Raw genomic sequence first — 72,089 nt, 5'->3', positions numbered from 1 at the left:
CCACCAGTCGCCTGGAGACTCAAAGAGGGGTTTCACGGTTCTCCAACTGGCGTACTCCCTCTTAAGCTCCTCGACGTTCTCTGGGGTCAACAGAGTCGTGTTGAGCTTCCACGTCCCCTTGCCGGCCGGCTGGTCGTCCTGTAAGTGACAGTCGGCCAGCAGGAGGCAGTGGTCAGAGAAGAACACCGGCTCGACGCCGGTGGACCTGACCGAGAACGTCCGTGACACAAACAGGAAGTCTATCCTTGAGCGGATAGACCCGTCTGGCCGCGACCAGGTGTACCTCTGCTGCGCTCCGTCTGCAGGGGGGCTGAAGAAGTCGAGCAGCTTGGCGTCCTTCACCGTGCCCATCAGGAATCTGGACGTGACGTCCAGTTGACTCCCCCCACCCGCTGTCCCCACACCGGATCTTCCATCTGCATCAACGATGCAGTTGAAGTCTCCGCCTAGGATGACGGGCCTGGACGTAGCTAGCAGGGGTGGAAGCCGCTGCAGGACGGCCAATCGCTCACTCCGTACCACTGGGGCGTACACGTTGATCAGCCTCAGGGAGCGTTCCTGTAGGTGATGTCAGCCACTCGGAGGCGCCCCCCCCCACCACCTCCTGAACTTGAGAGATGGTGAAGTCGTGCCCCCGCAGCAGAATAGCCAGGCCCGAGGAGCGACAGCCGTTACCCCCCGACCAGATCGAAGGCCCACAGGTCCAGGCGCCGGACCATTTCCCGTACCTGCCGAGGTGCAGTATCCCGCACTCCTGCAGAAACAGGAGGTCTGCCTTGATGGTGGTCAGGTAGGCCAACGTGGACATACATCTCGCAGCTGACTTGACGCTGCGCACATTAATGCTCGCAACTCGTACCCCCATTGTGGGCAGTGACCGCAGTACCCTCCCCAAGTCCAAGGTCCAGCCACTCCATCTGTCCCTTCATGCCCATTGCCCGGGCTAACTGCTGGACGCTCTCCGGGCTCAGGAAACCGTCCATGCTGCCTTCCGGGTGGCATCCCCCTGTCAGGGGTGCGGAGGCAGGAGGGTCCGGCTCCGGGTCAGGCTGGGGACGCGCTGTTTCCTCCTTCCCGCCTGGAAGTTCCGGGGGGCCCTCCGGTGCTCCAGCGGCACTTGACTGGGTGTCGGAGGGAGCCTCAGGACGCCTCCTGTCACCTGGAAGCGGGGTGCTGCTTTCCTTCCCCCTCGAAACCTTTAACTTCTGCTTCGGGTGGGCCCTGTCCGAATCCTCCTCGTCAGAGGAGCTCTTATAGCCCCCCTGTAGCTGCCTCTTCCCGCCTGATGGTTGCGGTTCCTGGGCCCATCGACGCACCTTCCTCCTCGCTTTCCGGACTGTTGTCCACTCCCCTGGGTCGCCTGTCGCCGCATCCATTGGCTCCGGGTTGTCGGGGGTTGTCGGACCCTGCAGGGGTGCTTTGCTGGCCTCGGGCCCATCCTGTGGGGCTGGGCCCTCCTGCACTGCCTGGCCCTCCTGCACATTAGTGGGGCCCTTGCTGGGCCCTGGTGCCTTCCTCTCCTCCGGGGGGGCTGGCCCCGCATTTCCCCTGCCGGCGACCTGGGCGTAGGTGGTACCCCGCCGCGGGCATGCCCTATAGAAATGGCCCGCTTCCCCACAAAGGTTGCAGCTTCTCTCTCGTGGGCAATCCTTTGCAAGGTGTCCCTCCTCCCTGCAGTTCCTGCAGATGGTGGCTTTGCAGTCGGCCGCCGTGTGACCTGACCTACCACAGGCATGGCAGACTTTAGGTTGCCCTGCATAGGTCAGGTAGCCCTTGCTCCCGCCGATCGCAAAGCTGGACGGTGGGTGTGCGACATCCCCGTCTGCGCCCATCCTCAGCGTCACCTTGACCTGCCACTTACTCGTCCAGATGCCAAAGGGGTCCACGATGTCAGTTAGGTCCCCTTCCACCTTCACATACCTTCCGAGGAAGGTCAGGACATCAACTGCTGGCACATGCGGGTTGTACATGTGTACAGTCACCGTACGGCTCCTGTGCGCTGGCATCACAAACAGTGGGACAGCGGTCAATACAGAGAGGGGGCCCTCACCTCCTTTCTCCTTGAAAACCTCCAGGAAGCGCTCGCAAAGCTTGGCACTCCTGAAGGTCACGTCGTAAAAACCTCCTCCGGGGAAATCCTGCAGGCAGTAAATGTCCGCAGCAGCGAACCCACAACAGTCCAACAGGACCCTCTTCACGAAGAAGGTGCGGTCCACAGGTGCACCTTCATCCACCTTCTTTACAGAAACACGGATGGTGTTCCGGACCCCCTGACCTGGGGCACGAGCACTTGCCGCAGCCATCGTTGCAGGTTGGCTGCTCCCCTGAACCAGCGTTAGGCCGAAGCCAGCATTAAGATCCACTGGTCGCAAGGGTGCACAGCCAACCCGACGTCCTCCTTTCACCTCCAAGATAGCACTCTCCTCCTCTCGGTCCACAAGAGAGTGGGTCTTTATTGTGTTCGAGATGTAAGCTAGTTCACTGAGCTTGCCGGTTTGTTCCCAGATGTTTCGTCACCATTCTAGGTAACATCATCAGTGAGCCTCCAGTGAAGAGCTGGTATTATGTCCCGCTTTCTATTTGTCTGTTTCGGTTTCCTTGGGTTAGTGATGTCATTTCCTGCATTGGTGATGTCATTTCCTGTTCTTTTTCTCAGAGGATGGTAGATTGGCTCGAAATCAATGTGTTTGTTGATGGAGTTCCGGTTGGAATGCCATGCTTCTCGGAATTCTCGTGCGTGTCTCTGTTTGGCTTGTCCTAGGATGGATGTGTTGTCCCAATCAAAGTGGTGCACTTCCTCATCTGTATGTAAGGATACGAGTGACAGTGGGTCATGTCGTTTTGTGGCTAGTTGATGTTCATGTATCCTGGTGGCTAGCTTTCTGCCAGTTTGTCCAATGTAGTGTTTGTCTCAGTTCTTGCAAGGTATTTTGTAGATGACGTTCATTTTATTTGTTGTCTGTATAGGGTCTTTTAAGTTCATTAGCTGCTGTTTTAGTGTGTTGGTGGGTTTGTGGGCTACCATGATGCCAATAGGTCCGAGTATTCTGGCAGTCATTTCCGAAATGTCTTTGATGTGGGGGAGAGTGGTTATGGTTTCTGAGCCCGTTTAGTCTGTTTGTTTGGGTTTATTGCTGAGGAATCGGCGGACTGTGTTCATTGGATAATAAAATGTGAGGCTGGATGAACACAGCAGGCCAAGCAACATCTCAGGAGCACAAAAGCTGACGTTTCGGGCCTAGCTTTTGTGCTCCTGAGATGCTGCTTGGCCTGCTGTGTTCATCCAGCCTCACATTTTATTATCTTGGAATCTCCAGCATCTGCAGTTCCCATTATCTCTGTGTTCATTGGATACCCGTTCTTTTTGAATACGCTGTATAGGTGATTTTCTTCTGCTCTTCTTAGTTCCCCTGTGCTGCAGTGTGTGGTGGCTCGTTGGAATAATGTTCTAATGCAGCTTCGTTTGTGGGTGTTGGGATGGTTGCTCCTGTAGTTCAGTATTTGCTCTGTATGTGTTGTTTCTGAAACTCCAATGTCACTTTGTCTTCACTCTTGTTCGCTTTCCACTTGTCTTAAAATGTCCCTGGATGAAAATAGCCAATATTTAGTGTGGAAAACATCCAAACAAATAGAATAAGAAGTAAAAGTGCTTCGCTAGCATTCCAATTTTTTTTTGCATGGATTAAACTGTTACCTCTTCAATCTGAATGTCTAAAATAGTATTTGCACCAGGGGATGGAATGTATGCTTGTATAAATTGTATTTGGATACTTCTTCTGTTTTCTTTTAAAATATGATTTGCGATTTGACATGGTTAAATATTTAGATGGTACTTAACATTGTAACCTTCTCTCCTTCCATTACACAGATTGAATCCTGATATGTTCATTACTACATAGCCAAAAAATGTTATGCTTGGATCCCAGTCATGCCTGGTTAAGGATATCCACACAATGAGATGGAGTAACAATAGCACATTGGAATCTCGGGCTTGTGTCCGAATAAAGGTTGAATTCTTTCTGCATTCATTGCAACCAGTTTAAGCAGGATTATTTTCTGTTTGGCTTCAAAGAACTGACACTTGGACATGTTTAGATGGAAGTGTTGGAGAATGACCATATTGTAAAGGCAGATTTACCTTTCAGATCAGGAAGAGGTTCAGCTGTTTAATAGTTCACATGATCCCACTGTCTGTTAAAGCTGCCAAATTATTTCCCAGCCTGTTCCAAGAAACGCCAACTCAAGAGGGAGCAGCAGGATGTGGGAAGATTAGAATTTAATGTAAATGCATGTATGTATAATACACAAAACTAAATATATATGCGCGTATATCTATACATATCTTCAGATTCCTTTGCTTTGCCCATTACGTGCTTGTCGTGATGAGAACTGTCAGTTCATGTTGGTGGTGTGCAGTCAGGCTGAAGATTTCCCACTGACTGTAAACAAGTCTTTCTCCAGCCATTGCTTGTCAGGAAGAGTCAAACCAGTCACTGATCCTAATTCTAACACTGTTGCTGCAGCATTCCGATTTTTAATCCCTGCATGACTTGTCAGATTTAATACGAGCTAAAAAGATAAAATTATAAGCATACTAATAATGAGGGTGTCACAGGCGGTCAGGCTACGGGTTTGCCAAGTGCTGCCTCAAATTGATTAATCTGATGCTTGAGTGACTAACACTGGCCTCTCAACTGCTGTCATGTAACCATCCAAATGTGATATTCGCCAAGGACATCCTTGGATTGTTTCTTCGCTTTGTTTTTTTTTTGCTTTTGTGTTTGCTGTACAATGCCTTGTGCCATCCTTGACACTGTCCCACAACACACGGACAGAGCTTATTCAAACTACAGCAATTTGCAAAGCACTTTTACGACTTCTCCGCCTAATTAAGCTGAAGAGATGTCCATGCTATGCAAAAAAAAATTAGTTTCCTGTCTCAGGAATCCTTAATCTTCTCAACAGATGATTGCTGATTTCCCTTTCTCAGCAGAAAAAAAGTATCGAACAAGAAATTAGTGTTGGTTTGGATTGAAATGAGTCGTAGATTTAAAGATCAAGTAAATGAAAACAATAAAGAACAACACCAATATCCTTTATTTTCCTCAATAATTTTAATTAGCTATAAGTGCTCAGAACATCGTCAGAGGCAATGGCAGGGATGAGTTAATGTGCCAGTGTGAATTAGAGTGCACGGTTGAAATGATAAGACTGTTGAAGCAGCTCAAGTTAATGACTGCATTTTTAGTGAGGTCAAGCTGGCTTCATTGCAACTTTGGGTTCAGTAATGCCTGAGCTGTTTTTTTCCAATGAGCATGCAACTTTACAATGAAAAGGGGAAAGAAATGAAACAAAAACCGGAAAATTAATTATAAATAATGAGATTCAAATGGTAACAGAGGCAAATATCCTTTTAAAGATTCGGATAGCTTGCTAAACTCATGTTTCTCCTCAGAGAGGTTTTGGTGGATAGCATGTGGAAGAACTTTTCTAAAATGCAGGCTAGCACATAGAGGGAAGCAGCCACAGGCTGTTGAGTTTGAATTTCCTACCTTTGTAATTTGCACACTCTTCCCTTCCCCCAGCTGGAAATTGAGAGTGGGCCTCCATATCCAAATTCCCCCAATAATTTTTAAGGGTCTCCTGCACTTCTTCCAACCTGGTGAGAATCCAGGCCTTGACAAGAACTCAATAACAACTGAAAGAACTGTGTATGCTGCAAATCAGAACTGCTGGAAAAGCCCAGATGGTATGGCAGCGTTGGCGGAGAGAAATCAGAGTTAACGTTTTCCTCGATTCTGAGGAAGGGTGACGTGACCTGAAACGTTAACTCCGATTTCCCTTCCTTGAAAATAACTCAACAAGTTATATACTCTTAAAAAAGACTGTAGCTACTATAAATCTGAACTCAGCACACAGCATAGCGGCTCTGTGGTTAGCACTGCTGTCTCACAACACTAGGGGCCTGGGTTTGATTCCACCCTCGGGCAACTGTCGGTGTGGAGTTTGCATATTCTCCCCACATCTGTGTGGGCTTTCTCTGGGTGCTCCAGTTTGGTCTCACAGACTAAAGATGTGCTGGCTAGGTGGATTGGCCATGCTAAATTGCCTGCAGTGCTCAGGGATGTGCAGATTATGTGGGTCATGGGGGATGGATCTGGGTGGGATGCTTTGAGGGTCAGTGTGGACTTGATGAGTCAAAGGGCCTGTTTCCACATGGTAGGGATTCTACTAAAATAAATTACTGGAGAAACTCAGTGGGCCTGGCACCACTTGTGGGGAGAGAGGCAGAGTTAATATTTCTAGTCTGGGCTAAATATTCTTCAATTCTGGACTTGAAACATTAACTCTGTTTTTCTCTGAACAGATACTGCCAGATCTGCTGAGCTTTTCCAGCATTCACTAGGTGTTACTCAGTCCTGGGCTCAGGTGGTGAAATAGGCAGACACCTATGACCATAATTCAGTGACCTTCTTCTCCGATTGTCACTAATCATGTCTTCACCTGTCTGGGCCCTAATTTCTGGAATTCACTTCCTTCTTTAAGGTGTTCTTTTACAGATCAGATCATAGAATCCGTACAGTGTGGAAACAGGCCCGTTGACCCAACAAATCAACACTGACCCTCGGAGATTCCCACGTAGACCCATCCCTCTATAATCCACCTAATCTACACATCCTTGAATACTATGGGCAGTTTACCATGGCCAATCCACCCAACCTCCGCATCTGTGGACTGTGGGAGGAAACCAGAGAACCAGAAACCCACGCAGACAGGGGGAGAATGTGAATCGCCACACAGACAGTCACCTGAGGATAGAATCTAAACTGGGCTCCTGGCGCTGTGAGGCAGCAGTGCTGACCACTGAGTCACCGTGCCCCCCCCCCATAAATATAGGCATGTGGTCATTCTAATTGTTTGAGACAGATAACTGAAGTTCTGTACCTGTCTGGTCTCAAACTATCAACCTTTTAGTTTACAGTCTGATCAGTTGAGCCACAGAAACAAGCAGTTTCAGCTGTTTTGCTCAAGCTCTTGGCCACCAGTCACTTCTTTCAATCTTTGTCAGCTTTTATTTCATCCAGCTTGACATGGGGATGTTGTAATACCAGAGAGATGGCAAATAAATGCAGCTTTATGTTGCTGGTCAATGTACAGGCCAATTGCAATTAGGAAGAGAATTGAAGGTAGCTGATTGACTCTGTCAGTTTTTTTGATCCCAGCAAAATTAAAGTTTTAACCAGTTTTATTTTATTCTTTATGTGGTTATCACTGGCAACGTCAGCATTTATTGCCTACTTCTAATTGCGCATGAGCTATTTGGCCATTTTAGAGGGCAGTTAACAGACAATCACAATGGGTCTGAGGTCTCATAGGCCAGGCCAAGAAAGGATGGCAATTTCTTTGAAACAGGAGTCAACGTAAATATAGGGAAAACCATTCTGTTGTCTGGAATCATCATTGAAATATAGGAAGATGGATATGGCTGTTGGAGGTCAGTCATCTCAGCTCCAGGACATCTCTGCAGGAGCCACTTATAGGCCCAACCAACTTTAATTGCTTTATCAATGACCTTCCCTCCATCATAAGGTCAGAAGTGGACACATTTGCTGATGATTGCATAATGTTCAGCACCATTCGTGACTCCTCAGATACTGAGCCAGCCCATGTTCAAATGCAGCAAGATCTGCCACACATATATGTTAGGCAAAGACCATTTCGATAAAAGACAATGTAACTATCCACCATTGACATTTGAAGCTGTTACCAATGCCAAATTTCCCACTATCAACGTTATGGGAGTTTCCATTGACCAGAATTAAAACTAGAGCAGCCATGCAATGACAGTGGTGACAACAGCAAGTCAGAGGCTGGAAATACTAGAAATACATGTAAATTACCGACTGACTCTTCAAAGTCCACCAAGTACAATGTACAAGTCAGGAATGTTGTGGAATACTCCCCTCTTGCCTGGACGAGTGCAACTCCAACAATGCTCAAGAAACCTGACACCATCCGGGATAAAGGAGCCTGCTTGATTGTCACCACATCCACAAGCATTCACTATCTCCACCACTGATTCTCAATATCAGTGCTATGTACTATCCACAAGATGCATTGCAAAAATTCACCAAAGATCTTTTGTCAGCACTGTTAAAATCGATGACAGCTTCCAAACAGCAGGACAAGGGCAGCAGATGCATACGAATGCCATAACTTGCAAGTTTCCCTCCAAGCCACCCACCACTTTGACTTGGAAATATATCACCATTCCTTCAGTATCACTGGGGTAAAATTCTGGAACTCTCTCGTTTACAACAATGTGGGTCCAACTATAGCACATGGACTGCAGCAGTTCAAGAAGGCAGATTACTACTACCTTCTCAAGGGCAACGAGAGACTGGCAATAAATTTGGGCCTCGCCAATGATGTCCATGTCAATGAGTGGAAAAAATGATTTTGACATATTATTGAACCAGGTGTGTTTTTAAATCAATAATAGTCATGGTCACCGTTTTGAAGCTTATATTGAGATCTATATTCCATTTTTATTAATTGAATTTAAATGCTATCACTTCTGGTGAAATTTTAGCTTACTAGCTCTGGATTTCCGAATGGTCAGCTCAGTGATGTTACTGATATGGAACCATTTGTACTTGTGTATTATCTGATCACATTTGTAAAACTAGTTATCTGTTACTCATTTGGACTGGCTCAGTATCTGAGGAGTCATGAATAGAGCTGAACATTATGCAATCATTGGCAAACGTCCCACTTCTGACCTTATGATGGAGGGAAGGTCATTGATAAAGCAATTAAAGTTGGTTGGGCCTATAAGGGGCTCCTGCAGAGATGTCCTGGAGCAGAGATGACTGACCTCCAACTGTCATATCTATCTTCCTATATTTCAATAATGATTCCAAACAACAGAATGGCTTTCCCTGACATCTGGGGGTCAATGGGGGCATCTATATGAGTTTGCCCGGTTTTTCAACTGTGTCAAATATAAAACCAAAGGAAACAGGAACAGGCGCAGACCATTCTGTCCCTGAATCCTGCTCAGTTATTCAATAGGATCATGGCTGATCAAATATTCCTTACATTCACTTTCCTGCCCTTTCATCAGATCCCTCGATTCCCCGACTGATCAAGAATCTCTCTATCTCAATCTTAAATACACTCGAGGATTCTGCTCCCACAGCTCTGCAGCAAGGAGTTCCAAAGATTTACAATGCTGAGAGAAAAAAAAGTCTTCCTCATCTCAGTCTTCAATTAACACCCTTTAATTCTGAGACTAACTGGTCCTACACGCTTGCATGAGGAGCAACATCTTCTCAGAATTTACCCTGTCAAGCCCCTTGAGAATCCTGCATGTTTCAATGAGATCACCTCTCATTCTTCAAAACTCCAGTGAAAACAGCCCCAGTGATAATGGGAACTGCAGATGCTGGAGAATCCAAGATAATAAAATGTGAGGCTGGATGAACACAGCAGGCCCAGCAGCATCTCAGGAGCACAAAAGCTGACGTTTCGGGCCTAGACCCTTCATCAGAGAGGGCGATGGGGTGAGGGTTCTGGAATAAATCGGGAGAGAGAGGGAGGTGGACCGAAGATGGAGAGAAAAGAACATAGGTGGAGAGGAGAGTATAGATGGGGAGGTAGGGACGGGATAGGTCAGTCCAGGGAAGGTGAACAGGTCAAGTAGATGGGATGAGGTTAGTAGGTAGGAGATGGAGGTGCGGCTTGGGGTGGGAGGAAGGGATGGGTGAGAGGAAGAACAGGTTAGGGAGGCAGAGAGCCCAGTTCGCCCCCTCCCCCCACTGCATCCCAAAACCAGTCCAACCTGTCTCTGCCTCCCTAACCTGTTCTTCCTCTCACCCATCCCTTCCTCCCACCCCAAGCCGCACCTCCATCTCCTACCTACTAATCTCATCCCACCTCCTTGACCTGTCCGTCTTCCCTGGACTGACCTATCCCCTCCCTACCTCCCCATCTATACTCTCCTCTCCACCTATCTTCTTTTCTCTCCATCTTCGGTCCGCCTCCCCCTCTCTCCCTATTTATTCCAGAACCCTCACCCCATCCCCCTCTCTGATGAAGGGTCTAGGACCGAAACGTCAGCTTTTGTGCTCCTAAGATGCTGCTGGGCCTGCTGTGTTCATCCAGCCTCACATTTTATTATCTTGAATACAGCCCCAGCCTGTTTAGTCTTTGCTCATGAGACAATCCCTCAACACCAGAAGCATCATGGTCAACATTCTCTGAACTTCCGCCAATGAAATGGTTTCTTTTCTTAAATTAATGGAACAAAACTGCTCACAGTACTCCAGATGTGGTCACACCAGTACCTTGTACAGTTACAGTAAGACTTCCCTACCTTTATACTCTAACCTCCTTGAAATAAGGACCAATCTTCAATTTGCTTTCTTATTATCTGCAGCACCAGCAGGTTTACCAGCTTTCTGTGTTTTGTATACAAGTCCCCCCTAGTCCCTTGGCGATTTCTGCATTTTTTTTTCTCCATTTAAATAATACTTTGTTCTTTTGTTCTCCTTTGCAAAATTAATAACTTCACAGTTTTCCACATTACAATCCATTTGCCAACTGCTTGTCCATTTATTGAAACTATCAATATCCCTCAGTAAAGTGTTTGCATCCCTCTCACAAGCTTCCTTTCCACCTATTTTATCTTGTCTGCAAATTTAGCTACAGTGCATTCACTTCCTTCCTCTAAATAATGAATATATATACACAGTTGTGGTCCCAGTGCTAATCCCTGTGGAACCCCACTGGTCACAGGGCACCAAACCAAAAAAAGAACCCCTTACACTAAAATGCTAGAAAATCTCAGCAGGCCTGGTATCATCAGTGGAGAATAATCAGAGTTAACACTTTGGGCACATTCCTTCAAGGGCCATTCGATAGCTAGTGAATCTGCAGCTGATTTGGTTATTAGGACTGTGGCTTTCTCCTGATAATTTGTGGACCCACAGCTTTTTTGGTTGTTAGGAGCCTGACTTTCTCTGAGGAACTGGTCACAAGTAATATCCTTTTTTGATTTTCTGAGGAAGGGTCTAGGCTCGAAACGTCAGCTTTTGCGCTCCTAAGATGCTGCTTGGCCTGCTGTGTTCATCCAACTCCACACTTTGTTATCTCGGATTCTCCAACATCTGCAGTTCCCATTGTCTCTGATCACGAGTAACATCCATGAGGGCTTGTACCAATATCGGAGACGACTGCCATTTAGGGTATCGTCAATGTGTGCAACGTTTCAGCAGAAGATGGTGGACATTTTACAAGGTCTAGCCCAGGTTGTCATATATGTAGACGATGTGCTAATAACAGTGAAGAATAATAAGGAACACTTAGAGAACTTAAACATAATCTTTAGACATTTCTCCCAGGTATGTGTACGCCTAAGAAAGGAAAAATGCGCATTCCGGGCACGCCAAGTGACCTACTTGGGCTACAGAGTCGACAAGACTGGGTTACACCTGTTGGAAGTTAAAGTAAGAGCAACCAAAGGTGCCCTGGTTTCTACATCTGTACCAGAGCTTAGTTTTTTTTGGGGCTGGTAAATTATTATGGAAAGATCATGCATACTCTTGCCTCCATCCTGACACCTTTTCTTCAGCTCTTAAAAAGTATCAGCCTTGGAAATTAAATGTGAAGCTGGATGAACACAGCAGGCCAAGCAACATCTCAGGAGCACAAAAGCTGATGTTTCGGGCCTAGACCCTTCATCAGAGAGGGGGATGGGGTGAGGGTTCTGGAATAAATAGGGAGAGAGGGGGACGCGGACCGAAGGTGGAGAGAAAAGAAGATAGGTGGAGAGGAGAGTATAGGTGGGGAGGTAGGGAGGGGATACGTCAGTCCAGGGAAGACGGACAGGTCAAGAAGGTGGGATGAGGTTAGTAGGTAGGAGATGGAGGTGCGGCTTGGGGTGGGAGGAAGGGATGGGTGAGAGGAAGAACCGGTTAGGGAGGCAGAGACAGGTTGGACTGGTTTTGGGATGCAGTGGGTGGAGGGGAAGAGCTGGGCTGGTTGTGTGGTGCAGTGGGGGGAGGGGACGAATTGGGCTGGTTTAGGGATGCAGTTGGGGAAGGGGAGATTTTGAAACTGGTGAAGTCCACATTGATACCATTAGGCTGCAGGGTTCCCAGGCAGAATATGAGTTGCTGTTCCTGCAACCTTCGGGTGGCATCATTGTGGCACTGCAGGAGGCCCATGATGGACATGTCATCTAAAGAATGGGAGGGGGAGTGGAAATGATTTGCGACTGGGAGGTGCAGTTGTTTGTTGCGAACTGAGCGGAGGTGTTCTGCAAAGCGGTCCCCAAGCCTCCGCTTGGTTTCCCCAATGTAGAGGAAGCCATACCGGGTACAGTGGATGCAGTATACCACATTGGCAGATGTGCAGGTGAACCTCTGCTTAATATGGAATGTCATCTTGTGGCTTGGGATAGGGGTGAGGGAGGAGGTGTGGGGGCAAGTGTAGCATTTCCTGCGGTTGCAGGGGAAGGTGCCGGGTGTGGTGGGGTTGGAGAGCAGTGTGGAGCGAACAAGGGATTCACGAAGAGAGTGGTCTCTCCGGAAAGCAGACAGGGGTGGGGATGGAAAAATGTCTTGGGTGGTGGGGTCGGATTGTAGATGGCGGAAGTGTCGGAGGATGATGCGTTGTATCCGGAGGTTGGTGGGGTGGTGTGTGCGAATGAGGGGGATCCTCTTTGGGCGGTTGTGGCAGGGGCGGGGTGTGAGGGATGTGTTGCGGGAAATACGGGAGACGCGGTCAAGGGCGTTCTCGATCACTGTGGGGGGAAAGTTGCGGTCCTTAAAGAACTTGGACATCTGGGATGTGCGGGAGTGGAATGTCTTATCGTGGGAGCAGATGCGGTGGAGGCGGAGGAATTGGGAATAGGGGATGGAATTTTTGCAGGAGGGTGGGTCGGAGGAGGTGTATTCTAGGTAGCTGTGGGAGTCGGTGGGCTTGAAATGGACATCAGTTACAAGCTGGTTGCCTGAGATGGAGACTGAGAGGTCCAGAAAGGTGAGGGATGTGCTGGAGATGGCCCAGGTGAACTGAAGGTTGGGGTGGAAGGTGTTGGTGAAGTGGATGAACTGTTCGAGCTCCTCTGGGGAGCAAGAGGTGGCGCCGATACAGTCATCAATGTACCGGAGGAAGAGGTGGGGTTTGGGGCCTGCGTAGGTGCGGAAGAGGGACTGTTCCACGTAACCTACAAAGAGGCAGGCACAGCTAGGGCCCATGCGGGTGCCCCTGGCCACCCCCTTAGTCTATAGGAAGTGGGAGCCTTGGAAATGGTTGTGTTGTTGAACTATAGTTTTCAGGGAAGTGAAGAAACAACTATCAAAGGTGTTGGCACACAATGATCCCAAGCATGATCTGGTATTGACATGTGATGCCTCTTCACACAGCATCAGGGTAGTATTAGTTCATAGATGGCCCAATGGAGGGGAATGCCCAATAATGCACGCATCCAAGACTTTGGCTAATCCAGAGCATAAATACGCCCAGATAGAGAAGGAAGGTTTGATGGTCATTTTTGGAGACAGGCAATTCTACCAATATCTTTACAAATGTAGTTTGTAATAATAATGGACCACAAACCCCTGCCAGGTCTACTCAAAGAGGCCAGTGCAGCCCTGCCCATAGCTCCAGGCTGAGTTCAGCAGTGGGCACTAATACTAAGTGGTACAATTACAAATGAGAACACCATCCAGGAGGCCAAGTAGCAAATGTGGATACATTGAGCCTCCTCCCACTGGCAGATACACCACCGGTGGTACAGACCGGGAAAGAGTCTGTACTGATTTTAAATTTTCTGTACACACTTTCAGTCACAGCTGCCAATATCAGGCGTTAGACACAGAAAGATCCAGTCCAGGTAAAGCTGAAACGGCTGTTGGTGAAGGGGGGGAAGACAAAGGGCCATCACAACCAGAACTGAACCCCTTTTGGACCCAAAGAGACCAGATCACAGTACAGGGTGGAATATTATTATGGGGAGTAAGAGTGATTGTCCTGAGCAAAGGTCATCACCAGATACTGGCTGAACTCCACCAGGGTCATCAAGGGGCCTCCAAAATGAAGACATTGGCAAGAAGTTATGTCCGGTGATCAGGACTGGATGCAGACATACTTGTGTTGGTGTGGCAGTATCCAGAGTGCTATTGAGAACAAAAATTATTGCCAGCAGATTCCTTACATTCATAGGAATTGCCTGGTAAACCCTGGACTCAGTTACATGTCAACTTTGCAGGTCCTTTCGTGGGATCAATGCTCTTAGTCATTATGGATGCCCAGTCAAGGTGGCTGGATAAGCTTAGCGCTCTTTAGTCAAACACAAGGCAATGATAGAAAAACTGCACGCATCTTTTGTGATACACAGATTTCTGGAAGCGCTGGTCACAGAAATTGGTCTATTGATTACAAGCAGGGAATATGAGTATTTCCTAATGTCAAATGGCATTCAAGGACCACTCCAAACCATCCATCATTCAATGGACTGGAAGAAACAGCAGCCCAAACTTTGGATGTAGGCATTAAGAAACAGCCTAGAGCTTCTCTAGATCGCAAACAATCCCCTCATGCAACTATGGGACGGCTTCAGCAGTGTTGTAAATGGCAAGAAGGCTCTGCACTAGATTAAATCTGATTTATCAGGACCTTTGTCGGGGGAGGGTCAAATGGCATCAAGAATGCCAATGCTAGACACATAACTCTGCTAAGTGAGAGAGACAGTTTACTTCAGGGGATGATGTAAAGTTTAGGACCTATAGGAATGACCCTGCATGGGTGAGAGGCTTGGTCAACATGAGGTCAGGACCAGTGACATATAAAGTTTGCATAGGTGTGACAGTCCTGAACAAGCACATGGACCATATGGAAGCTACAAACTCACAAATGGTGCAGGAGCAAAATGTGCTGGCTTCTCTACTGTCTTTCTGACTGTTGCGGAACCCGAGGGTTCTCCTTCTCCAACAAACATTGAAGACACATCAGAATCTGAGATGGAGTCAACAGATGTCACTACCTCAATGTCTTTGCCACCTAAAGAAGAGAATGATTTTCTCCCGAGATGCCGGCACAAAAGGTGAACTACTGTGCGTTACATGCCACCCATACTAGAGGCAGATTTGGAGGAACCTGATCCGGTGCTAAAATGCTCCATGAGAGCTACAAAAATAAAACAAGCCTATGTATTTGATTTAGGGAGGAAGGAAAGTAGTGACTGTGATGAGGTCAGCTAGGTGGAACTCATGGAATATGAAAGAGTTATCTAGACTCAAAATATCAGCCTTCCCTCTCTCCATGGATGCCATCTGACCTGCTGTGATCACCAGCACTTGTTGTTTTCAGTGAAGATTCCAGCATCTGCAGTAATTTGCTCCTTGCTCCCTCAGAATATGAGTTCCCTGATTAGTGCTGTTAACCTGGTCCAGTCAGGGAGCTCTGGCTGACAGATTAAAAACAGGAGTGTCAGAGGTTCTTTGTATCAGAGATAATGGGAACTGCAGATGCTGGAGAATCCAAGATAACAAAGTGTGGAGCTGGATGAACACAGCAGACCAAGCTGCATCTCAGGAGCAAATTTGTGCTCCTGAGATGCTGCTTGGCCTGCTGTGTTCATCCAGCCTCACATTTTATTATCCACACTTTATTATCTTGTGTCAGAGGTTCTGTTCTCTCTGAGAGCTGAGGGAGCTGGATCAGTGTCAAGGCCTCTCCATGTGTAAATAAAGGGTGACTGGGCAATGGAATACTGGCCTCTATCAATGGGGAAATGACAGAAAAGTAGAGTTGGGGATTATAAGATTAGCTATGATCTTATTGAACAGCAGAGAGGACCAGATGGGCTAGATGGCTACTTCTGCTTCATTGACTTACGATGTGGTCACATATCAGCATCAGGAGTTTGATTCATCTGTAATGTTTACCATGAAAGTCATTACTACAGTAGCCTTAGTCCTGTTGGGCGCTCTGTCCACTTTGAGCTGCAAGATTTTTGATTCCAACATTACTCCAAGATTTGAATACAAGCCTGACGCTCAACAACAGTAAGGAAGAAGCGTTATAATGCCGGAAGAGCTGATTTTTGTAAGCTCAGTCGCTTTCTACTTGCTTGGCTGGTTGTTACAGATTCCATGATGCTATTTTGTAGAGGAACAGAACAGTTATGACTGGTGTACATTTCAATTAACATCATTATGTGGGCATTATCAAATTGCTACTGTTTGACGGGAGTTTGCTGCATGCAAATTAGTTTGCGGCATTTCGTATATTACGACAAAATGTCCCAAAGAAGACGGTATGTCAAACTCCAAACGTTAACTCAATTTCTCTCTCCACAAATGCTTCCAGACCTGCTGAGTTTCTTCAGCCCACTCTGTGTTTGTAACAAGAAGTCCTTAATCGATAGTAAAGTGTTTGAAGATATCTGGAGGTTGTTTGAAGTGATAAGTAAATGCAATCCTTTCCTTATACTGGTTTGAATTACATCTGACATCAGGTAAATACATTCCAAGGAAGATGAACATGGAATGCAAATGGCAGGTGCTGGAGAAAGTCGGGAGTTCTGGTAGCATCTGTGGAGAGGGAAACAGAGTTAACATTTTGAATCCAATATGACTCTCCTTTGGAACAGATGAAAATGGAATATGTTCAACTTGATGTAAATCAAATGAAGCAAGCACTGGCACCTTTTTGTCCTATTCTATCTGTAACTGAACCAAATTTTTTGTCTGAGATAATGGGAACTGCAGATGCTGGAGATTCCAAGATAATAAAATGTGAGGCTGGATGAACACAGCAGGCCAAGCAGCATCTCAGGAGCACAAAAGCTGACGTTTCGGGCCTAGACCCTTCATCAGAGAGGGTCTAGGCCCGAAACGTCAGCTTTTGTGCTCCTGAGATGCTGCTTGGCCTGCTGTGTTCATCCAGCCTCACAAATTTTTTGTCTGTCCTCTTGTTGGGGAATGATATAATATGAGGACATCCAAAGCAGAGATGAAATAACTCAAGAGTTGAGGGCGTACAGGCAAAGAGATGGGCGGCCTCAAGTTAGCATGGTAGCAAAAATAGCAAAAATGGTTAAGGGGATACTTGTCTCAGTGGGTTAGTAAACAAACCTATCACAGATAGGAAATGAATCCAATTGTGGCCCAGACTATCAAGATAAATGTCTCTTGTCTCAGCTGGCTATGAGCGTCTGAGTTAAGAGATAATGGGAACTGCAGATGCTGGAGAATTCCAAGATAATAAAATGTGAGGCTGGATGAACACAGCAGGCCAAGCAGCATCTCAGGAGCACAAAAGCGTCTGAGTTAAATCTAGTTTGGGCACTCTCAATTGAGTTCTTAGTCCACAACACAGGACTGCACGTGATTTGATGCAAATTGGCATGGAATTAACTGTCTCACTGCAGAGAGGTCTCAGCAAAGCCCAGTATATCAAACGGGAATGGCACACTGATTCACTGGGAGGTGTTCCTCCAAGGCTCAAGTTGAAGCATACAGAACTGCTATCCAAAAGAATGGAAACGATTGCTAAATGCTTGTTTAAAACAAACTGAAAAAATAAATGTATCAGAGATAATGGGAACTGCAGATGCTGGGGAATCCGAGATAACAAAGTGTAGAGCTAGATGAACACAGCAGGCCAAACAGCATCTGATGAAGGGTCTAGGCCCGAAACGTTAGCTTTTGTGCTCCTAAGATGCTGCTTGGCCTGCTGTGTTCATCCAGCTCTACACCTTGTTATCTAGGAAAAATAAATGGCCTACTTTTAACATGAAGCAAACAGAACAAAAATATTAAATTGTATTCCTGAGGATTTGTAGTAATTAAGGACAGTCATGATCAATGAGCGGCTTTAAGTAAAACATTCGCTTCAGTTTAGATTTAGGAACATAATGGTGGGTTGTGTTGCCTGGTGCATTTTTGGCAAAGGTATGCTCCCAATGTAAAATCTTTGGTCTGAGCACTGCCCCTTGGAAATTCTTTGAAAAGCTCCTCGTTGAAAAATTCATTGCATACTCACTCAATAAGCTTCTTATTTTCAAAGTAAGTTCCTCTTCTAGACGCAAAATCTCCTCCTTATTAGCAGTTTTTTAAAAATTAGCAGTTAGGTTTAACTGTAACAAGGTTGTCTTTCTTGCTAGCAAGTCATCTTCTTATTAGCAGTTGCTTCCCTATAAGAAAAAGCTGATCTTTTTGACAATCGCAATGCCAAAGAAACACAATGTGCTCCCTGACATCCATTATAAATAGTCCCAGAGCTCCAAAGTAATTGTAAAAGTCGCTACCAGCCAGGTACTGAAATTTTAAATTGCTTTTGGAGCTTTGGGATTGGCATCCAGAGCCGGGAAGGAAGCCAACTCTTATCTCTACAGTGAGAGATGTTCACTGAAGAACAGGCCTCCTCCTGGCACCAACTCATAACACGGCAGGTCTCCAGTCAGCTACCAGAAATTGATGCAATGAGAGGTTTTTAAAAGGTGGGTGGGGGGTCAGTCCCAAAGTAGGCATCAGGAAATTCTGAAGAATGTGAGGCCTGACTGATTTTAATTTGCTTCAGTGTTTTAACTCAGTATCCCACCTGAAGTGAGCAGCAATGAATTTGTGGGGGCAGGGGCTTGTGCTTTGCTGAGGATTTGACAGAATAGCCCTAATATCAGAGGGTGAGGGAACGAGATAGCTCTCAAGTCGATGCTGGCAGGCTGGAGACTTCAGTTTTTTAACAGATGTGAGGGGAAAGAGATCTGAGTTAAGGGTATTGAAGAAGTCTTTTGGAAGAATAGAAAATATTACTGATGTTGACTGCTTCTGACCGTCCTAGCGGATCACACAGGCCTCTCTGGCAAGTTTGTATACGCAGAAAGTCTAACACAGGGCCAGTGACAGAAGCCACACATTACCAGATTATTGTCCAACAAGCTTATTTGAAATCGCAAGCTTTCTGAGTGCTGCTTCTTCATCAGGTGAAGGAACAGCACTCCAAAAGCTTGTGATTTGAAACAAACCTGTTGGACTGTAACCTGGTGTCCTGTGATTTCTGACCTTGTCCACCCCAGTCCAACACCGGCACCTCCACCTCAAAGTGCTAATGCTTATCACTGAGTTATTTCTGCGTGCGGAAATAAAAAATCTGCTGCAGATAATCGGAAAAAAAAGTCCACATTATTGGCCGAGAATGTTTCCGCCACAGGTATCACACTGCCACATATGCAAATTTCTTGTCACACCTTCATGCAAAGTTGTTTTAAAATCAGAATGGAAACAGGCTATTTCTTGTGCATTGGGGCACCCCTTATGAAATAAACTAATATTAAGTTGATCCAAGGAGACATATTAAAAGAAAACCAGTGTGACCTGAAATTCACCTGAGGTTGTATACTACAGGAGAGTACACTAAATACGCATTGTGGCCTCAAAAGGAAACAGTGGCTAAACACAGCTACACTTTAATCGCATTCAGTAATGGCACAGATTTTGTTGTCAGTGGTGAAGGAACTGTATTCGCTGTTCAACGCCATGGCAGCTACCTGCAGAGTTTTTGTGAGATTCTCAGGGTAGCTTCTAATCTGACGCACCCGGTGTGGTGCCCCCTACCAGGTATCGCTAGGCAGGTGAAGAAACAGCAAACAACCTGAGACATGGAAAGTACAGGCCAGGAATTAGACAGTAAGAAACATAAATTACATTTAAATGAAGTGCCGAAAGTGAAGTTTGGAAATTACAAATAAAATCACAGGTCAGACCTTGAAGGAACACGCAGGAAAAATGAACTGCTAAACTAGACTTTAACTTTTTAAATTAAAAAAAATCTCCAACACCAATTTTCTTCTGATGGAATGCAATTCAGCATTTGTAAAATAAATTTTTCAGGGCTGGAGATATTTTCCATCAGTAATTGTGGCACCATTAAATCAAAACCACTTTATATATATTCATATATATTAATGATTTGAATGAGGGAACAAAATGTAACAGCCCAAAGTTTGCAGAAGGTACCAAGGTGGGTGGGACGGTGAACTTTAACGAGGATGCAGATACTTCAGCATGATCTGGACAGGTTGGGTGAGTAGACAAATTAATGGCAGATGCAATATAATTTGGATAAATGTGAGGCTATTCACTTTGGAAGCAAAGACAAGAAGACAGATTACTACCTGAATGGCTGTAAATTGGAGAGGGGAGTGCACAGTGGGACCTGGGTGTCCTTGTGCACCAGTTGCTGAAGATAAGCGTGTATGTTGGCCTTCATTGCGAGACATTTCGAGTACTGGAGCAGAGATGTGTTGTTGCAGTTATACAGGGCCTTGGTGAGCTGATACCTCGAATATTGCGTGCAGTTTTGGTCTCGTTTTCTGAGGAAGGATGCTCTTGCTCTTGAGGGAGTGCAGCTCTACTATTTCTGATTCTGGGAATGGTGGGCCTGACGCATGAGGAAACATTGACTACATTAGGATTGTTTTCGCCGGAGTTCAGACGAATTGGGGGTGGGGGGAAGGGATCTCAAAGAGACAAAAAAGTCTAACAGAATGAGACATGATGTGGAGGTGCTGGTGTTGGACTGGGGTGGTCAAGATCAGAAATCACATGACACTAGGTTTTGGTCCAACAGGTTTATTTGAAAACATAAGCTTTCAAAGCCTTACTGCTTGTTCAGGTGTTAGTGAGGGAGGTTGTATCAGACACGGAATTTATGAGTAAAAGTTCAAAGGGTCACACCACTGATGAGGATGTATTAAACAAACCTAAGATGCTGTTGAATCTTTGATCAGTTGGAAGATTTTTATTGATTGATATGTATGTGTAAATCTCTAAATTCCTTTCATGTCACTGCCCTGAGACAACTAAAGGTTCTACCAGTGTAAAGAAGAGGTGACGTTTTAGGTAAGGCAATGAATATTAGGTGAGAGGCCTTGTTAAGAATCTGTTTGTGTTTTAGTTTGGAGTCAAACTGTTGTATTTCTCAAGTAGGAATTTATAAAATGCCACATTGACTGACTGTCTGTAGATTGTTGGCTTTTTGAACAAAATAGAATGATCTCCAACAACAAATTCACGTGTGTGTGTGTGTGTGTGTGTGTGTATGTGTGTGTGTGTGTTGGGGGTGTGGGTGGGGATGAGAAATAATGTGTGTGTGAGAGAGAGAGAGTGTGTGTGCGCATGTGTGTGTATGTGTTGGAGAGAGGATGTGTGTATGTGTGTGGGAAAGAGAATGTGTGCATGTATGTGGGAGAGAGAGTGTTTGTCTCGTGTGTGTGTGTGTGTGTGTGTGTGTGTGTGTGTGTGTGTGTGGGTGTGTGTGTGTGTGTATGTGCATGCATGTGTGTGTGTGGGAGACAAAGTGTTGGTGTGTGTGTGTGTGTGTGTGTGTGTGTGTGTGTGTGTGCACGTCTGCCCTTGAGAGACAGTGGGTATGAAAGAGGATCTGTGTGTGTGTGTGTATGTGTGAGTGTGTGTATGTATGTGTGTCAGAGTGTATAACGTGAGATCACGCGCAGAGTGAAATGAACCCAAGATCCTGGTTGACGCCATCCTCATGGGAACTGAACTTGCTATCAGCCTCAGGACTTGTCAGGGTAGATGCAGGGAAGGTGTTCCCAATGATGGATGTGTCTAGAACAATGGTGAGAGTCTGAGGAGTTGCAGTAGACCACTTACGTTGGAGATGAGGAGAAATTTCTTCACCCAAAGAGTGGTGAGCCTGTGGAATTCATTATCACAGGAAGTAGTTGATGCTGAAAGATTGAATATATTCAAGAGGTGGCTAGATACACTTGAAGTGAATGATATCAAAGGTTATGGTTGGAAGCAGGATTAGGTTATTGAGTTGGATGATCAACCATGGCCGTGATGAAGGTGCTGAATGGCCTCCTCTTCCTCCTATCTTCCATGTTTCTATGTTGTCATAGATTCACCAGCCCTAACCTTTTCAACAAACTTATGGAGAAACTAATGGGCAGCTCCTCCAATATCAGGACATTGCAATCATTTCAGTGCCAAATCTATTACCGAGGTTTGCCAATTATACATCCCATCAGTGAGTGCGTAATCTCTGATACCAGCTTCCAGGTTTCCAAATTATTTCTATGCATCTGTCAACATCAAGAGTTGCTATCTAAAAATAAGCACGGAGCTAAAGGTGAGCACTGATAGCTTCAATACTACTGCACACATAGTTGAGGCCATTGCAAACTGCAAACCATTATGCTCTGTCAAAATAGTTTAGCATATGTCTTCCCATTAACAACATTGTGGTGATAGTCCATATTCTTTTTCAATTGCTTGTGACTGTTTAGTACAGAATTCTTTCCAGGAGTGTGCAAGGCTGCATAGTTATTGGTTTATTTGTACTCAGGTTGGGTATGCCATTGACAAAGTTTATAAAATGCCACTTTGACTGACTGTCTATAGATTGTTGGTTTTTTTGAACAAAATAGAATGATCTCCAACAACAAATTCACCCCATAGATTCACGTGTGTGTGTGTGTGTGTGTGTGTGTGTGTGTGTGTGTGTGTGTGCGTGTGCGTGTGTGTGTGTTTGCCTAGCCTTAATTGCCCTTAAAGGTAAGGGTGAACCACTTCTTGAAATTCTGAAATTGATATTCTGTAAATGCATCTTAAGTTCTGATAGGGAGAGAACTCCAGGAGTTTGATCCAATGACAGTGAAATAACAACAGTACAGTTCCATGTTGGTTTGCCACACAGTTATTGCTTTTGTTCTAGGAGGTAGAGTTATCAGGAAGGTGTTGTTGAAGGACCCTTGACAATAATATATATTTGTAAATGGTGCACACTGCAGCTTTGGGGTTCGAATCAAGAGGGCTACTTTGCCATGGATTATGGTGAATTTCTCGTGTGATGCTGCAGCTGTTCTTCCGGTTAAGAGGAGACTATTCTGTCATATGTGGAGTGAAAGCAGAGTTAATGCTTTGAGTCCAGTGATCCTTCTTCAGAACTGGTCACTGGATCCTGAACATTAACCCTGCATTCACTCCACAGATGCTGGCAAACTCGTGAATTACTAGGGCAATTTCTGTTCATGTTTCATCCATAATTGTTTGGTTTATTCTATTCTAGCACAATTCTGGCTTGTGTGTTGAAAATTTTAGACAGGCTTTGGGGAGCCAGCAGGTGAATAGCAGCAGAATTTTCTGTCTCTCTCCTGCTCTTGTAGCCATAGTATTCATATGGTGCACTTCAGTTCCTGGTCAGTGATAGCTCCCAGGATTGATGGTGCATTCATTAATGGTATTTCTGTTGAATGTCAAAAATTGATTCTTTCTTCTTGGAGATGGTCATCATTTGATACTTGTGTGGTGCAAACATTTCTTGCCACCTAACAAGCTATGTTTGCATGTTGCCTTGGTGTTGATGTTAAGTGACACAACTGATAGTGATTATATTATTTACCAAGAAATGTCTGGTGATTACATTAAAAGGCCATTCGCCTTTCAGTCAGGATACCATTACGCTCCCTGTTGATGTCAGTCATGAGATCTGTTATGTTTCAAAATTGCAGTCAGTTTCTTCTAAATCCATTACTTTTGATCCTTCTTTTACATAAACATTATGCATTGAAGAAAAACATAGAGCAATGTGGGGCAAAATCAACAGGTCTTTTTGTGCACATTGTAAAACAAATAATGTCCGTCTCAACTTCTATCACTTGCTCTTTCGCCTTCTTTCCTTCTCCCCCCTGTCATCCTTCCTTGTTCCCCTCTGGACTCGGCTGAATTACCTCCTTTTGTTCTCATTCTGTGTTGGAAGGTCACGGTTATAACTGCTCACTTCGAAAGATGACATTAACAGTTAAAGGGACCATTGTCGCTTTAAAGAAGCAATTTAGAAGAATGGTTCCAGGAATGAGAAATGACAGTTCTGAAGACAGATTGAAGAAGTCAGGGCTGTTCTCGTTGGAGGGAATAAGGCTGAGAAAAGATTTCACACAGACTTTCAAAAGTCATGAGGAGCTGGATAGACTAAATAGGGGAAAGTTGATGCTGCTGATAAAAAAAGGATCAGAATGTCTAAGTTTAAAGTGATGTGCAAACAAAGCAAAAGTGATGTGGAACAAACTTTTCTTTCTTCTGGAAGTGAATAGTTAGGGTATAGAATACTGTGCCCAGAAATATATTGGAGGCAGGTTCAAGTGAGGCACTCAAGAGGCTATTGGACGACTATTGGATGGAAATAGTGCGCAAGGGTATGGGGAAAAGGCAAGGGATTGACATTTGAGAATGGCTCGCTGGCTCAGTGGATAGTACCTTACAGCGCCAGGGACCCAAGTTCAATTCCACCCGTGGGGGTCTGCCTATGTGGAATTTGCACGTTCTCACTGTATCTGCATGGGTTCCCTCAAGGTGCTCTGGTTTCCTCCCACAGGGGTGTGCAGGTTAGGTGTCGTGATCATGCTAAATTGCCCATTGTGTCCAAGGATGTGTATTTTAAGTGGATTAGCCATGGGAACTGCAGAGTCAGTCTCACAGGGATTGGGTGGGAGTGTGGGTCTGGGTGGGATGCTTTTCAGAGGGTCGGTGTAGGCCGGATGGGATCAATGGCCTGTTTCCAAGTTGGAGGGATTCTACGATTCTATAACTAGGCAACAATACTCGCTTAAGGAGCTGGTGCTAGCATGATGGGCTGAGTGACCTTGGTGTGTACTACAACAATTCTGTGCTTCAAAGGTGCTAGCTAATCCCATGATGGATTTATGCTGCTGTTTCTTTATCCTGACTGGGTAAAACCTTAGAACCATCAACAGCAATGTGAATGCACTTTCAACTGATGAGCTGCTGCAGTTGAAGAGTTTCTGGATATGAGATTGCTCGTTGAGCTGGAAGGTTCGTTTTCAGACGTTTCGTCACCTTTTTTTAATTTCAAAAAATATACTTTATTCATAGAATGTACAAAAATAAAGCATTTATACACCTACCCAGTCATGCAAGCTGCTCCGGGTTACACAGGGGGTACGTACACCAACTAAAAGAGAAAACAAAACAAAGAAAAAAAAACAAAGCAAAGAAAATACCCCGGCAGTCGTCTCCCCACACAGTCCCCGTTGGCTCCCTAACCAGTTGGGGAAGGCGCCAGCTGGGCCCAGTTACCAGATAGGGCCCTTGTTTCTATTCTGGATGAGGGGTTCCATACGGTGGTCTTTCCCCACCGCGCCTTGGCGGCGGCTGCCCCAAGCTTTAGTGCGTCCCTCAGCATGTAGCCCTGGACCTTTGAATGCGCCAGTCTGCAACACTCGGTCGGGGTCAGTTCTTTCAGCTGGCAGACCAACAAGTTGCGGGCAGACCAAAGAGCGTCTTTCACCGCATTGATGGTCCTCCAGGCGCAGTTGATGTTGGTCTCGGTGTGCGTCCCGGGAACCAGCCCGTAGAGCACAGAGTCCCACGTCACGGAGCTGCTCGGGACGAACCTTGACAAGTACCACTGCATTCCCCTCCAGACCTCTTGCGCATAGGCACACTCCAGAAGGAGGTGATCAACAGTGTCGTCCCACCCGCAGCCTCCTCGAGGGCAGCGTGTGGTGACGCAGAGATTCCGGGCATGCATAAAGGATCTCACTGGCAGAGCCCCTCTCACCGCCAGCCAAGCAATGTCCTTGTGCTTGTTTGAAAGTTCTGGCGATGAGGCATTCTGCCAAACGACTTTGGCAGTCTGCGTGGGGAACCACATGACGGGATCCACCCTCTCGTTTTCCCGAAGGGTCTCGAGGATACTACGTGCTGACCACTGCCTGACGGCCTTGAGGTCAAAGGTGGTTCCCTTCAAAAATTTCTCCACGAAGGACAGGTGGTACGGGACAGTCCAACTACTCGGAGTGTTCCGCGGCAACGAGGCCAGGCCCAACCTTCGCAACACCGGGGACAGGTAGAACCTCAGTAAGTAGTGACACTTGGTGTTTGCGTACTGAGGATCTACGCACAGCTTGATGCAGCCGCACACAAAGGTAGCCGTCAGGGCGAGGGTGGCGTTCGGTACGCCCTTTCCCCCATTTTCCAGGTCTTTGTACATGGTGTCCCTGCGGACCTGGTCCATCCTCGACCCCCAAATGAAGTGGAAGATGGCCCGGGGACCGCAGCGGCGCAGGTCCAGGGAATAGGCCAGGCCTGTGGCACATACAACAGGACCGAAAGCCCCTCGCACCAGACAACCAGGTTCTTACCCACGATGGAGAGGGACCAGAGCATCCACCTGCCCAGCTTCTACTTCAGTTCGGTGATACGCTCCTCCCAAGTCTTAGCGCACGCCCCAGCTCCACCGAACCAAACACCCAGTACCTTCAGGTAGTCTGTCCTGACGGTGAAGGGGATGCAGGAGCGGTCGTCCCAGTTCCTGAAGAACATGGCCTCGCTCTTACCCCTATTGACTTTGGCACCCGAGGCCAATTCAAACTGGCCGCAGATGTCCAAAAGCCTACTCACCGACCGACGATCGGTGCAGAAGACGGCGACATCGTCCATGTACAGGGAGGTCTTGACCTGAAGGCCTCCGCTGCCTGGGATAGTCACGCCCTTCAGGCTCACGTCCTTCCTGATGGATGCGGCGAAGGGCTCCATACAGCACACGAACAAGGCAGGAGGGAGCGGGCAGCCCTGCCTGACTCCAGATCTGACGGGAAAACTGTCTGATTCCCACCCGTTGATCGAGACTGCGCTAACGATGTTGGTGTAGAGCAGCTGGATCCAATTGCGGATGCCCTCCCCGAACCCCAATTGGAGGGGACATCCCTCTTGTAAGCGTGAGAGAACCTGTCGAAGGCCTTCTCCTGGTCCAGGCTCACGAGGCAGGTGTCCATCCTCCTGTCCTGTACGAAGGCGATTGTATCCCTGACAAGCGTGAGGCTCTCTGCAATCTTCCTGCCCGGCACAGCGCATGTTTGGTCAGGGTGAATCACCGACTCCAGGACAGGCCTGACCCGGTTGGCTATGACCTTGGCCAGGATTTTGTAGTCCACATTCAATAATGAAATGGGACGCCAATTCTTAATTTCTTCCCTCTCCCCCTTCCTGTTGTAAATGAGGGTGATGATGCCCTTCCTCATGGACTTGCACATTTCCCCTGCCCGAAGCGCACTATCGTACACCTCCAGCAGGTCCTGGCCGACCAGGTCCCACAGAACGGAATACAGCTCGGCCGGTAAGCTGTCGCTCCCGGGAGTCTTATTCCTCTCAAAGGACTGGAGGGCTCTGGTCAGCTCATCCAGGGATATCGGCCGGTCCAGCCATTCCTTCGTGCCGTCGTCTAAGACCTCCATGATAGACGACAGGAACAACTCAGAGGCTGTGCTGTCCGTGGGCTTCGCGTCGTGCAGTCCAGCATGGAAGGATCTGCTGATCCTCAAAATGTCGGGCCGAGACGACGTCACCGAGCCGCCTTCCTCCTTCAGCCGGCTAAGCACAGAGCTCTCTTTGTGCACCTTCTGAAAGAAGAAACGCGAGCACGTCTCGTCCTGCTCCATGGAGCAGATCCTGGACCGGAAGATTATCCTGGAGTCCTCCGTGGCGAAGAGCAAGGCTTGCTGGCCCCTCACCTCGCAGAGGTCCTTCGTGACATCAACCCCCATTGACTGCAGGTCCTGCATCCTTTTCTGGAGTCACGACAGCTTTTCCCGCCTCTCTCTCACTTCCAAACATCATTGAGGACAAAGAACCTCTTGATGTTCTCCTTCACCGTCTCCCACCAGTCGCCCGGAGACTCAAAGAGGGGTTTCACGGTGCTCCAACCGGTGTACTCCCTCTTCAGCTCCTCGACGTTCTCTGGGGTCAACATAGACATGTTGAGCTTCCACGTCCCCTTGCCGGCCTGCTGGTCGTCCTGTAAGTGACAGTCGGCCAGAAGGAGGCAGTGGTCAGAGAGGAACACCGGCGGACCTGACCGAGAACACTCGTGACACAAACAGGAAGTCTATCCTTGAGCGGATAGACCCATCTGGCCGCGACCAGGTATATCTCTGCTGCGCTCCGTCTGCAGGGGCGCTGAAGACGTCGAGCAGCTGTGCCCATCAGGAATCTGGACGTGATGTCCAGTTGACTCCCCCCACCCGCTGACCCCACACCAGATCTTCCATCTGCATCGATGATGCAGTTGACATCTCCGCCTAGGATGTCCGGCCTGGATGTAGCCAGCAGGGGTGGAAGCCGCTGCAGGACGGCCAACCGCTCACTCCGTACCGCTGGGGCGTACACGTTGATCAGCCTCAGGGGAGCGTTCCTATAGAAGACATCAGCCACGATGAGGCGCCCCTCCCCCCCACCACCTCCTGAACTTGAGAGATGGTGAAGTTGTGTCCCCACAGCAGAATAGCCAGGCCCGAGGAGCGACAGTCATTACCCACCGAAAAGATCGAAGGCCCACAGGTCCAGGCGAGGATGATTTCCCATACCTGCTGAGGTGCGGTATCTCGCACTCCTGCAGAAACAGGAGGTCCGCCTTGACGGTGATCAGGTAGGCCAACGTGGACACACATCTTGCAGTGGACTTGACGCTGCGCAAATTAATGCTCGCATTAATTACCCCCATTATGGGCAGTGACCGCAGTACCCTCCCCAAGTCCAAGGTCCAGCCCCTCCATCTGTCCCTTCATGCCCATTGCCCGGGCTAACTGCCGGACGCTCTCCTGGCTCAAAAAACCGTCCGTGCTGCCTTCCGGGTGGCATCCCCCCGTCGGGGGTATGCAGGCAGGAGAGTCCGGTTCTGGGTCAGGCTGGGGACATGCTGTTTCCTTCTTCCCGCCTGAAAGTTCCGGGGTGCTCTCCAGGGCCCCAGCGGCACGTGGCTGGGTGTCGGAGGTAGCTTCAGGATGCCTCCCGTCACCTGGAAGCAGGGTGCTGCTTTCCTTCTCCCTTGAGATCTTTAGCTTCTGCTTTGGGCGGGCCCTCTCCGAATTCCCCTCATCAGAGGAGCTCTTATAGCCTCCCTGTAGCTGCCTCTTCCCGCCTGATGGTTGTGGTTCCTGGGCCCGCCGGCGCGCCTTCCTCCTCGGTTTCCGGACCGTCGTCCACTCCCCTGCCTGTCGCCTCCTCCATCGACTCCGGGTTGTCAGTGGTGGAGGTGGGGGGGGGAGCCTGCAGGGGCGCTTTGCTGGCCTCAGGCCCATCCTGTGGGGCTGGGCCCTCCTGCACGACCTGGCTCTCCTGCACATTAGTGGGGTCCTTGCTGGGCCCTGGTGCCTTCCTCTCCTCCGGGGGGGCTGGCCCCGCATTGCCCCTGCCGGCGACCTGGGCGTAGGTGGTCCCCCGCCGCGTGCGTGCCCTATAGAGGTGGCCCGCTTCCCCGCAAAGGTTGCAGCTTTTCTCTTGTGGGCAATCCTTTGCAAGGTGTCCCTCCTCCCTGCAGTTCCTGCAGATGGTGGCTTTGCAGTCGGCCGCCACGTGACCTGACCTACCGCAGGCATGGCAGACTTTAGGTTGCCCTGCATAGGTCAGGTAGCCCTTGCTCCCGCCGATCGCAAAGCTGGACGGTGGGTGTACGATGTTCCCGTCTGCACCCGTCCTCAGCATCACCTTGATCTGCCTCTTACTGGTCCGGATCCTGAAGGCTAGTTGATGTTCATGTATCCTGGTGGCTAGCTTCCTGCCAGTTTGTCCAATGTAGTGTTTGTCACAGTTCTTGCAATGTATTTTGTAAATGACGTTTATTTTGCTTGTTGTCTGTAAAGGGTCTTTTAAGTTCATTAGCTGCTGTTTCAGTGTGTTGGTGAGTTTGTGGGCTACCGTGATGCCCGGTGGTCTGAGTAGTCTGGCAGTCATTTCGGAAATGTCTTTGATGTAGGGGAGAGTGGGTATGGTTTCTGGGCCCAGGTGGTGTTCTGCAAAGCGGTCTCCAAGCCTCCCAGTCGCAAGAACACCTCCGCTCAGTTCGCAACAAACAACTGCACCTCCCAGTCGCAAACCATTTCCACTCCCCCTCCCATTCTCTAGATGACATGTCCATCATGGGCCTCCTGCAGTGCCACAATGATGCCACCCGAAGGTTGCAGGAACAGCAACTCATATTCCGCCTGGGAACGCTGCAGCCTAATGGTATCAATGTGGACTTCACCAGTTTCAAAATCTCCCCTTCCCCCACTGCATCCCTAAACCAGCCCAGTTCGTCCCCTCCCCCCACTGCACCACACAACCAGCCCAGTTCTTGCCCTCCACCCACTGCATCCCAAAACCAGTCCAACTTGTCTCTGCCTCCCTAACCTGTTCTTCCTCTCACCCATCCCTTCCTCCCACCCCAAGCCGCACCCCCATCTACCTACTAACCTCATCCCACCTCCTTGACCTGTCCGTCTTCCCTGGACTGACCTATCCCCTCCCTACCTACCCACCTATACTCTCTCCACCTATCTTCTTTTCTCTCCATCTTCGGTCTGCCTCCCCCTCTCTCCCTGTTTATTCCAGAACCCTCACCCCATCCCCCTCTCTGATGAAGAGTCTAGGCCTGACACGTCAGCTTTTTTGCTTCTGAGATGCTGCTTGGCCTGCTGTGTTCATCCAGCCTCACATTTTATTATCTTGGATTCTCCAGCATCTGCAGTTCCCATTATCTCTGATACTATTTTAACCTTTGCGGGGAAGTGGGCCACCTCTATAGGCATGCCCGCGGCGGGGGACCACCTACGCCCAGGTCGCTGGCAGGGGCAATGCGGGGACAGCCCCCCTGGAGGAGAGGAAGGCAACAGGGCCCTGCAAGGACCCCACTAATTTTCAGGAGAGCCCAGCCCTGCAGGACGGACCCGAGGCCAGCAAAGCACCCCTGCAGGCTGCGCTCCCTGCCCCCGACAACCCAGAGTCGATGGAGGTGGCAACAGGCGACCCAGGGGAGTGGACGACAGTCCGGAAATCGAGGGGGAAGGTGCGTCGGCGGGCCCAGGAACCGCAACCATCAGGCTGGAAGAGGCAGCTACAGGGGCGCTATAAGAGCTCCTCTGACGAGGGGGATTCGGAGAGGGCCCGCCCAAAGCAGAAGCTAAAGATCTCAAGGGAGAAGGAAAGTAGAACCACGCTTCCAGGTGACGGGAGGTGTCCTGAGGCTCCCTCCGACACCCAGTCACGTGCTGCTGGGGCACTGGAGGGCGCCCGGAACTTCCAGGCAGGAAGGAGGAAACAATGCGTCCCCAGCCACTGCCCACTATGGGGGTACGAGTTGCAATCATTAATGTGCGCAGCGTCAAGTCCACCGCACGATGTGTGTCCACGTTGGCCTACCTGACCACCGTCAAGGCAGACCTCCTGTTCCCGCAGGAGTGCAGGATACCTCAAGGTTGTTCGGAAGGTGAGAGAGAGGCGGGGAAAGCGACTCCAGAAAAGGGCGCAGAACCTGCTCCTTCCGCAGTTGATGGGGATCGATGTCACGGAGGACCTCCGCGAGGTGAGGGGCCAGCAAGCCTTGCTCTTCGCCGCGGAGGCCTCCAGGATAATCTTCCGGTCCAGGGTCCGCTCTGTGGAGCAGGACGAGATGTGCTCGCGTTTCTTCTTTCAGAAGGTGCACGAAGAGATCTCTGTGCTTAGCCGGCTGAAGGAGGACGACGGCTCGGTGACGTCGTCTCGGCCCGACATTTTGAGGATCAGCAGATCCTTCCATGCTGGACTTTATGTCACGAAGCCCACGGACAGCACGGCCTCCGAGTTGTTTCTGTCGTCTATCACGGAGGTCTTAGACGACGGCACGAGGGAGTGGCTGGGCCGGTCGATATCCCTGGATGAGCTGACCAGAGCCCTCAAGTCCTTGGAGAGGAATAAGACTCCAGAGAGCGACGACTTACCAGTTGAGCTATATTCTGCTCTGTGGGACCTGGTCGGCCAGGACCTGCTGGAGGTGTACGATAGTGCGCTTCGGGCAGGGGAAATGTGCAAGTCCATGAGGAAGGGCATCATCACCCTCATTTACAAGAGGAAGTGGGAGAGGGAAGAAATTAAGAATTGGCATCCCATTTCACTATTGAACGTGGACTACAAAATCCTGGCCAAGGTCATAGCCAACGGGGTCAGGTCTGTCCTGGAGTCAGTGATTCACCCTGACCAAACCTGTGCTGTGCCGGGCAGGAAGATCGCTGAGAGCCTCGCGCTCATCAGGGATACGATCGCCTACGTACAGGACAGGCGGGTGGACATCTGCCTCGTGAGCCTGGACCAGGAGAAGGCCTTTGACAGGGTCTCTCATTCTTACATGAGGGACGTCCTCACCAAATTGGGGTTCGGGGAGGGCATCTGCAATTGTATCCGGCTGCTCTACACCAACATCGTTAGCGCAGTCTCGAAAAACAGGTGGGAATTGGACAGTTTTCCCGTCAGGTCTGGAGTCAGGCAGGGCTGCCCACTCTCTCCTGCCTTGTTTGTGTGCTGTGTGGAGCCCTTCGCCGCATCCATCAGGAAGGGCGTGAGCCTGAACGGCGTGACTCTCCCAGGCAGCGGAGGCCTTCAGGCCTAGTCCTCCCTGTACATGGACGATGTCGCCGTCTTCTGCACCAATCGTCAGTCGGTGAGTAGGCTGTTGGACATCTGCGGCCAGTTTGAGCTGGCCTCGGGTGCCAAAGTCAATAGGGGTAAGAGTGAAGCTACGTTGTTCGGGAACCGGGACGATCGCTCCTTCATTCCCTTCACCGTCAGGACTGACTACCTGAAGGTTCTGGGTATTTGGTTCGGTGGAGCTGGGGCGTGCACTAAGACTTGGGAGGAGCGCATCACCAAACTGAAGTAGAAGCTGGGCAGGTGGATGCTCCGGTGCCTCTCCATCGCGGGTAAGAACCTGGTTGTCAGGTGCGAGGGTTTTCGGTATTGTTGTATGTGGCGAGGCCTGGCCTATTCCCTGGATCTGCGCCGCTGCGGTCCCCGGGCCATCTTCCACTTCATTTGGGGGTCGAGGATGGACCGGGTCCGCAGGGACACCATGTACAAAGACCTGGAAAATGGGGGAAAGGGCGTACCGAACGCCACCCTCGCCCTGACGGCTACCTTTGTGTGCGGCTGCATCAAGCTGTCCAGTCCTGGGCACCTCATTACAGGAGAGATGTGGAAGTGTTGGAAAAGGTGCAGAAGAGATTTACCAGGATGTTGCCTGGTATGGATGGAAGGTCTTATGAGGAAAGGTTGAGACAGCCAGGGCTTTTCTCTTTGGAACGATGAAGGATGAAAGGTGACTTGGTAGAGGAGTACAAAATGATCAGAGGTCTAGATAAAGTGGACAGCCAGAGACTTTTTCCTCAGGTGGCGGTAGCTGTTACGAGGGTGCATAATTTCAAAGTGAGTGGAGGTAGATATAGAGGAGATGTCAGAGGTAGCCTCTTTACACAGAGAGTGGTCGGGGCGTGGAATGCATTACCGGAGAGGCTAGTGGTGTCGGCCTCATTAGGGGCATTTAAGCGGCTGTTAGATAGGTATAAGGATGATAGTATAAGGTAGGGGTGCAGGTTAGATAGACCTTAGGATTAGAGTACAACATCGTGGGTCGAAGGGCCTATATGTTCTATGTTCTATGCTTTATGTTCTAAACTACACCTTTTGAAATAGCAGATCTGTGTGTCAGCTCATTTTAATATATTTCACTTGGGTCAGACTTGCTCTAGAAAGTAAAAACGTCACTTGTGAGGAAGATTATGGAGGTATACAGCACAGAAAATGACCCTCCAGCCCATCAAGTATGCCCTGGTCAGAAGCAACCACCTAACTAATTGAACTGTAGTCACATGATTTCTTTCAGATACAAAATTTTGGCTCTATTTCTCTCTCCACAGCTGCTGCCAGACCTGCTGAGTTTCACCGGTGCTTTCTGTTTTTGGAACAGTTGCCTGCTTGCCTTGATTCTTCTCTTTGACTTTGTACTTTACTGAGTAATCACACACATTACTGTGGACTTGCATGAACTGATTCTGACAAATTTTTTTTGCAGCCGTTCTCTCATGTTTCTGACCAGTGTACCCAAATTCCTGCCTCAGCGTTCCCTCTAATACATACCTGCCACTCAGGGAATGTCTTTTCGATGACTATGTCCTCAGTGCACCCTCTGTGAGGTAGTCTAACATTGCTACTCAATGTGCCATACAGGCCAAGACGGGAGGAGAAATATGACACATTTTACTCCTGTCACTGCTGTGATCAATTTTTTGCTAAGTGCATCTGGTGAGGGCAAGCTAGCCTGGCAAATTAACGTGGCGACAGTTTAATAGGAGGACGTGGTAAAATGAAACTGTTTTTTTTTCGAAATGAGCCTCTGACAGTGTTTTAATTTACGAAGCAATCCACTGTCGTTAATTTCACCAGAGATACAGCATTCCATTAGTGTGAGACATTAACAGTTGAATAAGTCGTGCCAGGGGACACATCAACCTCGCAACAGCTCTGCTGAAGTTTACACAGTTGGCTTCCCTGAGATAGTGGTTTTTTTTATCCCCTCCCCTCAGAATACTTTTCATGATTTTCTTTCAATTTATGCTGCGGGGATTTTCTTAGCAGGTTCATATTTTCACGGCCCTGAATATGCAACAGTGACGTAACTATTTCCAACCTTTGCTCCAGTCTGCTCATGAACAGCATTTACACAGCACTTTTAGCGGATTAAAATATCCCAAATTGCTGCTTCTGAAGACAGGTCACTTGACTTGCAACGCTAACCCTGCTTTCTCTCCATAGATGCTGCCAGACTCGCAGAGTTTCTCCAGCTTTTTCTGGTTTTGTTTCAGATCTTTAGCATCGGCAGTTCTTTATTTCATATCCGGAGAGAAACCTGTTTTTCTTTCCCATGTGTATGTTGGGGATATTTTGAGTGATAAGCATCTGTACTCTTGTATGACTAACTGTGTATGTTAACCAATTATTACAATTTTATGAATTTTGTATTATTTCAATAATAAATTGACAACTAAGTTTATTAAGAAAACTGGTTGATAGATTTTGCTATTTAACACATGATATAGTTCAAGTACTCAATTGATCATCACGGTAACTGGAAATAGTAATTTAGTTTTATGCTGTAACTATGGAAAAATGGGATTAATGTGACAGGGCACTCCTCCAGCCTGGGCTGTAACAAGCTGCTCCCAGCCATTAAGATTAATACTGCTGTGCTTCACTTTCGGCATGCCTTTAAAACATTTTCTGTGTCCTCCCAAGGAACATTGGCAATTTGAGAGCTGAGAGAACAATCCCTGGTGGGGGTCATTTTGAGCCAAGTGGACCAGTGGCCAGCCCATCAGTAGTGATTTTGCAGAACATTTTCCTGAAAGTCTGCAGGCCTTCAAGAAGGTCATTGATGTTCATTAGGACAGATTTTTAATTAAATCCTAAAGATGAAGTAGAGTTATTTTGATGCAATTCTCTTGTGCTATTACATGACACCGATGCATGGTCCAGATATGAAATACAAAAGTGTTGTGAGGACCCCTAATCTGTACAAGGTCTTCATTAAGGTCTTTCTTATCAAGCAGTTACTACTACCGTTTGGACAAAGCTGAATGGGCGCAGCTGATCTGGTGTTGGATCTCCTGGTCAATGCTGAAGTTTGATAGAGGTGACTACTGAGGTATGGAAATTATTTCATGTATTCTAGAACCTGTCCTTCAAGATATTTGGGATGTGGACTATATGGGTGAGCAGGTGTGAGTTTTTGTATGAATTTTGCTTTGAGGACATTCGTTAGGCTTTTTTTTCTTATAAACAGTAGGCAATATATCATTTAATACATCTGCCTTAATAAAACACTGCATAACCTTAGTTAATATGTACAATGCCAAAGATGATCTTCCAAACTCTGTAAATTTCATAAAATGCTACTTACAAATGAATTTCTTATCCTTATACTTCTTGCATTCATTTTCCTGATGTTGTTAAGGACTGACTTCACTTTATGGTCCAATAACTCTTCTTTATAGTTTGGAAGTAAAATCATTTAAAATATGTCAGACATGTCTGAGGTAAATTCCATTTTCCACCTAAAGCTGGTTTTATTTCCCTTTAAAAATAATTCTTTAAAATGATTATTACCACAGAGAGTGGCGGATGCTGACACATTGAGTAAATTTACGGACGAAAGAAAAAGATTTTTAATTAGTAAGATGTTGGTGGGTTATAGAGAGTGGGCAAGAAAATGGAGTTGAGGTTGAGATAAGATCAGCCAGAGTCACATCAAATTGCAGAGCAAGCTGGAGGGCCTGAATTGCCAATTCTTCTTCTTAGTTCTTACGTTCTTAATTAGCAACCTGCACACCTCTAAAATATATCATCTATGGCTGAAACTTCATTTCTAAAATGTATGAACATTATCTGCACATAAATGAATCAGGGATAGAAATTTGAGGTAAAGATTCATAGAGATAGGCCTATACCCATGGCTTAGTGGTTAGCACAGCTGCCTCACAGTGCCAGGGATTTAGGTTTGATTCCACCCTCAGGCTGCCTGCGTGGAGTTTGTACATTGTCTCTGTATCTGCGTGGGTTTCTTCCCACAGTCCAAAGATGTGCATATCAGTTGGATTGGCCATGCTAAATTGCCTATAGCGTCCAGGAACATGCAGGCTAGGTGGATTAGCCAAGGGTAATGCAAGGTTACAGGGAAAGAGTAGTGGCATGGGTCTGGATTGGATACTCTTCAGAGGGTCAGTGTAGAATCTGGAGCAAATGCACTGTTTCCACACTGTAGGGATTCCATGACGCATGCTATCTTTATTAGCATGGTGTTCTAATGCAGAGTGCCACAATTTCACTGCAATTTAGGATGTTTTCCTTTCTCTTTTAATACTCAGAAAGCGTTGATTGAAATTCGGGTAATGATCAAAAATTTAAACAAAGTCAGGCAGTTAACTGTCAATTAATGTTAATAAGTGCAGTTCCCAAAGCACCACCTCTAACAATCAGAGTCCACTTGCCAACTAATCAGTACTTTCCTCTCAAGGGGAGGCAATTGCCAACTGGTGGTATCGTTATGTAATTACTGGAGCATGCTCAGGAGGTGGTTGGCTGAAACTCCAGGTCAGGGCTAGGGGCTGAGATAAGACTTTCGAATCTGGACATTTTCCTTTTCTTTTGGATAAGAACTTTAAGATCTAGAATTTTTTTTTTCCTTTTGGCCCTCCATCTTTTATTTTTCTTTTCTAAAATATTTTGGTTTTGTATTTTGTATTTTAAGATGGTGCTGTAGAATGGTGACTTTGTACACCTTCCACTGTATCCTATATTCTTGTAATTGAGTACCCATGACAATAAAATCTAAATCAAATGCTGATTCTAATTCTAATTCTGATTCTAATGCTAATTCTAATTCTAAACTGTTAACCCAGATGTTCAGGGGAAGTTCTGAAGATCTAGATTTGAATCCTGCCAATGACAGATAGCGGAATTTGAATTCAATAAAAATCTGGAATTAAGAGTCTAATGATGAAAATGAAACCTTTGTTGACTGACAGGAAATACCTATCTAATTCACTAATATCCTTAGTTTAAGGAAGGACATTACCATTATTACATAGAACATAGAACATAGATAGAACATAGAACAGTACAGCACAGAACAGGCTCTTCAGCCCACAATGTTGTGCCGACCATTGATCCTCATGTATGCACCCTCAAATTTCTGTGACCATATACATGTCCAGCAGTCTCTTAAATGACCCCAATGACCTTGCTTCCACAACTGCTGCTGGCAACGCATTCCATGCTCTCACAACTCTCTGCGTAAAGAACCTGCCTCTGACATCCCCTCTATACTTTCCACCAACCAGCTTAAAACTATGACCCCTCGTGCTAGCCATTTCCGCCCTGGGAAATAGTCTCTGGCTATCAACTCTATCTACGCCTCTCATTATCTTGTATACCTCAATTAGGTCCCCTCTCCTCCTCCTTTTCTCCAATGAAAAGAGACCGAGCTCAGTCAACCTCTCTTCATAAGATAAGCCCTCCAGTCCAGGCAGCATCCTGGTAAACCTCCTCTGAACCCTCTCCAAAGCATCCACATCTTTCCTATAATAGGGCACCCAGAACTGGCCTCCATGTAACTGCACACCCGCAGCAATATAGTAGAGCCTTAGTTGCCCTCCATCCAATACTGTAGACATACAGATCAAAGAGTAAGGACAGTAAAATGAATTAAAGTTGAAGTCCAATCAATGTTCTGTAGACAAATTCGACAGTCATTGTTCACCAGAAATGCTCCATGATAATCCATGAGGTGATTAATCAATTACTCTAAAAGGTTTTGTCTGAGGGAGGAACATCGGCACAGATTCTCTTCCTTGGCTTCAAATCCTTACCTTGCAAATTGCCACAACAGGCAGACAGGGTCCTGATGTGCTTTCCCATCTAGCAACTGGTTATTGTGCCTGTCAAAGTATGGGCAAATATGGAAAGTCTTCTGAAGAAGTGGCATACCTAACTCAAAACATTAACTTAGTTAGTCTCTCCACAGATGCTGCCAGACCTGCTGAGTTTTTCCAGCATTCTCTATGCTTGTTTCAGATTTACAGCGTCCGTGGTAATTTGCTTTGCTGATGGAAAGTGAATTGTTCGTCAAACAGGAAATTTTTTTCGAAACCCTGAATTCCTAAAACAGCAATTTCTGTTTGTTTTTCTGATTTCCAGTATCTGCAGTTCTTTCTGATTTTTATTTTCCTTGTAACAGATGTTCCTTGGTAGGCATTCTGTTTCGAGATGGAGGCAAATGGTGGGGAATTTTCAGTCCCGACCATTGTTCTTTCAACTTCTGCTGGTGGATCAAAATCCCACTGGCCGGTCAAAGCTTAAAGAGATGTTGGCATGAGAAAACTGACAAGAGAGTAAAATGTATAAATTACTAAACCAAATGTTATTTGAAGCTGTGTGTCCCTACAGTGTAAGTAAAATTTTATTACAAACTCTCATCACCATTTATAATTTATATCTGCGGTAGATGAGGTTTCATCATTTCCCACTCAACAGATTGTAGGTAAAAACAATAGTGCCCCAGTCAATGGCTACTGACTAATCTAGCAGCCAGCTTCTTGAAAAGGATCTAATGATAATTCTTTTTCCGAATCAGGCAATGAAGTATTTGAAGTGTAATATAAATAGCAATGAACTAATTGCCCTTCTGCATGTACTTTTGTTCCTGCTCGCTCAAAAAAAATTCAAATTACCGAATCGCCCGTATTCAACATTTGTAATAAGATGTCACAGAAACATTTTTTGCGCAATTTCAGTTTAAACAAACAGATAATTTGGAGTAAGTAACTTTTAGTTAATTCTCAGAACAGCATGTGCAAAGGGGAACTTAAAAAGGAAATTCCGAGAGCAGAAAGGGGGCATGAAAGGAAAATGACAGGTAAAGAAGGCAAAATCCTAAATTATTTCACGACTTTTACGAGTTTCTGACACTGTTATTTTAAGGGATGGTGGATAACTAGGGAAAGAGTCAGTCCCATTATGGGCCTCTGTGGCAATTGTGCATGAATCTGGAGGATATAGAGAGGGTTTTAAATAAATAGTGAAATGTGAGGCTGGATGAACACAGCAGGCCCAGCAGCATCTCAGGAGCACAAAAGCTGACGTTTTGGGCCTAGACCCTTCATCAGAGAGGGGGATGGGGTGACCTGAAACGTCAGCTTTTGTGCTCCTGAGATGCTGCTGGGCCTGCTGTGTTCATCCAGCCTCACATTTCATTGTCTTGGATTCTCCAGCATCTGCAGTTCACATTATCACTGTTTTAAATAAATACTTTGTTTTGTAACATTGCAATTGTGGGCACCTTACCGTTGGACATAGTCCTGGGTCCTGCATATTTTCCCAACATTGGGTTTTTGATGCCCTTGTGAAAATTCAGCCCAGTGTGCTGATCCTGTTGCCCCAAAATCAATCCAGCCATTTATGGGCTCTACAGCCTCCACATTTACTGTACTGGATTAGCATACCACACATTCAAGTGCATGTCAAGCTATCTGATTTCTATCATGATTGGGTAGATTCACAGCAATGTGGAAAAATGGGAAATTCTCCCATTCCTGATCTTTATTCTGCACCCCTGACCACAGCATCCTCCCCCAAAACCCTGTGTATGTGTAAATGAGAGTATGTACATATCTATGTGCGCATGTCAAAATGTGTGTTCTTGTATGTGTGCATGTGTGTGATAGATAGCACGATATCAGGCTTAGTTTGCTACTCCACCTCATATCAAATAACCTACCGATAGACACAGAAGTGGGCCATTTAGCCTCTCAAGTCGATCACATTTAGCTAATTTCAAAATTATTTTGACATCATTTTTCCACACTATATTACAATTGAAAGGATTAAAGGGCAGTCGAGAGAAATCCTACCATGATGGTACGGTGTGGGGTTCTCAATCTTAGAGATTGAAGGAGTGATAAATGCGTCATATTTGTAACATACTCAAAAATGTGCGCCAACGTTTTACTCCACAGGACCATGAACCCGGAACTGGAAAGTGGAATTATTCCCAGTGTTTCGCTTTGCTTCTTATTGACACGGATCACAGAAAATCTGTGATTTCAGATAATTATCATGGAGTGGCCCAAACACATTCAACAGGTCTCTGAGCAAACATGTTCTCTCTGGTTATTCAGAGATGAACCAGTCCCCTCAAGGATGTAATTGTCAAAGTTAATAGGTTTCCACAAGCTCTATGGCAAATCATGTTTCACCATATGTACGTAGGCCACATGGGTGTGGAAAAAAAAATTGGTGCACAAATCCATTTACTGGCCTGGCATCAAGGAGAACATTAAGCAACTGATCAAGTTGCGTGAAACATGCCAACTTCATCAATTTTAAATAATCGAGGGAAATTCTCATTGTTCACAAAATTCTTTCTGAGGCATGATAGGTTGCAATTGATATTTTCCATGCCCAGGGACACAATTACATTCTGAAGAGTGCCTATTTCACCAACACAGAGAATGCCAGAGAAACTCAGCAGGTCTGGCAGCACCTGTGGACAGAAAAGCACAGTTAATGTTTTAAGTCTGGCTCACCTTTCTTCAGAACTGAAAATTATTGGTGTGCTGATTGGAACCAGGTGGATATTGTACACTATGAGATCCTTGATTAGGGTTGTTCACCTGGACCAATCAGGGATCCCTCGCTGAAAGATATAAGCAAGAGTTTCAGAACCTTCTCCCTTCAGGACTGATTCTGAGCTGACTGTATTGTGCACATATAAATAAAAGGTAACTTGGTGATGTGATACCAGCCTTTGTGCAGTTATTTCAGTTGGAAATTTCTTTCTTATATATCTTTGACAGACAGAGGTTTAGTGCAAAAGTTGAAGAGGTTGTCACAGTTAGAAAAGTAGAAAGGGATATAAGATGGGTCACAGTTTAAAGATACAGGGTTAGCCATTTTGGACTGAGGTCAGGAGCAATTACTTCACACAGAGTGGTGAATCTGTTGAATTCTCTGCAACAGAAAGCCATTGAGGACAAAATGTTGAATGTTCTCAAGAATAAGTTTGATATAGATCTTAGGTTAAAGGGATCAAGGGATGTGGGGAGAAAATGGGAATGTGAAGGGGCATTGGACTTGAAATATTAGTTCTACTTTCTCCTCACACAGGCTGCCAGACCTGCTGAGTTTCTCTAGCAATTTCTGTTTTTTGTTTCAGATCTCTGCCTGCAGTTCTTTGCTTTATTACTGAGATGGCTGATCAGCCATAATGAATGATAGAGCAGCCTCAAAGGCCTGAATGGCCCACTCCTGCTTCTATGTTTCCATGTAAGTGAAGGTGTGAAAAAGAGAGTAGTTCCTCTTTATTAAAAGCAAAGTAATAAGACACAAACAGATAAGGCTGAAGGGATGGAGGTAGGGGATGGGTGTACTGATGGTGAGAGGATGCAAGTAAAATGGAGATCAGAAGCAATGTGGTCAGCTTCTGAAATTGTTGAATTCAATATTGACATCTCAAGGCACTAAAGTGCCTAAGGGGAAAATGGGGTGATGTTCTGTAAGCTTGCATCATGCTTCCTTAGAAAATTGCGGTAGACCTAGGACAGAAATGATAGAATGAGAGCAAGGTGGTTGAATGAAATGACAAGCAACTGGGAAATTAGGGACATTTCTCAGGATCCCCTGTATGTTCTTGAGTTTAGTAGACTCAGGATGTATTAATTGAAACATAAGATTCTGACAGGACCAGGTCAATACTGAAAGCATGTTTCCTCTTGCGGTAGAATCTACAACTTGGAGTCATTGCTTTAAAATAATGGGACACCCATTTAAGGCACTTTTTTCTCAGGGTTGAAAGTCTTTCAAATTCCCCTCCTCCAAAGGCAGTGGAAACAGAATCTTTAAATGTTTTAAGACAGAGGTAGGTAGATTCTTCTTTACCAACAGAAGAAAGATCATCAGAAATATGCAGGAATACCAAGTTGAGGTTAAAATCAGTTAGCCATGACCATATTGAATGGGAGAGCAGCTTGAAGGACTGAGAGGCTGACTTTGTTCCTTGTTTGTATGTACAGTTTTGATCTGTTTATTTGAAAAAGGATGGAATGGCCCTGGAGGAAGTTCACTAATTGATTATGGAATTAGGAGGGTTAGTTTATGAGCAGAGATTGGATAGACCAAGACTATACACACTGGAATTTCAAAGAATGAGGGGGGATTTGATAGAAACATATAAATGTTTGAAGGGAATAGACAAAGAAGCAAGAAGATTGTTTCCACTGGCATATGGAACTAGAACTAGGGGTCATAGCCTCAAAATAAGGGTACCAGTTTTCGGACTGGGGTGATGGTATGTCCAGCCTAGATCTGCCCATGCTGTTGTCACAATTAATGGTAAAACCTTGTGGTGAAACATAGGCAGCATCTGAGTTATATATGGTCAACTATCCAATGCAAGGTAATGGCTTGGATGCTGAAGGTATCATACTAGACAATACCCTACATCTCTGAGACAGTATATATCCATCCACTATAATAATCGGAACACTGCAGGATGAAGCTACAATCAAGTGAGCGAACAAAGTGTGGAGCTGGATGAACACAGCAGGCCAAGCAGCATCTTAGGAGCACAAAAGCTGATGTTTCGGGCCTAGACCCTTCATACAATCAAGTTGTGCTAATTATGCCAAGACTAGATATGGTTGTGTTGTCCATCTGACAAAGCATTATCTAATGTATACAGCTAATATATTAATGTGTATCTTTGCATATAGTTATCAGGACACATTTTCTATTCTTTGAAGGGAACCATGGGGATGTTGTTTTAGGAGACAAACCTCTACGACTTCAGGATATGGGGTGCCCTATAAGGAGACTTCATCTTACACTCTGTTCTGTAGTCTATTAGCTAGTCAGATTCATCGCCAGTTGTTCAGTGAATTGATCTTTCCTAGTTAATCATTGAGTAAATTATTTATATCATATGACAGTAAAATAAGTATATAGAGACTCTATCCAATGTGTAACTTGAAATGTTGTATCAGTGTATACAAGTTTGTTGTAACTAAAAGTCCAGACATCAGTCTTAAGAGTCTCTATGGTATCGTGTATGGGCTAATGTAGAGAAAAAACATATCACAGAAAGGATGTGCTGAATTATTCCCTTCTATGAATTTTTAAAATTTCTATTTTTCCTTCTTAAACGTTATAACTTTGGTAGTGAATACCTCTAACTGTGGAATTTAACAAAGTCACCACATTTAAGAGAGGAAGAAATAAGATAAAAAGGATAAAGTTGGTTGAACGTGAGTCATTACTGCCATTTGAAGACCCGCAAAAAGGAGATCACAAATGTTCCTACCTGTTTACATTACCATAATGTAGAAATCTTTTTCTGCCAATGATGAGAAAGACTAAGCTTGTCTTCTACCTTGGCTGTAAAATGTTAATACTTCATGTCTGAGCAGTTAAATAAGCCAGCCTTACAAGCACTTGCTCGTGCTGTCACTTTGTGCATTGTGGATTCAAGTCTTACCCCAAGGAATTGAGCACATAATCTTGGCTGAAACTTCAGAAAACTATCATGCTGTCTTTTAAAATGAGGCCCTCATCTGCATGCTCTGGTGAAAATAAGACATTCTTTGGCACGAATCACAACATTGGGAAGTTCTCCGTGTCCTAGTTGATATTTTTCCTTGAACACATGTTACTTTTAAAAACCACATTATCTGTTCTTTATTTTAAGGCAATTTATGGAGTCTTTGAAGAGGCTTTGGGGTGACATGGTGGCTCAGTGGTTAGCACAGCTGCCTCACAGCACCAGGAACCCATGTTTGATTCCAGCCTTGGGTGACTTTCTGTGTGGAGTTTGCACATTCTCCCCATGTCTGTGTGGGTTTCCTCTGGGGGCTCCAGTTTCCTCCCATGGTCCAAAGATGTGCAGGTTAGGTGAATTGGCCATACTAAATTGCCTGTAGTGTTCAGGGAGGTGTAGATTAGGTGGGTTATAGATGGATGGGTCTGGGTGCGATGCTCTGAGGTTTGGTATGGACTTGTTGGGCCGAAGGGACTGTTTCCACACTGTAGGGATACTATGATTTGCTTTACATTGCTACAGTGATGAATATACAACATTAATGTGCTAAAAATAACTGACATGTCCTGAGATCAATTGAAGTGTTGTAACTTAAAGTTGTTTTTGATAACACTGAAACAGGGAGGTGATGGCCCAGTGTTATTATCACTGAACTGTTAATCCAGAGACCCAGGTAATGTTCTGGGCACCTGGGTTTGAATCCCACCACTGCAGATGGTGGAATTTGAATTCAATTTTTAAAATATCTGGAATTAAGAGTCTGATGGTAACCATGAACCCATTGCTAGTTGTTGTTAAAACGCATTTTGTCCACTAAATCCTTCAGGGAGGAGTAATAACTATCCTGATTTGGTCTGCCCTACATGTGACTCCAGGCTTACAGCAATGTAGTTGACTCTTAACTGCCCTCTGGGCAGTTAGGAACAGGCAATAAATGCTGCCTAGCCAGCGATGCCCACATACGATGAATGCATTCTTTGAAAAAAACTGTATTCTCAGATGCAGAACTTGCAGATGTAAATGAGAAGACAATGAATCTCATTAGCTCTAAACTAAACAGTAGTGGTGATTTTAAAGTAGCAGAGTTAATACTGTGGAGATATTAGGAACTACCAATGCTGGAGAATCTGAGATAACACAGTGTAGAGCTGGATGATCACAACAGGCCAAGCAGCATCAGAGGAGCAGGAAGGCTGACATTTCAGACCTAGACCCTTCTTCAGAAAAGCGGGAGGGGAAGGGGATCCTGAAATAAATAGGGAGAGAGGAGGAGGTGGGCAGAAGGTGGATAAAGGAGAAGATAGGTGGAGAGGAGACAGATAGGTCAAAGAGGCAGGGATGGAGCCGGTAACGGTGTGTAGGTGGAAGGTTAGGGAGGGGATAGGTCAGTCCAGGTAGGACGGACAGGTAAAGGAGGCAGGATGAGGCTGGTAGGTAGGAGATGGGGGTGGGACTTGAGGTGGGAGAAGTGGATAGATGAGAGGAAGGACTGGGTAGGGAGGCAGGCATGAGCTGGGCTGGGCGGTCGGGGGAGGGGAGATTTTGAAGCTTGTGAAGTCCACATTGATACCATTGGGCTGTAGGGTTCCCAAGTGAAATATGAATTGCTGTTCCTGCAGCTTTTGGGTGGCATCGTTGTGGCATTGCAGGAGGCCCAGGATGAACATGTTGTCCAAGGTGTGAGAGGGGAAGTTGAAATGGTTCACAACTGGGAGGTGTAGTCATTTGCCATGAACTGAGCATGGGTATTCCACAAAGCTGTCCCCAAGCCTCTGCTTGGTTTCCCCGGTGTCAAGGAGGCCACATTGGGAACTGCAGATACAGTATACCACATTAGTAGATGTTGAGGTAAACATCTGTTTGATGTGGAAGGTCTTCTTGGGGCTTAGGATGGCCTACGCCTGCCCCTACACCTCACCCCTCACCCCCATCCCAGGCCACAAGGAGGCCTTCCACATCAAAAAAGATGTTCACCTGCACACCTGCTAATAGTATACTGTATCTGCTGTTCCCAATGTCGCCTCCACTACATCAGGGGCATCAAGCGGAGGCTTGCAGACCGCTTTGTGAAACACCTACGGTCAGTTCACGCCAAATTATTCCAACTCCCAGTCATGAACCACTTCAATTCCCCTTCCACTCCTTGGATGACATGTCCACCCTGGGCCTCCTGCTGTGCCATGACAATGTTCTCTGAAGGTTACAGGAACAGCATCTCATATTTTGCTTGGGAACCCTGCAGCTCAATGGTATCAATGTGGACTTCACAAGCTTCAAAATCTCCCCTCCCCCTAGCACATCCCAAAACCAGCCCAGCTTGTCTCCACCTCCCTAACCTGCCCTTCCTCTCACCTATCTCCTCCTCCCATCTCAAGCCCCACCCCCATCTCCCACCTACTAGTCTCATCCTGCCTCCTTGACCTGTTGTCCTCCCTGGATTGACCTATCCCCTCCCTAATTCCCGCCTACACTCACCTTTACTGGCTGTAACCCCACCTCTTTCACCTGTCCATCTCCTCCCCACCTATCTTCTCCTTTACCCATCTTCTATCTGCCTCTCCTTATTTATTTCAGAATCCCAATCCCCTTCTCCTCCCCCATTTCTGAAGAAGGGTCTCGACCCAAAATGCCAGCTTTTCTGCTCCTCTGATGCTGCTTGGCCTGCAGTTTTCATCCAGCTCTACTCCTTGCTATCTCAGAGTTAACACTGCTCCTGGGTTTAAAAAAAATTCAGCTTATACAAAGAGTTTTCTGTTTAAGAGTATAGTTATGAAGACATGATATATCTTGTGGCAAAAGACAACTGCACCATACGAAGCAACAGATTCTATTTTAGCTCTGTTCATACTTGTAGCTCCTCTCATGACAAAAGCTGAGTAAAGTTAGCATCAATTTCTGGAAGTACATTATGTCAATGCTTTTAATTTAGTAGGAATGGCATTTAAAACTCCTGTTGAAATAAAAGTGCAAAGCATGGAGGTTATTTATCTCAATTGCACAGCTGTATCTGTTGTTTTTAATTCAATTAAACATGTAACATGTAAAAAAATAAAATAGCTAAAAGTATCTTAAAATATTTGATTTCCAAAGAGAGAGAAAAAAACATATTGTCTTTTGTGTAAACTTCAGCCATAATGACTGTGCTGGTGTTGATTAGCAATGCAGTAATTACCATGCACAGTGAGAGCCCACTCTCTACTGTGTTAGCAATAGGAGAATGCAAAGTCATTTCTCTTGAACAATGTTTACCCATATCACCTCTTGCAACAATCTTTCATAGCTATAACAAGGGAAGACAAAGTGAAGGCCAGAGGACCATGCAGGTGTTAGAAAGACAGTATTTCCAATTATCAAAGATTCCAACTAACTAGGAAAGGAGAACAGTCTCCACATAACCCATTCCTCCTCATGCTTTTGTTTGTTGTGTTGTCAGAATCCTGGAGGCCTTTTTTTAATCTCCTGAGCCCTATAGCTACAGGAAATTTCTGCAAGAATCCTTTTCTTCAGCTGAATTCCTTCTCACATTTTGTCAAGAAATTCTTTCTTGGCTCCCCTGGTAACTGTCTCCTTTGAAAAGCCTAGTCAACTCCGATAACCATGTTTAGCCGAAGCTTTCAGAATGCAAACTCAGCCTCTCAGTGTGTTAAATGACCGTAGTACTAAACAGCAATAATCATAGCCAAGATGTCAGTCAGTTGTAGGCACTTTATATACTTAATCTTCAGATTGATTTTAGTAAGCATGAACCCTCCTTATCAATAATGATCAGTACAGTACTTTGTAAACGCAATGTTCAACAAAATTTGTGTCCTAAATGCTGCTGATGTGTAAGCTAAAGCTCCCAGTTTCCATCGAGGATGACGCCAACAGTGACTTGACCCCACCATCTTGCTGTATAAAATGGGCAGGCAGTGTGTGTATGGCATGCTCTTCAACCTGTCCGAGACCCAGATTAGGGCTGAATGTCTGACCATGAGGATTCACACAAATGACACTGCTAATTTGAGTGATTAATGGGAACTGCAGATGCTGGAGAATCCAAGATACTAAAATGTGAGGCTGGATGAACACAGCAGGCCAAGCAGCATCTCAGCAGCACAAAAGCTGATGTTTCAGGCCTAGACCCTTCATCAGAGAGGAGGATGGGGTGAGGGTTCTGGAATAAATAGGGGGAGAGGGGGACGCGGACCGAAGATGGAGAGAAAAGAAGATAGGTGGAGAGGAGAGTATAGGTGGGGAGGTAGGGAGGGGATAGGTCAGTCAGGGGAGATGGACAGGTCAAGGAGATGGGATGAGATTAGTAGGTAGGAGATAGAGGTGCGGCTTGGGGTGGGAGGAAGGGATGGGTGAGAGGAAGAACAGGTTAGGGAGGCAGAGACAGTTTGGACTGGTTTTGGGATGCAGTGGGTGGAGGGGATGAGCTGGGATGGTTGTGTGGTGCAGTGGGGGGAGGGGACGAACTGGGCTGGTTTTGGGATGCGGTGCGGGATGGGGAGATTTGGAAGCTGGTGAAGTCCACATTGATACCATTGGGCTGCAGGGTTCCCAAGCGGAATATGAGTTGCTGTTCCTGCAAACTTCGGGTGGCATCATTGTGGCACTGCAGGAGGCCTATGATGGACATGCCATCTAAAGAATGGGAGGGGGAGTGGAAATGGTTTGCAACTGTGAGGGGAAGTTGTTTATTGCGAACCAAGTGGAGGTGTTCTGCAAAGCGGTCCCCAAGCCTCCGCTTGGTTTCCCCAATGCAGAGGAAGCCACACCAGGTACAATGGATGCAGTATACCACATTGGCAGATGTGCAGGTGAACCTCTGCTTGATATGGAAAGTCATCTTGGGGCCTGGGATAGGGGTGAGGGAAGAGGTGTGGGTGCAAGTGTAGCATTTTCTGCGGTTGCAGGGGAAGGTGCCGGGTGTGGTGGGGTTGGAGAGCAGTGTGGAGTGAACAAGGGAGTCACGGAGAGAGTGGTCTCTCCGGAAGGCAGACAAGGGTGGGGATGGAAAAATGTCTAGGGTGGTGGAGTCGGGTTGTAGATGGCGGAAGTGTCGGAGAATGATGCGTTGTATCCAGAGGTTGGTGGGGTGGTGTGTGCGAATGAGGGAGATCCTCTTTGGGCGGTTGTGGCAGGGGCGGTGTGTGAGGGATGTGTTGCGGGAAATGCGGGAGACGCCGTCAAGAGAGTTCTCGACCACTGAGGGGGGAAATTTGCGGTCCTGGAAGAACTTGGGCATCTGGGGTGTGCGGGAGTGGAATGCCTCATCATGGGAGCAGATGCGGCAGAGGCAGAGGAATTGGGAATGGGGGATAGAATTTTTGTAGGAGGATAGGTGGGAGGAGGTGTATTCTAGGTAGCTGTGGGAGTCGGTGGGCCTGAAATGGACATCAGTTACAAGCTGGTTGTCTGAGATGGAGACTGAGAGGTCCAGGAAGGTGAGGGATGTGCTGGAGATGGCCCAGGTGAACTGAAGATTGGGGTGTAAGGTGTCGGTGAAGTGGATGAACTGTTCGAGCTCCTCTGGGGAGCAAGAGGCGGCGCCGATACAGTCATCAATGTAACAGAGGAAGAGGTGAGGTTTGGGTCCTGTGTAGGTGCGGAAGAGGGGCTGTTCCACGTAACCTACAAAGAAGCAGGCATAGCTGGGGCCCATGCGGGTGCCCATGGCCACCCCCTTAGTCTGTAGAAACTGGGAGGAATCGAAAGAGAAGTTGTTGAGGGTGAGGATGAGTTCGGCTAGGCGGATGGGGGTGTCGGTGGAGGGGTCTGGTCGGGCCTGCGGGACAGGAAGAAGCGGAGGGCCTTGAGGCCATCTGCATGCGGAATACAGGTGTACAGGTCTGCTTTCCGGAGAGACCACTCTCTCCGTGACTCCCTTATTCGCTCCACACTGCTCTCCAACCCCACCACACCCGGCACTTTCCCCTGCAACCGCAGGAAATGCTACACTTGCTCCCACACCTCCTCCCTCACCTCTATCCCAGGCCCCAAGATGACTTTCCATATTAAGCAGAGGTTCACCTGCACATCTACCAATGTGGTGTACTGCATCCATTGTACCCGGTGTGGCTTCCTCTACATTGTGAAACCAAGTGGAGGCTTGGAGACCGCTTTGCAGAACACTTCCGCTCGGTTCGCAATAAACAACTGCCCCTCCCAGTCGCAAACCATTTCCACTTCCCCTCCCATTCTTTAGATGACATGTCCATCATGGGCCTCCTGCAGTGCCACAATGATGCCACCCGAAGGTTGCAGGAACAGCAAATCATATTCCGCTTGGGAACCCTGCAGCCCAATGGTATCAATGTGGACTTCACCAGCTTCAAAATCTCCCCATCCCCCACCTCATCCCAAAACCAGCCCAGTTCGTCCCCTCCCCCCACTGCACCACACAACCAGCCCAGCTCTTCTCCTCCACCCACTGCATCCCAAAACCAGTCCAACCTGTCTCTGCCTACCTGTTCTTCCTCTTACCCATCTCTTCCTCCCACCCCAAGCCGCACCTCCATCTCCTACCTACTAACCTCATCCCACCTCCTTGACCTGTCCGTCTTCCCTGGACTGACCTATCCCCTCCCTACCTCCCCACCTATACTCTCCTCTCCACCTATCTTCTTTTCTCTCCACCTTCGGTCCGCGTCCCCCTCTCTCCCTATTTATTCCAGAACCCTCACCCCAACCCCCTCTCTGATGAAGGGTCTAGGCCCGAAACGTCAGCTTTTGTGCTCCTGAGATGCTGCTGGGCCTGCTGTGTTCATCCAGCCTCACATTTTTTTATCTGCTAATTTGAGTGGCAGATTTGATCAGATCAGAGGGCGTTGGAATTTACACATACTCCCTGCGTCTGCGTGGGTTTCCTCCCATAGTCTAAAGGTGTGTAGGCGAGGTGGATTGACTGTGGGAAATTGCCCATATTGTTCAGGTATGTGTAGATTAAGTGGGTTATGGGTGGGATGCTCTGAAGGTCAATGTGGACTTGTTGCGCTGAAGGTCTTGTTTCCACACTTTAGGGATTTTGTGATCTATGATCGTAAATTGAGCTCAGAGCTCAGAAGAATGCGATGATTCTCCATTTTTTCAGCAGTGGGAGTCAGGAGAGAGTGTGAGGGGGCTGCTGAGAAGGGAAAGTCATATATTCTGGCAATGGTTAAACCTGAAACAGTACGCATGTAATGTCTCTCACCCACCCTCCTCCACTAACCAACAACACGGATTGTGTGGAGGGTCAATGAGCACAACAATTTCCTCTGAATCTGGACAGTGCACAAGGGGACTGCACGAAAGGAAAGCAACGAGTATAATAATTTAGTTAGTGCTTCGGGCCCTTTATTTTTGGTGGCGGAGGAGGAGGAGGCCAGGAGCGAGAGCACAAGCGTGCCTCCCACCCTTCCACCTCTAACCTAAGAATGACAGGATGAGTAAGTTATTCTCTCCTTCTTACAAATCTTTCAGGGAAGTTTAAATTTCGAGGGGATGGCAGCCAGGGCATGCAATGTTCCTCCTGCAGGATGTGGGAGATAAGAGTCAACAGCAGTGGAAAGAGCAACAGAGGCAAAGTTACCCGTAAGAATGAAGGCAGTTGGGTGACAGTAAGGGAAGGGAAGGAAATGATCAGTACAAGGATTCCTTGTGGTTGTTCCTCTCAACAAAAAGTATCCTGTTGAGGGTCGGAGGTCGGGGGGGTGGGAGCAACCTACCAGGGAAAGCCACAGGGACCAGGTCTCTGGTACAGGGTCTGGCTCGATGGGTCAGAAGGGAAGAGGGGAGAATAGGGCAGCAATTGTAGTGGGGATTCAACAGTTAGAGGCACAGACAGGTGGTCCTGTGAACGCAAGCAAGACGATGGATGGTATGCTGCCTCCCGGGTGCCAGGTCTGTGATGTCTCGGATCATTTCTTCAAGATCCTTAAGGGGGAGGGTGTGAACCTCATCCCTCACACCCCACCCTCGCAATATCCGCCCCAAGAGAATCCCCCTAATCCTCACATACCACCCCACCAACCTCCGGATACAATGCATCATCCTCCGAAACTTCCGCCATCTACAATCCAACCCCACCACCAAAGACATTTTTCCCATCCCACCCCTGTCTGCCTTCCGGAGAGACCACTCTCTCCGCGACTCCCTTGTCTGCTCCATACCCCCTCCAGTCCCACCACACCCAGCACTTTCCCCTGCAACCACAGGAAGTGCTACGCTTGCCCCCACACCTCCTCCCTCACCCACATCCCAGGCCCCAAGATGACTTTCCACATCAAGCAGATATTCACCTGCACGTCCGCCAATGTGGTACACTGTATCCACTGTACACAGTGTGGCTTCCTCTACATTGGGGAAAGTAAGCGGAGGCTTGGGGACCGCTTTGCAGAACACCTCTGCTCGTTTCGCAGCAAACAAATGCACCTCCCAGTCGCGAACCATTTCAACTCCCCCTCCCATTCCTTAGACGACATGTCCAACATGGGCCTCCTGCAGTGCCATAATGATGCCACCCGAAGGTTGCAGGAACAGCAACTCATATTCCACTTGGGAACCCTGCAGCCCAATGTTATCAATGTGGATTTCACCAGCTTTAAAATCTCCCCTCCCCCCACTGCATCCCAAAACCAGCCCAGTTCATCCCTGCCTGCCTAACCTGTTCTTCCTCTCACCTATCCCCTCCTCCCACCTCAAGCCACACGTCCATTTCCTACCTACTGACCTCATCCCACCCCGTTGAAATGTCTGTCCTCCCTGGACTGACCTTCCCCTCTCTACCTCCCCACCTATACTCTCCTCTCCACCTATCTTCTCCTCTACCCATCTTCAGTCCGCCTCCCCCTCTCTCCCTATTTATTTCAGAATCCTCTCCCCATCCCCCTTTTCTGATGAAGGGTCTAGGCCCGAAACGTCAGCTTTTGTGCTCCTGAGATGCTGCTTGGCCTGCTGTGTTCATCCAGCTCCACACTTTGTTAGATAATAAAATGTGAGGCTTGGCTTGCTGTGTTCATCCAGCCTCACATTTTATTATCTTGGATTCTCCAGCATCTGCAGTTCCCATTATCTCTCTCCACACTTTATTATCTTAGTCATGGTACACATCAGTACCAATGATGTCGGTAGAAAAAGGACTGAGAATGTGAATAACGCGTACAGCGAGTTAGGTTGGAAGCCGAAGTCCAGGACAAACAGGGTAGTTTTCTTTGAATAACAACCAGTGCCACATGATAATGAGGAAAGAAATAGGGAGAGAGTGCAGCTAAACACGTGGCTACAGGGCTGGTGTGGGAGGGAGGGCTTCCATTATGTGGATAATTGGAGCACATTCTGGGGAAGGTGGGACCTGTACAGTAAGGAGAGGTTGTCCCTGAACTGGAAGGGCACAAATATCCTGAGAAGAAGGTTTGCTTGAGCTGTACGGGATAGTTTAAACTAGATTGGCAGGGGGTGGAGAACCAGATTTGTAATTCAGAGGATGAGGTATTCAGCCTTCCAACAGACACCACAGAGAGTGAGATTGTTAATAAAGAAATGCGGTTGGTGAAGAATAATTGTAAACAAAGGGATGGTTTGAGGTGTGTATACTTCAATGCTAGAAGTATCAGAAATAAGGCGGATGAACTTAGAGCATGGGTCAGTACTTGGAACTATGATGGTGTGGCCATTACAGAAACTTGGGTAACTCAGGGACAGGAATGGTTGTCGAAAGTTAGGGATTTAGACACTTTAAAAGAAATAGGGAGGGTGGTAAAAGAGGCAGGGGAGTGGTATTGCTAGTCAGGGTGAGTATAGCAGCTACTGAAAGGAAGTTCGAGAATGATATGTCCACAGTCAGTTTGGGCTGATGTCCAGAACAAGAAAGGAGCAGTCATTTTGGGGTTTTTTACAGACCCCCCCAATAGTTGCAAAGACGTGGAGGACAGGATTGGGAGGCAGATACTGGAAAGGTGCTGAAATCATAGGGTTGTAGTCATGGGTGTCTTCAACTTTCATGATATTGATTAGAAACTTTAGTTGTAATAGTTTAGATGGAGTGGATTTTGTCCAGTGTGTTCAGGGAGGATTCCTGACACAATACGTAGATAGACCAACACAAGGAGAGGCCACTTTGACTTTGGTGCTTGGCAATGAACCAGGCCAAGTGTTAGACCTGTTGGTAGGAGAGCATTTTGGCAGTAGTGACCATAACTCTGTTACTTTTACAATAGTCATTGAAAAGGATAGGTACATACAGCAGATAAGATTTATAATTAGGGGAAGCGTAATTATAATTCTGTTAGGCAAGAACTGGGTTACATAAAATGGGAACAGATGCTGTCAGGAAAGAGCACCACAGAAATGTGGAGATTGTTTAAGGAATGCATACTGCGTGTGCTCGATATGTTTGTCCCTAGCAGGCAGGGAAGATGCAGTCAAGTGAGGGAGCCTTGGTTCTCAAGAGAGGTCGAATGACTTGTTAAGACGAAGAAGGATACTTATACAAGGTTTCGGAAACAAGGATCTGAAAAGGCTCAAGAGGGATACAAGTTAGCCAGGAAGGAGCTGAAGAAAGGGCTTAGGAGAGCTATTGGACGCTTGAGAAAACCTTGGCAGATAGGATCAAGCAAAACCCCAAGGCTTTTTACACGCATGTGAGGAATAAAAGAATGGCCAGAGAAAGGGTAGGGCCGATCAAGGATTGTAAAGGGAATTTGTATACAGAGCCTAAAGCGATAGGAGAAGTCCTTAATGAATATTTTTCTTGGTATTCACAATTGAGAGGGACCTAGTTGTAGGGAAGGACAGTGTGAAACAGGCTGGTAGGCTAGAGGAGGTGGATGTTACTCAGGAAGATGTACTAGGAATTTTGAGGAACTTGAAGATTGATAAATCCCCTGGGCCTAACGAGATTTATCCAAGGGTTCTCTGGGAAGTGAAGGAAGTGATCGCAGGGCCTTTGGTGATGATCTTTTTGTCCTCACTGTCCACAGGTATAGTGCTGGAAGATTGAGAGTGGCAAACGTCATTGCCTTGTTCAAAAAAGGGAAGAGGGATAGCCCTGGAAATTAGAGGCTAGTTAGTCTTACTTCAATGGTGGTCAAATTATTGGAAGAGGCTCTGGGTGATAGGATTTATGATCACTTGGATAGGCACAGTTTGATTCATGATAGTCAGCATGGATTTGAGTGGTAGATCATGCCTCACAAACCTTACTGAATTCTTTGAAGAGGTGACCAAACTGGTGGATGAAGGTAGAGCAGTGGATGTAGTATATTTGGATTTGAGTAAGGCATTTGATAAGGCTCCACATAGCAGGCTCATGCAGAAAGTAAGGAGGCATGGGATAGGGGGAATTGTAGCAGATTGGATTCAGAATTGGCTGATCCTGAGAAGACGAAGGGTGATAGTGGACAGAAAATATTCAACATGGTGCTCAGTTACAAGTGGTGTGCCACAAGGATCTGTACTGGGTCTTCTTCTATTTGTGATTTTTGTAAATGATTTGGATGAAGGAGTGGAAGGGTGGATTAGTAGTTTCACGGACAGTACGACGGTGGGTCGAGTTGTGGATAGTGTGGAGGGCTGTTCTAAGTTTCAAAGGGACATTGATAGGATACAGAGCTGGTCTGAGAAGTGGCAGATGGAGTTTAACCCTGAAAAGTGTGAGGTGATTCATTTTGGAAGGACAAATTTGAAAGCAGAATACAGAGTTAATGGAAAGATTCTTGGCAGTGTGGAAGAGCAGAGGGATCTTTGGGTTCATGTTCACAGTTCCTTGAAAACTGCCACCTAGATGGATAGAGTTGTTAAAAAGGCTTATGATGTGTTAGCTTTCATTAATAGAGGGATTGAGTTCAAGAGACTTGAAGTTATGCTCCAGCTATACAAAAGCCTGGTTTGGCCACATCTGGAGTATTGTGTCCAGTTCTGGTCGCCTCATTACAGGAAAGATGTGGGAGCGTTGGAAAAGGTACAGAGGAGACTTAGCAGGATGTTGCCTGGAATGGAGGGAAGGTCTTATGAGGAAAGGTTGAGAGAGCTAGGGCTTTTCTCTTTATAACGACAAAGGATGAGAGCTAACTTGATAGAGTGTATAAAATGATCAGAAATATAGATAGAGTGGACAGCTAGAGATTTTCTCTTAGGGTGGAGGTAACTATTATGAGGGGGCATAGTTTTCAAGTGAGTGGAGGTAGATATAGGGGAGACGTCAGAGATGGGTTCTTTACTCAGAGGGTGGTAGGGGCACAGAATGCATTCCTGGAGAGGGTAGTAGAGTTGTCCTCATTAGGTGCATTTAAGTGGCTATTAGATAGACATATGAATGATAGTATAAGGTAGGGGTGGAGGTTAGATAGACCTTAGGATTAGAGTAAAAGTTCGGCACAATATCATGGGGCCGAAGGGCCTGTACTGTTCTATGTTCTATGTTCGCATTGAAACATATAAAGTTCCGAAGGTCCTTGACAGGGTAAGTGCTGAGACAAGCAAGGGAGACCAACACAGGAGCAGGAGTTGATGTTACAATGCCAAATCAACTCTTCTTCAAAACTGGAACTCCTTGGCCTGCCCAAACAGGACTCCAGTTTTGGAAATGAGCCATGTTGGATTTGAAAATTAACTCTGTTTCTCTCTCCACAGATACTGCCAGACCTGCTGAGTTTCTCCAGCCTTCTCTGTGTTTGGGACTTCCAGAATCCTTTGCTTTCGTTAGATACTGACTGACAGTTTTGTTGGTTAGAAATATGGGCTGGGGGTGTCGCAATTTCAAAAGATAAGGGGCTGATCATTTAGGACTGGAATGAAGAGAAATTACCTCAACCAATGGTTGTGGATCTTTGGACTTCTCTACCCCAGTGCATGCTCAAGCACTGAGTGCATTTGATGTTAGGATGGACAGAGTTTTTGAATGTCAGAGGGATATGGGCAACATGTAGGAAAGTGGAATTGGAACCGAAGATCAGAAAAGATCATACTGAAATGTGGAGCAGTACAGAGAGAGATGTACAGCACGGAAGCACCCCCTTCAGTCCAACTCATCCATGCTGACCAGATATCTGAAATTCATCTAGTCCTATTTGTCAGCTTTTGGCCCATAACCTCCCAAGCACTTTCTATTCACGTACTCATCTTTTAACGGGTCACGTAGTTTACTCCTTCTCCTATCTCTTTTTTTTCTTGTATGTCAAAGTACTCTGAAGGATATTTCATGCTGTTGTTGTTAAGGTTTGTTCAGTAATTGTATGATAAATTCATTCAAAATTGAATTTAAGTTGGCTTACCCAAAAAGTACATGATCAAATTTTATCCATAGTTTGGTACAGTAGCACAGCAAATTACTGTCTCTTAATTACAAGCAGCACAGTGTTTACAGTGAGACAGTTCCCAGCTTATGATTGGACTTGGAGAGGAAAAAAAGGGATAATTGTCCGTAATATGTTTTCCAAAACATAATTGAATGGAATTACTAACTCTTGAACTCTTGAGGTCTGAATTCTCAGCTTGATTCAATTTGGGACTGTACTCATGTCAAGCTATTTAGCACGTTCATTAAGTTTGGTCATGATGTATCATTCTAGTGACACTTCTGTCTTACTTCTTCCCTTAGTAAGGAGTTGAAGCTCTTGAAAGGTGTCATTCCTATCATCTAATTCAACTAAAATTGCTCCTTATGCTTTTAGAGTGAATTTAATATAATGAATTGGTGCAGTAAGTTAAAAGGTATCACAGAAAAATAGAACATCTCCAAATTATACATCACCCATTTAGAAAAAGTATCCCAGAAAAATACCTGGGATTTTGGCATATTTGTTTGTTTTATTTTATTAATACAAGTATTAGCACGGAGAATGCAATAGCTAAGTGCTGTTATAAACCAAAACAACTGCGGATGCTCTAAATCAGGAACAAAAACAAAAGTTGCTGGAAAAGCTCAACATGTCTGGCAGCATCTATGAAGATAAAGTCAGAGTTAACTTTTGGGGTCCAGTGACCCTTCCTCAGAATTGATGGTAGAACATAAAACATAGAGGTGGTAGAGGTGGGCACGATAGTGTCATTTAGGATATATCTAGACAGATACATGAATGAGCAGGGAGCAGAGGCATCCAGGTCTTTGGAAAATAAGTGACAGGTTTAGATAGAAGATCTGGATTGGCACAGGCTTGGAGGGCTGAAGGGCCTGTTCATGTGCCGTAATTTTGTTCTTTGTTCTCTGTTCTTTGTTTTGTTCTTCTTGTTTAGCAAGTGAGTCAGCTGGATATGGTTAAAAGCGATGTTTTCCCTGTAAACGTGTTTTCATTGAAATCAGGGTATGTTCCAAATTATGAATATGTAACTAATGTAACATTTTGAAAGCTCAGATGTTGAAATATTCGCCTTAAAATTCCTTCACCAGTTAGAGGTACCAAATTTGACACTCGAACCCAATTCTCAGTGAGGGCTTCATTGCCAGAGATACCATCTTTCAGATGAAATATTAAATTCCAATAAATATGAAAGATCCTCTGATACTTTTCAAGACTTTGGCTTCCTAGTCAACATTTCTCCTACAATCAACATTACAATAGAGATTATTTGGACTCATGCACTTACATGGATCAAGACAGAAAAAGGCCCTTCAACTCATTGCGTCTGTGATGATCAAAAATAACTCCTAACTATTCTAATCCCATTTTCTTCCACTTATCCAAGAGTCTTGTTTGCCTTGGAGTCACAAATGCCCATCTAAAAACTCTTTAAATGTTATAAGGGTTTCTGCCTCTAGCACCCTCACAGACGGTGAGTTCCAGATTCCCACCACCCTCAGGGTGCAAATGCTTTTCCTCACATCCCCTCCTAAATCTTCTGCTCTGACCTTAAATCTATGCCCCCTCATCATTGATTCCTCCATCAAGGGGAAAGGTGTCTTCCTGTCTACTTCATCTATATCCCACGTAATTTCAGACATCTCAATCATGTCCTCTCTTAATCTGCTCAGATCTAAGGAAAACAATGCCAGTTTGCATAATATCTCTTCAAAACTGAAATTCTCCAGCCAGGCAACATCCTGGTAAAACCGTCTCCAGTGGTATCACATAATGTCGATTTCAGAGCTGCACACAATTCTCTAGTTGCAGCTGAATCAACACTGCACAGTTCCAGCATAACTTCCTCACTTTTAAACTCTACACCTCAGCTAATAAAGATAGTTAAAGCACATGACCTCTTATCTCGGACAATGGTCTCATGGTATGATCGCTGGACGGTTAATGCAGAGACTCTGGGCATGTGGATTTGAATCTGGCAAGGGAAAAATTTGAATTCCATAAATACCTGGAATTAAGAGTCTAATGATGACCATGAATCCATTAGTGATTGTAGGAAAAGCTCATCCAGCTCACGAATGTCCTTTAGGCAAGAATCTGCCATCCTTATCTGGTCTGGCCTGCATGTGACTCCAGACCCACCGCAGTGTCGTTCACTCTGGTCTGTCCTCTGGGCAATTAGGGATGGGCAATAAATGCAGTCCTCATCCTGTCAATGAATTCTTTTCTTTAAAATCCATTTTGGCCACTTGCCCTGATACCTTACAGGCTGATGTACATGCATACAAATGTCCCTCTGTTCCTTGGTGCTTCCCAGGGTCCTACTGTTCCTCCTATATTTCCTTGCTTGGTTTGTCCTGTCGAAATGCATAGCCTCGCATTTATCTGGACTGAATTCCATTTACCCATCTATATACAGCCCACCCTGTAAACTAAGGCTGTCCTCCCCATTATTTACCACCACAGTAATTTTTGTATCATCGGCAAAAGGTTTGCTAATGGGATGTTACTATATTAGAAAAATGCGGTATACCTGTTAGAAAGGCCACTGGGGACTCCTGCATTCCCTGCCTTCCTCTACTCTGCCTACTGGTCACTCATGCCCTTTTCTGCCTGTACAATCTATACTTGTGGTTTGACCACCTCATTGAACATGCCATCCACAACTTGCTCAGCATCACGGACATTCAACAGTGAATTCCCCTGCAGCTCCTGCTCCACAATGTGGTTAGCCTGCAGCTGGACACACCTCCTAAAGCAATAGTGACCAGGGTCAAATGAAATATCCATGATTTGCCACCTAGCACAGAAGGAGCATAGCATGAGTGTGAGCTCTTTTACCATGACTTCTTACAAGTCCATAACGCATAGGAGCAGAAATTAGGCTATTTGGCTCATCGAGTCTGCTCCACCATTTAATCATGGCTGATAAGTTCCCCAACCCCAATCTCCCGCTTTCTCCCCATAGCCCGAGACCTTCTTAATAATCTATCTCAGTCTTAAATGTACTCAATGACCTGGCCTTCACCGCGTTCTGTGGCAGTGAATTCCATAGATTCACCACTCTCTGGCTGAAGACGTTTCTCCTTATCCCTGTTCTGATAGGCCTTCCCTTTGCTCGAAGTTTGTGCCCTCGGGTCCTAGACTCTCCTACAAATGAGAACTTCTTCCACCATCCACTCTGGCCAGGCCATTCAGAATTCTGTAAGTTTCAATTAGATCTCCCCTCATCCTTCTAAACTCCAATGAGTATAGTGTCAGAGTCCTCAAGCGTTCCTCATATATTAAGCTTTCCATTCCTGGGGCTATTCCTGTGAACCGCCTCCGTACCCCCTCCAGGGCTAGTGTATCCTTCCTGAGATCAGGGGCCCAAAACTGCACACAACACTCCAAATGTGGCCTGACCAGGGCCTTATAAGTCTTCAGTAGTACATACCTGTTTTTATATTCAAGTCCTCTCAAAATAAATGTCAACATTGCATTTGCCTTCCTGACTACTGACTCGACCTGCAAGTTTACCTTGAGAGAATCCTGGACTAGAATTCCCAAGTCTCTTTGCACTCAGATTTCTGAATTTTCTCCCTATTTTGAAAATAGCCCATGCTTTTATTCTCACCAAAGTTCATGACCTCACAGTTTCTCACGTTGTACTTCAGTTCCTCTCTTTTCTAAAAAAAATTATGCTTCTATAAGAATATTGTTAACTTACTTTCCTTACCCTACCTTACTTACTTATGCAATAACACTGTGGCTTTAAGAGATGTATTTTATCCTTTTTTTGGAAGAGTGTTTGAGACAGCTTTCCAGCAGTTGCTTTGGGACAATAAAAAACAAAGAACAAAGAAAATTACAGCGCAGGAACAGGCCCTTCGGCCCTCCAAACCTGCGTCGATCCAGATCCTCTATCTTAACCTTTCACCTATTTTCCAAGGATTTGTATCCATCTGCTCCCTGCTCATTCATGTATCTGTCTAGATACATCTTAAATGATGCTACTGTGCCCGCCTCTACCACCTTCGCTGGCAAGGGATTCCAGGCACCCAATACCAGCTGCGTAAAGAACTTTCCACGCATATCTTCCCTAAAGTTTTCCCCTTTCACCTTGAAATCATGTAAACAACTTGCAAGGCCTTTTTATTTTTAAATGTTGGAACAATAGAAGCAACCTGAATGGGCAGGATCAAGCTCCCATAGAATCAGGGCTTTTAGTTTTAGTTTTTATGTAGCAGTTGCTGAGGTCTTAAAGCTGGATGTGGAACTTGTTCTTCCTCTCCCTGTAACAGCTAAAAGCTGTGTGTGTCTTCATGCTGCTGGAATTGAATGGGAGGCAATCTGTTTTACTGAATTTGCCTTTGCCAAGGGTGTGCTAATGGGATGTCACTACATTAAAACAGTTAAGGAGTAATTTATTATTTTGCTAACCATTTTGAAAGAGTTACATTTAAGCGAGTTCATTTCTTTTCTTTTTATTTTGTCTTTAACTTAACTATGATGCATGAATAAAATCCGTTCTGCTTCAAACCTGGAAGCTTGGCCATACAAATTGCATCAAGAATGCAATACCGTGCATTTGCTTTAAAATGAGAAAATGTTCGGGTTTAGGCCATCTCTTTGGCATGTTTTGCAGGAGTTTGTTCCAGCCCATAACATGAATGTTCCTTCAATTATGAACCAACCAACATGTCACTTAACTGAGATATCTCTGTTTTGATTTATTTTCCGAATTAGCAGACTCCTGAAACTGCAGTTGTGAAGCTAAGTCTTCCTTCTTTTTATAATAAAATGTGAGGCTGGATGAACACAGCAGGCCCAGCAGCATCTCAGGAGCACAAAAGCTGACGTTTCGGGCCTAGACCCTTCATCAGAGAGGGGGATGGGGTGAGGGTTCTGGAATAAATAGAGAGAGAGGGGGACGCTGACCGAAGATGGAGAGAAAAGAAGATCGGTGGAGAGGAGAGTATAGGTGGGGAGGTGGGGATGGGATAGGTCAGTCCAAGGAAGATGGACAGGTCAAGGAGGTGGGATGAGGTTAGTAGGTAGGCGATGGAGGTGCGGCTTCGGGTGGGAGGAAGGGATGGGTGAGAGGAAGAACAGGTTAGGGAGGCAGAGACAGGTTGGACTGGTTTTGGGATGCAGTGGGTGAAGGGGAAGAGCTGGGCTGGTTGTGTGGTGCAGTGGGGGGAGGGGACGAACTGGGCTGGTTTTGGGATGCGGTGGGGGAAGGGGAGATTTTGAAGGTGGTGAAGTCCACATTGATATCATTGGGCTGCAGGGTTCCCAAGCGGAATATGAGTTGCTGTTCCTGCAACCGTCGGGTGGCATCATTGTGGCACTGCAGGAGGCCCATGATGGACATGTCATCTAGAGAATGGGAGGGGGAGTGGAAATGGTTTGCGACTGAGAGGTGCAGTTGTTTATTGCGAACCGAACGGAGGTGTTTTGCAAAGCGGTCCCCAAGCCTCCGCTTGGTTTCCCCAATGTAGAGGAAGCCACAACGGGTACAATGGATGTAGTATACCACATTGGCAGATGTGCAGGTGAACCTCTGCTTAATATGGAAGGTCATCTTGGGGCCTGGGATAGGGGTGAGGGAGGAGGTGTGGGGGCAAGTGTAGCATTTCCTGCGGTTGCAGGGGAAAGTGCCGGGTGTGCTGGGGTTGGAGGGCAGTGTGGAGCGAACAAGGGAGTCATGGAGAAAGTGGTCTCTCCGGAAAGCAGACAAAGGTGGGGATGGAAAAATGTCTTGGGTCTAGGCCGGAAACGTCAGCTTTTGTGCTCCTGAGATGCTGCTTGGCCTACTTTGTTCATCCAGCTTCACACTTTATTATCTTGGATTCTCCAGCATCTGCAGTTCCCATTATCTCTTCCTTCTCTTTGCTCAGTTGAAGCTGAAGGATATAGTCTTAGAATCATAGAATTATACAATATAGGAGAGGCATGTTGGCCCATCAAACATATACCACCAAGAATATATGCTTGACCTACTTTCCTGCAGTATGCCCATAGCCTTGAATATTATGACACTTCACATGTTCATCCAAGTACTTTTGAAAGGTTGTGAGGTTTCCTGCCTTAACTACCCCCCCCAAGAACTGCCATCCAGACCTTTACCACCCTTTGCGTGAAAACACTTTTCCTCAAATCCCCTCGAAACCTCCTGCTTTTCACTTTAAAATGATGCCCTCCACTGTTATTGACCCTTCAACTAAAGGGAATAGCAGCTTTCTATTCACTCTGTACAAGCCTCTCATAACCTACTGGACCTCTATCAGGTTCCTCCTCAAATCCCTTTGCTCAAAAGAAACAACCTGAGTACATCCAGCCTCTCTTTGCTTACAAACCATAAATCCTGAAAAGGACTGCACAAACAGTGAACAAACGGAAAACCAAAAACCACATGTGCACTAAATTTCCAGTATCCACACTCACTTGGGCTCTACCTCACTCTCAATGAGCTTCCTCCCAACAGTTCACACAAAGTGAACACTTAGACATTGTCAGATAACACGGTGTGAAGCTGGATGAACACAGCGGGCCAAGCAGCATTAGAGGAGCAGGAAAGCTTGATGTTTCGGGTCGGGACCCTTCTTCAGAAAACTTAGTCATTGTCAAATTGTTATTTGCTGTGTGGGCTGTCACATTTTCTGTGCGACAACAGTGACTAGATTGCACAAGCACTTCATGACAGTTAAAGGACTTTGAGACATCAGATGGCATGGAACATGTGACATAAGCAGTCCCTCAATAATATGGAGCTTGTATATTGCTTTTAGACATAGACATGCTGCTGGAACTTTTCATAGACCCACAGAAATTTAACAGTACAGAAGGGGACCATTTGACTCATCGTGTCTGGACCGGCTCCCTAAAAAGTTCCCAGCTAGTTTCATTCTTCAGCTCTATCTCTGTCAACATCGAAGTTCAGCACTTGCAGTGCTCTGATGAACACAAGATGAAATGGTTTGACAGCACCTTTCTTCTTTGTGCACTACATGCTAAACAGATTCTCTCTTCACGTGTTGTCCTTCTCTCCTTTAAATCTGGTGTCATCAAGCCCCTCCTCAAAAGCAAAACCCTTGATCCACTTGCCTTTGCTGACAACTCATCTCCCAGTCTTCTTTCCTTCTACTCTCCAAAGTACTTGAACATACCATCGCTTCACAGTTTATTCCCCATCCTTTCCCGAGGTCCATCCTGTCATTGTCGAGCAGGGAAACATCACATACAGGAAAGCAAACGCACAATTCTATGCATGAACTTTCATTGACAGATAGAAAGGGCAAACATGAACAAATTGAGTCCAGGCTGCACTTCAACCCACAATGCGAAGCAGATGTTTTCCTTGACAGCCCATAATAGTATTTAGCACCCAGCGACATCTGTTAGGATTGGGTGTCAATCAGGTTCCATCTGTCTAGTAGCACCCACTGCAGCGGAGCTCTGTTATCCACAAGGAGAGCTTCCTTCAGCACAGTGTCCTCATCTTTCTTGTGGGACAATTGCTCCTATTCATCTGGCTCCTTGGTATCTACTACATCGCTTTGTTACCCGTCCAAGTTACCCAGAGCATGGAAAGCCAGGGTATTGCACCTGTGATAACAAAGTATGGAGCTGGACGAACACAGCAGGCCAAGCAGCATCTTAGGAGCACAAAAGCTGATGTTTCAGGCCGAGACACTTCATCAGAAAGGGGGGATGGGGAGAGGGTTCTGAAATAAATAAGGAGAGAGGGGGACGCAAAGATGGATAAAAGAGAAGATAGGTGGAGAGGAGAGTATAGGTGGGGGTGTAGGGAGGGGAGGACGGACAGGTCAAGGGGGCGGGATAAAGTTATTAGGCGGGAACGAGCTAGGCTGGTTTTGGGATGCAGTGGGGGGAGGGGAGATTTTGAAGCTTGTGAAGTCCACGTTGATACCATTGGGCTGCAGGATTCCCAGGCGGAATATGAGTTGTGTTCCTGCAACCTACGGGTGACATCATTATGGCACTGCAGGAGGCCCATGATGGACATGTCGTCTAAGGAATGGGAGGGGGAGTTGAAATGGTTCACGACTGGGAGGTGCAGTCGTTTATTGCGAACCGAGCTGAGGTGTTCTGCAAAGCGGTCCCCAAGCCTCCGCTTGGTTTCCCCAATGTAGAGGCAGCCACAACAGATACAGTGGATGCTGTATACCACATTGGCAGATGTGCAGAGGTGAACACTGCTTGATGTGGGAAGTCATCTTGGGGCCTGGGGATGGGGGTGATGGAGGAGGTGTGGGGGCAAGTGTAGCACTTCCTACGGTTGCAGGGGAAGGTGTCAGGTGTGGTGGGGTTGGAGGGCAGTGTGGAGTGAACAAGGGAGTCAAGGAGAGAGTGGTCTCTCCAGAAGGCAGACAAGGGTGGGGATGGAAAAATGTCTTGGGTGGCGGGGTCGGATTGTAGATGGCAGAAGTGTCAGAGGATGATGCGTTGTATCCGGAGGTTGGTGGGGTGGTGTGTGAGAATGAGGGGGATCCTCTTTGGGCGGTTGTGGTGGGGGCAGGATGTGAGGGATGTGTTGCGGGAAATGCGGGAGACGCGGTCAAGGGCGTTCTCGACTACTGTGGGGGTTGTGGGTGTTGTTGCGGTCCTTGAAAAATGAGGACATCTGGGATGTACACGAGTGGAATGCCTCATCCTGGGAACAGATGCAGCGGAGGCGAAGTAATTGGGAATAGGAGGTGGAATTTTTGTAGGAAGGTGGGTGGGAGGAGGTGTATTCTATGTAGCTATGAGAGTCGATGGGCTTGAAATGGACATCAGTTTCTAGGTGGTTGCCTGAGATGGAGACAGAGAGGTCCAGGAAAGTGAGGGATGTGTTGGAGATGGTCCAGGTGAACTTAAGGTTGGGGTGGAAGGTTTGGTGAAGTGGATGAACTGTTCAAGCTCCTCTTGGGAGCACAAGGCGGCGCCGATACAGTCGTCAATGTAAAGGAGGGAGAGGTGGCGTTTGGGGCCAGTGTAGGTGCGGAAGAGGGACTGTTCCACGTAACCTACAAAGAGGCAGGCATAGCTTGGGCCCATGCGGGTACCCATGGCCACCCCCTTTGTCTGCAGGAAGGGGGATGAGTCAAAAGAGAAGTTGTTGAGGGTGCGGACGAGTTCGGTAGGCAGATGAGGGTGTCGGTGGAGGGGGACTGGCCGGGTCTGCGGGACAGGAAGCTATCTGAACTCTGCTGGAGGGCCACCCCAGACTTCTGCAAGCTAGAAAAGTACATCTTCAGGATCCTTACTGTCTGCTCCATCACAGATCGTCACTTCCCCATCAACTTGGTGAGTCATGACATGTTCAGTGAAGTACTTTTTCCTCTTCTTTTTTAAACATGCTACTTTTTATTCTGAAACCATGAGCTCTCATTTCAGATTGTCCCACGAAAGGAAATATCTTCTCAACATCCACTTTGTCAATCTCCTTGAGAGGCTCATACGCCTCAATCCTGTAGCAGAAAACACACAACTCTACACAATTTGAGAAATGTTGTCTCAACGTCCTCAGCTTGGAAATTCCACTACAATAAATATCAAGACCTATGACTCTATATATCCATATTATTATTGATATGCACAGTAGTTTATTTATTTTAAATGGATTAGAGCTTTTGCAAATTAAATACTCCAAAACTTGATTTGTTAAACACTTATTATGACACCAATCTCTGAATATTGTAATAAAGCTGAGTATTTTTCCTGTTTATTAAGTTTGTACAAGTTTGAAGCTATATTTTGATACTCATTCATACTGCTTATTATTCAGGATAAATTTCTTTAACTGACATAGAATGTTGGTCTGGGCCTCAGGGCAATGATCTTTGGATGCTTGGTGAGAATTCAATGGGCTGAATGGTCTTTTCCACATTGTGGGGATTCTATGATTACTTTTCCTGATCGTGTTCATGTTTCAAAGCAATGAAGTGCAAAATATCTTCTTTCACTAATTTTTCTGGGTTCATTTGGGAATGAGAGAAAGACTAAAGTAACGACACAATGGATAAAGTTACTTGATCTCGCTTCTTTATACGTTTATGTCATTTTAAAAGAACTTGATGTCTGTAGCATATGTTTAATTCTTTCTGCCCGATTATCCCTTGTGCAATATTCATATGATGAATAAGAGGCAGACAGTGAAACTTAACAACAAGATAATCTAGAAACAAACTTGACACACTGGGTGAGAAAATCCATGGTTTTAAATCAAAACATAATATTGTATTTAAGGCTGCAGGAATGTGAAAAAATATGGCGATGACAAAAATTCTGACAATAAATAAGTAATGGTGTAATAAAAGCCCCCAAAGGACTGCAGATGGTGGAAATCTGAAACAAAAATAGAAATTGCAGAAAAATCTCAACAGCCCTCACAGCATCTGTTGAGAGAAATCAGATTTAACATTTCGGCTCGAGTGACCCTTCTTCAGAATCAGAAATGGTGGAGTCACTGTATCAATATTTTGCTTCATGTTTCATGGTGGAGCAAACTAGTACTATCCCTATAGTACAACGGGATCTTGATCAACCAGGCCTGTGGTCGAAGGAATGGTAGATGGAGTTTAATCCAGATAAATGCAAATTGTTGCATTTTGGTAAGAAAAACCAGGGCAGGACTTACACTGTCAATCTAGGGCCCTGGGGAGTGTTGTTGAACAGAAAATCCGAGGGGCGCAGGTACTTAGTTCCTTGAAAATGGCATCACAGATAGACGAGATGGTGAAGAAAATATCTGGCACTGTTGTCTCCATCGATCAGAATTGGGATGTCATGTTACAGCTGTACAAGACTTTTGTAAGGCCATGTTTAGAGTACTGCGTACAAGTCTGATCACCCTACAGGAGGAAGGATGTTATTAAACTAGAAAGTGTACAAAGAATACTTACCAAGGATGTTACCGAGACTGCAGGGTTTGAGTTATAATGAGAGGCTGGATAGGATGAGTCTTTTTTCAGAGTGTAGGAGGCTGAGGGAAAACCTAGAGATTTGTAAAATCATGAGGGACATTGATAAGGTGAATAGCCAAGGCTTTTTTTTTCCCCCAAGATAAGGGAGTCCAAAATTAGCGGGCATATTTTTAAGGTGAGAGGGGAAAGATTTAAAAGGGACCTAAAGGGCAACTTTTTCACACAGAGGATGGTGCACATATGGAATGAGCTTCCAGAGAAAGTGGTAGATGCAGTTACAATTACACGTAAAAGAAGTTTGGACAGGCACATGGACAGGAAAGGTTTAGAGGAATATGAGCCAAGTGCAAGCAAATGGGACTGGTTCAGTTTAGGAAAACTGGTTGGCATGGAAGCGTTGGGCCGAAGGGTCTGTTTCCATGCTGTATGATTCTCAGGCTCTAAATTCTTTCGAATGGTTATAAAGAGTTGCCAGACTGTATTTCCATTGACAATTTTTCAGCACCAATATTGCACAAGGGGTGAATGAGATGAATAATCATGTCAATATTTTCTTTTGGTGGAATTTGAAATGGAAAATATTTTTGATCAGGATCCTAGAACTTTTTGTTCTTTTTTGAAGAGTATGATTGATTTTCACGTTTAATTTGGAAAGGGAACAAAGCAGATTCCATGAGTGCAAGCGGACAGATTTTCTTCTCTTTCACTTAACTCTATTAGATAATCTGGGAAGAACAAACAATGGAAAATCTAGCAGGGAGGATAAGATGTCTTTCTCATTATCTGAAATTGTTTTAATTAATGGACAAAAGTTGGTCATTGAGAATGGGACAGGCTACCTTACAACCTATTATGCCCTGTGAGTTTTCCAATACTAATTCTGCTCAGGTCGTCCAGTAGAATCATTGAATTTTACAGTACAAAATGAAGCCATTCAGCTCATCGTGTCTGTACTGGCTCTCACAGGAGCTATCTAGTTAATCCCATTCTCTTGCCCTATTTTTGCCTCCCTCTAAATTCATCACTTTCAGATATATATCCAGCTCTGTTTTGTTCCTGATTTACAGCATCTGCAGTTCTTTCAATTTTTATTAAAGAACTGTGAATGCTGGAAATGCAAATCAAAGACAGAATGCACTAGAGAAACTCGTGAGGCACCATCTGTGGAGACAGCGGGAGATAAGAGTTATCCCATGAAATTAAGCATCCACCACCTACCTTTGTGTCATTCACACACTTGGCCATAGTATATTTTCTCAAGAAGGGTCTAGGCCCAAAACGTCAGCTTTCCTGCTCCTCTGATGCTGCTTGGCTGCTGTGTTCACCCAGCTCTACACCTTGTTAGCTCAGATTCTCCAGCATCTGCAGTTCCCACTCTCTCTGGCTATAGTACATTCATTTGCCTCACTTCAGTCATCAATATATATTTTGTAAATAATGGTGTTCCCAACATTAATCCTGTGGCACACCACAGTTATAGGTTGATGTTCTGAAAATGCCCTCTCTTATACCAATCCTCAGTATTCTACTTCTAGCTTATACTGAATGTATCCCTACTAATGCACTACCTCCAATAGCATGGGGTCTTATTTTGTTAAGTGCATCAGATACAGTTCAATTTTATGCTGGCTTTTTGCTTTTGTTAATGTGTCAAACATTTTGGAATGGAGACAAACCAAGCTCAATGTATCGAGTGCAGTAGGTCAATCCACTTCCACTGCTCTGGAATCATAAAAATCCTAGCGCTCTTCGCTTTATTGAGTCTGTACCATCAAACTATGATCGAAACACATTTACACCTACTCTAAGGATCAGAAAGCTAATTCACCTCCAGAAAGGCAACTGGAATACTATTGCTAAAGCCAGATTTGGCACCAAGAGACCTGTAATTTAGTACCAAATTTAATGACATTTCAATTGCCCATCCAATGAGGCTCATGAAGGAAATGAATAGTGTTACAATTCACTACAAGTATAAGAGGGCTGAATTTTAGTGTATAGCTATAAAAAGACTGGTGCAGAATCTGATGCCATGAATTAAATCTGTTTCTGGTCCACTATGTGGCTTCTTTCCATGTGCAGAATGCTCTGAAATAAGATCTATTCTTGTTTTATATTCTTTACACCTCCCCACCCCCAAGCATTCCCAACTTAGCCTTCATTTGGTTCTGTTTCCCCTTCTTCATGTAACTGATGTGGAGTTAAGTTCCAGGTATTCCAGGAGAATGAGAGGCAGGTGAGATTTAAATTGCTCACTGTGCACATGGAGACTTTCAGCAGGCACCTCCGCTTATGACCTGGCTGTCAACACACCAAATCTGGCAAGCCAACTTCCCAGGCCTGTGTTCTTTTTGAGGAGAGCAACTTAACCAGATGGTATGAAGACTGTCAAAGAACACGAAACAAAGAGCAGTGCAGTGCAGATCATGATGCCGCTTAAATGCTGCTATTGCTTTGGTCTCCAATGTCTCTTCTGGCAGTGCATTCCAGGCACTTACCATTTCTGCATAAAAAAAACTTGCCTTTCAAATCTCCTTTAAACTTCACCCCTTTTACCTTAAACGTATGTCCCACAGTACTTGACATTCCAACCCTGGGAAAAAGACTCTGACTATCCATTTTACCCATGCCTCTCATCATTTTGTAAACTTCTATCAGGTCACCCCTCAGCCTTCAATGCTCATTGAAAACAAACTGTTTTTTTTCCAATTTGCCCTCATTGCTAACACCCTCCAAACCAGGAAACATCCTGGTAAACCATTTCTTCACCCTCTCCAAAGCCTCCACATTCTTCTTATAATGTGGTGACCAGAATAGTAGGCAATATTCCAAGGATCGACTAACTGAAGTTCTATGCAACCGCAATATGAATTAACAATTTTACCCTGTGACAGATGAAGGCAAGTATGCCATATGCCTTCTTGGCCACTTAATGCACTCGTGTTGCCATTTTCAAGGAACTATGCACTTGTACACCCAGATCCCTCTATGTTAATGCTACTCAGGGTTCTGCTGTTTACCGTATACTTCCCTTCTGCATGAGATCTTCCAAAATATATCACCTTGCTTTTCCAGATTAAACTCCATCTGCCATTTCTCTGCCCAATTCTCAAGCCTATCAATTTCTTGCTGTATCCTCGGGCACTCCTCCCCACTATCCTCAGTTGCTCAATCTTTGTGTTGTTCAAAAACTTACTAATAATGCCACCTACATTCTCCCCCAAATCACATATAGGTACATTACAAACAACATGGGTCCCAGCACTGAACCATGTGGAACACCGCTGGTCACAGATCTCAAGTCAGAAAAATACCCTTCCACCACTACTCTTTGCCTTCAAAGACTAAACCAGTTTTGTATCTGTTTTTATAATTCACTGTGGATCCCATGTAATTTCATGTTTTGTGTCAGCCTGCTAAGGGGGATATTGTCAAAGACCTGCTAAAGTCCATATACATTACATTTACTATCTACCCTCATCAATCATCTTCATCACTACCTCAAAAAAACTCATTCACGTTTTTAAGGCATGACCTTCCCCTCGCAAACAATGATGCCTATTACTAATAAGACCACATTTTTTCTAGAAACCTTGTCCCCAAGAATCTTCTGCAATAATTTCCCTGCCACTGATGTAAGGCTCACCGACTTGAAATTTCCCAGATTATTCCTGTTGCCCTTCTTAGACAAAGCAAATACATTAGATATTCTCCAATCTTCTCTGACCTCTCTTGTGACAAAAGAGGACATAAAGGTTTCATACAAGATCCAAGCAGCTTCGTCACGCCCCCTCCCTCAGCATGCTGGGGTAGATCTTTTCAGGACTTAGAAACTTGTCTACCTTAATGCTTTTTAAGACACTCAACGCCTCTTCCTTTTTTACATTGACTTGTCTCGAATATTAACATTCCCCTCCCAAGACCTACC

The sequence above is a fragment of the Stegostoma tigrinum genome, chromosome 14 (genome assembly GCF_030684315.1).
Source record: "Stegostoma tigrinum isolate sSteTig4 chromosome 14, sSteTig4.hap1, whole genome shotgun sequence".
NCBI lineage: Eukaryota > Metazoa > Chordata > Chondrichthyes > Orectolobiformes > Stegostomatidae > Stegostoma > Stegostoma tigrinum.
Note: the sequence above shows the minus strand (reverse complement) of the source record.